Below are 70110 nucleotides of genomic sequence, written 5' to 3' on the forward strand. Positions count from 1 at the left end.
TTTTTGCCAAAAGGCTAAACTTTTAGACTTAATGATTTTATCATTTCAATGATACCATAATGACCAGATGGTCCAGAACAAGTTAACAAAAAAGAAGAATGGTTGTTGCCACTTGTAGATTTTGCATGCACTTGTTGCCAAAACTTAGCCCTCTACTAATGAGTTTGCAATCTCTAATAAATTTGTTCTTAGAGTACGTTTGGTACATTGAATGAGGATTACGATAGGAATTGTAATCTTTATTACTAGTAATAAAATATGATGTAATGTAATAACTAAACATATTCATTAGTTTGGTTGTGAGTTATACCATTATAATGAAACTTAACATTTATTTTAGGAAATATCTTACTTATACAATTATATCTTCTTAAAAATTGTTATTTTTAAATTTAAGAGAGATATGTGTTATTTTTTATGATTTTTTATTTTTATAATTGTTAGATGTATATGGAAAGTTTGTTTATTTGAAAATATATTAAGTTTTGAAATTATTGTACTTGTTAAAGAACAGCTAATACAACATTTTAAAGAGAAATAGTTATTTCTCATTTTGAAGAATAGCTATTTATAAGGAATGACTATTCATTGTAATAAAAACATAATTAAACTAAAGAATAACTAAACCATAGTGGATTCTTTTAATGTTAAGAGTGAGCCCAACCATTAAACTTTAGCAAATTCACATCAAATAAAATAAATGATCAACAATTTTCCTTTATTGCAAAAAAGTGCAGCACTTGTACAATTGTCCCTTGGAGTTTCCACAAAATTCTCTAGATTTAGGGTTTAAGAACTTGGCCTCCTTCAAGCTAAGGATAGGCTTGATTCAGCAGCATCCAGTAAACTTTAGCCACTAAGAATGCACCATTTCACAAGGCCACACCAGTCTGTACTCATTAAATTTTGAAATTGGGAGGTTCACTATTGAAGATGCATAACGTGGATAGTACACTTTCTTTACCAAAGTAACTTTCCATTGTGAGCTGATTCATGATCCAAATCCTTTTCAATTGATGTTTCTGGTGGCTTTCTTCTCCTAATACACAGTTTTGGCCAAAAGTCATTATCAGTAATATGTTTTAAAGATAAATTTCTTAGGACAGAATGAAAAAATTTCCCTTGGGTTTGGGTCTGTACTATCAATTCTGTGTTATTAAATCTAAGGTTTTAAGAATTGTCTAAGTTGACTCATCCATCTCAATTTTATTAACTATAATTTATAAGAATCGATGTTTGTACTATTTAAAAATATGATTTTTATAGTAAAATAGTTATATACACACTATGTGACCATTTGAGAAGGGTGAGGTTTGGGTTGCATCATAGAGACAATCAGCACAGAAAAAATATATACGTAAATTCAATTCCATGCAATTTTTTTGTTGGGTATGTTTTAAAATTTAAGCCCATGATATTTTGTTGTAAAGCCCAAGCCCATGCTCTAGAATTTTCCTTGGTTGGCGTGGGAATTTTTGGCAGCAAACAAAACCCTTAATCTTCTCATATTTTCTTATAAAATAGTCAGCCACACCTTCCCATGTTTTGTAAAAAATACATAGCGGTTTGTGACATCAATGAGAAAGGAAATTCCTTTGTTTTTGCCTTTCCCTTTTCACTCTAATCATCTTTAGCTAATTCCTTTTTTTTTTTTTTTAGTGCTCTAAGACTATCAAAATTATACATATATGACATAGTTTAAAAAACACATATATATATATATATATATATATATATATATATATATATATATATATATTACTTTTGATACTTTAGCTACTTTGTTTTTTGCTGAAAATTTTCTTTTGGACATTTGTGACGAGGTTGAAACTCTTTGTGTGTGCGCATTAACGAGTTGCCGTTGTATCCCGGAGAGCGACCGTCTGGGCCATTTGCATCGACGAATTCATTCTAGTGGGGCGAAATTGCTTCTTAAGGACAAGGCGATAAGTTTTACTTAATCCTTAATTTTATACGCTTTTGTACTTGTCTATTTTGCTTATAAGTTAATTTGAGCATATCTTGTTCTATTGATATATTATCAATATTGCTTTGCAACTTTGTTAATCAATTTGGACAATTTTCCGAACTATACTTCCAACATTTTTAAAGCGTAAAACTAATCTACCAAGGAAAGCACAAGTGTATAGAAATAACAATTTATATCTATTCATTTAATCCCGTTTTTATAATACATGAAACTGTGTACTAGGAAATAACTTAATTAATATACAGCCTACAAGAGTATAGAAATAATTAGTGATCTCTATTCATTCAATCCCTTGTTTAGAATACATGAAAATTGTGTACTAGGAAATAACTTAATCACATATTTCTAAAGTAGCAATATATAAACTAGTACCGTAGTTTTCATCATCATCATCAAGTCCATCAAAGAATGAATGTTGGAGGAGCTCAGTGGCAGATGGTCTCTCAGACACTGGGGCCAGGCACTTCTCAATGAACCCCTTGATCCCCATATCTTTCACCTTGTTCATTGCCTGTGGTTTCACACCTGAGGTCACCTTCTTATATATCTTAGCCACACAATCACACTCACTATATGGTATCTCCCTTGTCACCAACTCAAGCACACACATCCCAAAAGCATATATATCCACCTTCTCTGTATAATTCTCATCATATAGTTCTGGCGCCATAAACTCCGGGGTCCCAAGAATTGAATGTGCTACATGCTCCTTTTCCATCGCTGCTGCTAACCCGAAATCTCCAATCTTAACCTCACCAGTATTATTATTGATAAACACATTACTGCAATTAAGATCCCTATGAATTATGCATGGCTCATGCAAATGTAAATACTCCAAACCCCTCAGTATTTGTCTAGACCACTTCTTCAAGGCCTTGGTTGAAATACGCCTGTGTTTCTTCCTATAATCCCTCAAATTCCCAGACGTGCACGCCTCAGTTATGAAATTCAAAGCCGTGCGGTCAACATCAATCCAAGCACTAAACAATTTGATGATATTGTCATTCTCTAAATTTTGCAGCAACTGAACCTCTGAGTTTAACCTATGTAACATGGCCTTGTCATCGGTGAATCGGTTCAAGAAAACCTGATTCCAAGCCACCTCTATACCTTCTTGTTGATCAAAAGCCCTATAAACCTTTTTCACTGCTCCTACCCCAAGCTTGTCACTGTATCTCCCATACCGACCTGTTGGATCAACCTCTTCAAAGAGCTCAAAGTCCATGTTTGATTATATATGAAACAAATAAAAAGTCACACGCTGAAACCCTTTCAAAAGCACCCAGATGGAAAAACACTCGGATTCTTGAAAGAAAGGACTTAGAACGGTGATTAAATAAAAACCGAGGCAGAACAAATCACTAAGAAGTAAGCCGTACGAGCTTCTTTTAGGTATAAAGTGTGACAAAACATGTTTACGATACTCTATGAGAGAGCAAAGAGAGCAAAGTGATCAAAGCAAAAGAAGGCTAAACAGAATGATGAAGAAATTTTTTGATGTGTAGCTTTTGGGAGTGGGAAGCGATCAAAGGCTGCGTTTATATATGAAAAGGAATTAGAAATTAGGATTAAGACCTTGTAGGGTTTTTAGTGTAGCTCTATCCTAGGATTACTATAATCTCATCCATCCATTTTAAATGAGCGGATTAGATTTTACCACATCATCAATCATTAAGATAGATGTCAGAATTGTATTAGTCAAAGTTTATAACTTTAGGAGATTAATTAATTAATAGGGTATGTTTTTTGGAAAATTCTTAGGTGCTCCCGGAGTATGGAGAAATGGAGCTCCCTCCTCTCACATTCATGGTAGACCCCACCATGAATTTAATGAGTGGACTCCACCATGAATGTGAGAGGAGGGAGCACCATTCTTTGTACTCCGGGAGTATCTAAGAATTACTCATGTTTTTTTGCTTTAGGATTACTAGGTTGAGTTCTCCTAGGATTTATTGTATTTACACCGTCGAATCCGGTGCTAATTTGGATGTAAAATTGATTTTCATAAGGATTCTAAATTTATTTATAATATATTATTCTAGTAATATGATACTAAATTATTTTCATTATATTATCTTGTAAATTTTCATTATATTATCTCGAATTAAGGCCTTAATTCGCTGGTGATTTTTGGTATTCCCTTGCGCTGTAGAATCTGTCTAAGATTCTAAATTTTTTTTTTGATGGAATAATTTTTATTAAATTGAATTGGCATAATTAATTTTCATATGTTGCCCTAGTTTTTTTTTTTTTTAACAGTTTTATATATATTTATTTATGGAGAGAAATCTGATAGTTGACTTTACTTTAATTACTTGGGGGAAAAGAGTAACAGGATCAGGATCAGAATATACCTAAGGAGCTACGTGTAAATCAAACTTCCACATCATGGTAAAAGAATTAAAACTATTAATTTTTTTAAACCGACATTAATTGTATATAGCTTTTAAATTCTATTAAATTTATGACAATTCTTGTTTCTTTTATCCCCCTAGATTTGATTGCCAACTAACTACAAATACAATTATACAAATACTAGTAGGATTAAGCTTTTCTTTAACCGACTATCTCAACAAAAAAAAAAAAAAAATTTCTTTAACCGACATTATTATACATAAGAATTAGTATAAATATTCTTGTCCTCAAACCTTCAAACCCACCATCATATTTTTCTTTTTGCTCCAAGTCTCTCTTTTTGCGTTCATATTTTATTTGGCTTTTAGAGTTCTTCCTTGTGCTCAGTCATGAACTACTGTCAAATTCTTGTAATTCTCTTATTGCATTCTATATCTGTATTTTTATTATATTTTTTTCTACATCTATTCTTGAACTTTCTTAATTTTTTCAAATTTGGGAGAAAATTCATGTCGTCAACACAACAAGTGAGTTTGGGGTTTGAAGTTGATGAATTCATGAATGAGAAAAAGGAGGAGAGAGCGCTAGCAAATAGAGAAGAGGTAAAGCGTTCACGTACAAAGAAAGAAAAGGAGTGGGAGGACATAGTCAATGAAAGGAGCATGCTGTTAGAGGATATAAAGTGTGGGGAGTGAAAGAACTTAAGTGGGTATTTGGGCCTTGGGCTTTATCAATGGGCGCTAGTTCGTTCTTGACTAAAGGCTTTTAGGGCTGTGAGTTGGCTCACAAGCCGAGGGCCCGAGGATTCATCCGAGGAAGAGTCTCTCCTCGGACAGACCCGTGATTACTTGGAGATTTACTAGAAAGATCAAGACAGAGTTCTGGAAAGACTGTAGGCTAAAGAGGGGATCCAAATACCCTCTAGACATGGCGGTGTAAGAGAAATATCTCAGAAAAAGGCTGCTGCCTCCACATTAAAGACCCTGCACGTACCTCCCTGGCCGTATTAATGGGGAAGTGCCTGAACAGTAGAATTCAGCCTTCTAGCTAGTATTTAAAGATTTCAAGAAGGTGGTGGAAAGAGATTTTGGGTGACACGTGGATAAAATGAGAAAAAAAGGAAGTATTTAAGGAGAGAAGGGGGTAGAAGAGAGAGGGGGAGGCCTTTTTGAAAAGAACTTGAGAAGGACTAGGAGTTGTAACCTTTAAAAGGAAAAAGAGAAATAATATACAAAGGGTCCTCGGCCTACGTCCGAGGAGGTTCATTTTGTCCTATTTGTCCATTGTTTATAAATACTGTAATATTCTGGCCCGTTCATTAAGTTTCGAGTACCATCGAACTAGATTACGAACCCACACTCTACAAATTTAATTGTTTAAGGCTCATTGGGCCTGAGCTCACGTATGTTTTTGGGTTCAGGTGTAATTGTGCACTTACATAAAGAACAAAAGAATTGACATTGAAAACTATGAGAACGTCCATTCTACGACGGAGAAAGATAATAACTCTTTGAATGCTGACAATTTGATTTGGAATTAGTATCTGAATTGCATGAGCTTGTACAAGGAAAAACTTGGGATTTCAGACCAGACACTACTCGAGACTCCGGCACCTATGTTCAATCATTGCGGCAGTCCCAGTTTCAACACTGATTAGTTTGCTCTAATTTTAGTCTAAATTTAGTTGGAAATTTGAATAAGGTTTATTGAATAAGTTTGCATGACACAAGTTTGTGTCTTTAGGTAGATAGAGCCTATTGGAATGTTTTAATTTGCAGTAACTTTAGTCTTTTTATTCAAGTTGGTGATTATCTTTCTGTAGCCTATTATTAAGGTCTATTTCATCTTAATAAATTCGTTTCTTTATTATATTAATTGCAAGTGAATTTATATTTGGATAGTTTTTTTTTTGTTGAAACAAACGCACAAGGATAGGAAAATGGATTCTAACACAAAGGCACACTACAACTTCGCTTAAAAACCATGGTAACTAATTGGTTGTAACATTAAGTTACAATCTTACTCAATATCTTTTAATTGGAGATGAATTTTGACAAATTCACTATTGAATTACATCTTCTTCTTATATCTTCCATACTTGTAAAATTTCTAGAAAATTAAAAATTAACAGTTATGTTATTAATAAATTGTTTAAATTACAAGTTTTTGTAATTTAAAATTATGTATAAAATATAAGTTTATAGATCTTATAGAGCGTAAAAAACATATAATTCAAATGTTAAATTTTCAAATTATGTAGTGATATTTATTTAATTAAGTAAGGTTGTAGCCTTATGTTACAACCAATTTTATAGCAAAACTTTATCTTTTTTATTTTGTTTGGGTTTTTTGCTGAATAATTTCAAGTGATATAATTGAATTGCCATCTGGGTTGTTTTCCAATTTGCATGAGCCCTTATACACAGGCAACGGGCAAAGCTTGCTTGATAAACGGCTTCAATGGCCCAAAAGGTTGTGATATGATAGCCACTAAATATTCAACATCTGGGTTCATCAAACTCCTAGAATTTGGAAGAGAATGCAAACCATGTAACAGTTCCAATTATTATAACAAAATGTTGAATCTGGAAACAAATTCCAAAATGAATGCCTAATTTTCCACAGAGTGGCCTACATCTCATCTTTATTCATGACCAATTAATATATAACGAGAGAAATTAACATTTGTATGTCAAAATATCACTACTATGATTCCTAGCTCCATGCCTAAGATGCCTTTGTCATCCCAGTTGCTACGAATGAGATAAAACACTAACGAACATACAATCGTACTTTGAAATATATATTTCAAATTAAAGTATGATTGTATATACGGAACGATATATATATAGTTCGATACGTTTAATTATAGAAAATAATGTTTATTTTTCAAAGAATTTCCTTTTCTTTTTTTTTTTAATGAAAAAGTATTTCCTTTTTATTTGGTAAATGAGAATTTTTTTTAATACATATATAGTACTTATATATACATATAATTAATTACTATATGGTATATGCTAATTTTACCAACTAAGGTCTCCCCAACAATGAGTGTTTTGGTTTGATAATAAAGAATTATTATTAAGAGCAGACATTATAGGTTGAAACTCTCTAAAAAACCTTCCCAACAAATAGATAAATAAAGTGTTGAATGTATTGGTTTTACAATGTGATGTGATAATGAATTTAATTTGGTGCCACTTTAACAATATAGTATAAATCAATTTCTTAATTAATTAATTTTTTTGAATTCAGGAGTTGACATTATGTATGGCGAAAATACTAAAAGTAATAACACATGATGATGAGGCAGTAGGTGTATATGATCTAGGCTTGTTGTTTTCTCGGCGTTTTATATTGTGTTTTTTCTGGTTTAGTCGAGAGCTAGCCAAGTCTCTTCTCTCTTTCTTTGTATGGCTATTGGCTACTGCCTAGCCTGGGAAGTATGCCCAGGTGCTTTACTTAATTTGTATACGGACTACATATTGTTTCGGTATACAATTTTTCTAACTGTTATCTCAAAACCAAAAAAAAAAAAAAAAACATATTTATTTTACTGAAAAAAGAACTTATAAATTAATAGAGTAATGATTAGGAGATTTGATGTTTTATCTCCGTTTACACTAAAAACCAATTAGTGTTTTAGTTTGATTCAACTTGTACTACTATTCCTAGTATGTCGACTTTCAGAATCCTACATAAATCTTAGTCCTTTGTGTGATTATTTCTTCTATTTTCTATTTCTATTTTACATATCTCCACTATCTTTAACTCTACTACAACAAATAGGTATCGACTCTATCAAGGCTTCAACTAACTCTTTTATGATTATTTCTTCTATTTTTCTATCTTTGTTGCCCATAAACTCACTATTTGTAACTACACTCACAGCAAATAAGTATCAAGGCCCTTGTTGTCTCAACATGCATGTAAGAATGAGAGAAAGTCATTAACATTTGACTTATAAGATTGCATTAGAAGCTATTATTGCCACTTAAAAGAATTTAATTCCCCTTAAAATAAGTCAAGGGACTTGAACCTAGGTTCTTTCTTTGAAGAGAATTAATGAATAATGCAATTTCATAGAGCTATATATAAGGTTCTAGGCCACTTATAAGAACATTAATAAGTAATCCTTCAAAAAAAAAACATTAATAAATAATGAATGTGTTAGTATATATTAATTCGATTCTTTTGGGATATTTAAAGAAGGTTATTGTTGTTGTTGTTGTTGTTTTTTTTTTTTTTTTTTTTTTTTTTTTTTTTTTTTTTTTTTTTTTTTTAATATTATTGTAGAACTACCGCAACATGCAGTAAAGGAGAGGAATTAATAAGAAGTTGTATGAATCACCACAAGTACTACATGCAAACAAAAATCTACAGAAATTAATAAGAAAGTTCAACAAAGATCAATTTATATTGGCAATATTGGCTGACATTGCGAGCCAAACAATGGTTTGTATCATTGATTATTTGTTAAAAAACAACCAAGTCTTGAACCTATTGGAAGATGTGCAATCTAGCAAAGTTTGCTTGAGCGAAACAGTTAGGCCCCTCGAGCGAACTTCATTCCCACTCAAAATGAATAAATTAAGCAACTTGAAAGTATCATGTATCTTGCTCGAACAAGACAGTCATAAATTGTTTTTTTAAAACACGACTTGTTGACTAAGATGTGCAAAGTTTGTGACTTAATTAGCTTCTATCACCCCTTTGGATCTTACTCTTGCTCTTGGAGTTGCACTCTCACGGCCGGTAACAGTATATATTTGACAAAAAAAACTTCACGAATCCATTTTTAAAGAAATTACAAAGTTCCAACATGAAGTGAATTCATATAGTGTAAGTTCACAAGTTCACTATGAGATGACCTTATAGTAATTTCCTATGAAGTTCTTCTTTAGTTTTCCAATTTGTTACCAAATCTCTGAAATATTGTTACTTTGACAGATTTGGTATATGTAATTTGATTTTTACATATCTGTGATATAAAATATCAACTTGATTAAACTTTAATGGGATAAGTTGTGTATTAGGGTCTAAATAGAAATTTCACAAGATCATCATACACTTAAATTAAAAATTAATTATGAATGGCATGGCAGAGTCACGACATGTTACAAAATTTGCAAATCTCAATGCATGGCATATACGTTTTTGCAATTTTTTAGAGAAAACCAAGAAATCAAACTAAATTTCTCTCCCCCTTCGGGTCCAAATCCCACTTGTTACAATGAAATAAAACTAAAATCAACTTCTAAATTCACATTTCATCACAAATTGAACTTAACAATCTATCAAATAATTAATCCCTGGATGTAATTTTGCTATTTTACAGGCAGCAACAACAGCTATTTGCCATCTTTTGACAAATTCTGCATAGTCCTCCGATAGTGCTATATTTGGATAAACAGTATCAATGATAAACGTCTTAAGTGAGACCGCGATGTCAAGTAAATCCTTAGCAAAATCAACATGACTTCCACTTCCATCAAACCCAACCCATTTAATCTTCTTGAGACATTGATGGGGATGCTTTGAAGCCTTCCATATGTTGTAATTTTCCACTAGCTTCTAATAACCAAAAAAAAAAATTGAAGTAAAATAATTAATTGTTTGAATTAAGCATGATCATTCACAAAAAAAAAGAAAAAAGATGAGGATCAAGAACATATATAAATAGTGAACATAGTAAGGACTGAATGGTCATCGCACCTCATTTTCAGATGGTTTATGACTAAAATCCATTTCCAACTGCCACATGCAAAAAAAAAAAAAAAAAAAGGATATTAATATGGATAAATCATATTATATTCCTGATTTTTTATTATATAAGTAGATTACATTCTTTTTTTTTTTTTTTTTTTTTTTTGATAGGAAGTAGATTACATTCTTGATGTCAAGGTATTCTGTCAATTTAATATTGTATCGACAGCATAAGGAAATAAGTTGTCTCATTTAACAAAACACAGCACAAATCAAACAATCATGGAATAAAGCATACAAATACCTTGATCCTAGTTGCTACTCATATTAACATGATAAGTACACATATCATATGTAATAGCATGCAATCATCTGAGTATATATATAGTAAAATCAGCATGCAATTTGATTTTAACCATATAACTTAATTTGTGCTTTAATATTAATTATATGTATACAAGCACAAACATATACTTCCGTATAATTTATATGGCACTCATAACCGTATAATTATCCTAACAGTATACACTTCTCAATTGTGAGCTGCAAAATAAGAAACCAACCTCCAATGAAAATTTCTTCAACAAAGGAGAGGCAATTATAACAGCAATTAACGGAAGGAGGCTTTGACCTAGGTAAGTGTAAACCTTCAATACCACTTTTTTGAGGTTACAAAATTCTGGAAGCTTGTATGGGAACAACAAAGTTCTGTCAACTACCTAATTAAGAGGAAAGAAAAAACACATTCAATATATATAAATGATATTCCAAATTAAAGGAGAGGTTAGGAAAAAACAAAATGGGAAGCATAATAAGAAAACTTTGCACTAACCTCTTTGGTAAAATATAATACAAGCTTCTTAATTTGAGAGAGATAGCTTGCATGCTGGTCAGAATCAAACTCAATTGATTCACAATATTTCCCTCCAAATGCTACCTTTGAAAGAAGAGGTACATGCTTTAAAGTCATATTTTTAATCTTCGGTCCAACGTACCCAAAAGAGACAAGATTTGGTGCTGAAATTTCAAGATTTTCTAAATTTGAGCAGTGAGCTACTTGAAAGCTACTCAATTTGGGTGGCTGATCAACAAGCCTGAGATTTACTAAACTCTTGGAGCTACTCACATATAGTTCCTCAAGATATGGACAATTTGATACATAATGCTCAAGAACCTCTCCAATGACATTTACTTCAGTCAAAAAAAGTTTTGTTAGAGGAAAATCTTTCATGACAGGGAATTTTTTCTCAATAGTGTAATATTGTTCCAAGTTCAAATCAAGCATCTTGACCCAATTTTCCATTGCAAAGTTTATCCACTCATTAACATCACGAGATGTTGTTCCATCGTAATCAAGTAAAATGGTCAGTTCTTGTGAAGGGTTATATGTACGAAAAACATCGAGGATGAACCTACACTTTCTCACAGGACGCAATTCTATTTCAGGTGGTGACATATAATCCTTGATTATTAGACTAGGGACATATGTCCATAGATTTTTCCATCTATATGAAAGAACACTAGTCCTTGCGGCTTCTTTGACTGGCAAGCGATATAAGATATTTGTAAGAATCTCGTCCGGTAATTGGCTTATTCGATCCTGTAATTAGTCCTCGTAGTTAGCATGGAAACAAAGAATTCAATACGCATTAAAATCTAGCATGTCTTCAAATTTATAACCACCTATTCTAATGTCATGATAATCTATGCTTCATTTAAAATTTAAACTACCATCATATCAATAGCCACCACATGTTTTAAAGTAATTAAGTTCTTTCAAGATATGAATCAATATGATAATATATAGAAGAATGAATATTGTGCCATATAAACTAGCAATTCTAGCTAGGAAAAATGTATTTTATTATAAGACAAAAAATCTCTTTCAAAATATTTGTGGAACTCATGTATTTTAAGAGGGTTGAGACAGGCTTGTATGATAATCTCTCTGATTACAGTTAGGAAAAAGAAGGGAAAAAAAAAAACAAAATAAACATAAAAGCTAATTAGATCAACTTAAATAACCCTAGGTACCTAAAGGTAGTTTTTGCATGTATTGCACATAGACCAAATCAATATATACAGTTTTACCTAAATTTGTTTATTTATCAAGTACAACATGTAAATTACAATGATGGCCACACGGCACACACTATACAGTATACATATATAGCAACTATGTTCATGAAACATGAAGTGGAAGCATCACAAAATTAAGTAAAATTCACATAACGAAACTAAAAGTAATATTACTTTATCCATAAATAACTAAAAAGAAATTGATGATAAGGAGGTTAATCAATGACAACCTCAATTGTATTGAAAAGAAAAAAAAAAGTTTTGATTTTTAATCTTTGAATTTACCTTTAGTTGAAGAGATATGATCCGAGAATGACAGATTCTTTTTTTTATTGAATCCCGATTGTCCATTGTTCAACTAGCTGTAAAATATAACCCAAAAAAAGGAAGAGCAATATTTTCAATAGAGAGAGAGAGAGAGAGAGAGAGAGAGAGAGAGAGAAGCACTAGTCTAGCAACCATGAGATTCTAGCTTACCTGCTGAAAAGGCTTAAGAACACCACAAACAAAACCGTGATAAATATCCAAGAACGCCACACAGAAACACAAAGAATAAGAACCTTCTTTCTTGTTTGTAATCAGGGACAACGTTCTTGCATGAGTTTTCAAGAATACCTTTTATTGACAAAAAACAAAAAAAAAAAGGTCAGTGGTCAATTATATAGGTTTTTTTTTTTTTAACCGACCTCGAATAAATAGGAATTCCAACTTACTCTTAGTCTCTTACTAGTTCCACTAGTAGGATTAGTAATCTAGATAAATATTACGGAAATTCTTGATAAAAAAACAAAGACATACAACCGATGGTTCATTATATAATTTTTTTTTAACCGACATTGAATATAGCTTGTTAATTCTATGAGAAATTTATTATCTACGACAATTCTGTACGTAAAAAAACTAACTTTTGCCTACAATAAATAATCTAATTTTTAAATTTCGTAGAATAGATAAAATTGCCAACTACTAATGTAATATATTATGAATCTAAAAATAAAAAAAAACTAGTATATTTTTTATTTTTTTTTATAATTCGAGAGATAAGAATGCCAACTAAGGACCAAAATATACCTAAAGAGCTACGTGTAAATCAAAATTCTGTCACCATGTGGTAAAAGAAAACCTTTTTTTTTTATAAATAAATCGACATTGTATATAGCTTTTCCAACTACAAATACAAATACAAGTACGAATAGGAATAGGATTATTATTCTTAAAAAATAAATATTTATGATAATTATTGAAAAAAAAAATACAAATTAAGACAGGCCATGGTACATTATAAAGCTGTTCTTTAACCGACATTATACATAGGAATTAGTATAAATATTCTTTGTCCTCAATCTTCAAACCTACCATCATATTTTTATTTTGCTCCAATTATATTAATCTCTCTCTTTGCATTCATATGTTATTTGGGTTTTAGCGTTCTTCCTTGAGCGAAGTCTTCATATTTCCATTGTTCTAAGTGATATCTCGCTAGAACAACCAAAGTTCTCTCGAGTTCTTTAATGAACTACAGTCATATTCATGCCCTTCTCTTATTGCATTCTATATCCGTCTTTTTATTATATTTTTACTACATCTACTCTTGAATTTTCTTCTACTACTTTTATTAGCACCTTTTTGAGTTCATCTTCTTTCAAATTTGGGAGAAAAAACATGTCGTCGGGGTCTAGTGTTGATCGATTTATGGATGAGAAAAAGGAGAAGAAAGTGCTAGCAAATAGTAAGCGGCAAAGCGTTCACGTATAAAGAAACAAAAGGAGTAGGAGGACATAGTCACTAAAAAGAGCGTGGTATTAGAGGATATAAAGAACAAAAGAATTGAAATTGAAAACTATGACAACGACTATTCTATGACGGAGAAAGATAATAACTCTTTGGAAGCTGGAACTTTGATTGTGAATAAGTTTCTGAATTGCATGAGCTTGTACAAGGAAAAACTTGGGATTTCAGACCAGACGCTCGAGACTCCGGCACCTACGTTCATGTTGGAATGTTTTAATTTTTGCAGTGCCATTAGTCTTTTTATTCAAGTTGGTAGTGTCTTGGTTATCTTTCCTTAGCCTATTATTAAGTTCTATTTGCGTCTTAATAAATTGGTTTCTTTGTTATATTAATTGCAAGGGAATTTTTTTTTTTTTTGGGTTTTTTGTTTGGGATTTTTGCTGAATAATTTCAAGTGATCTAATTGAATTGCCATCTGGGTTGTTTTCCAATTTGCTTAAGCCCTTAGTACACATGCAAAGGGCAAAGCTTGCTTGATAAACGGCTTCAATGGCCAAAAAGGTTGTGAACTTGTGATATGATAGCCGCCGTGTATTCTACATCTAGGTCAATCGATCAAGCTAAAGTATTGAATCCGGAAACAAAATCTAAAAAAAGAATGACCAATATATAACGAGAGGAATTAAATTCTGTATATATGTCAAAATATCATTATTATGATTCCTCCATGCCTTTGTCATCACACTTGCAACGAAAAGGACAAAACACTATAACAAATATGTAATCAACTAATATCATGACTTTCTCAGAAAAAAAAAAAAAAAAAAAAAAAAAAAATAATATCATGACTAGTCATAGTTTTTAATATACTTTGTTTTATATCTTTAATTATATAAAACCGACTATTTATTGACCTTATAATGTGTTAACACATGCTCTCACAAGTTTTCAAATCATCATTATAATGGGAAGCATTATAAGAAAACTTTGCACTAACTTCTTTGGTAAATTATAATATAAGCTTCTCAAGTTGAGAGAGATAGCTTGCATGTTGGTCAGAATCAAACTCAATTGATTCACAATATTTCCCTCCAAATGCTATCTTTGAAAGAAGGGGTATATGCTTTAAAGTCGTATCTTTAATTTTCGGTCCAACGTACCCAAAAGAGACAAAATTTGGTGCTGAAATTTCAAGATTTTCTAAATTTGAGCAATAAGCTACTTGAAAGCTACTCAATTTGGGTGGCTGATCAACAAGCCTGAGATTTACTAAACTCTTAGAGCTACTCACATATAGTTCCTCAAAAAATGGATAGTTGTGTAGTGTACCAACTGTATATTCTCATCCCAGGATATACAGTTGGTACACTACACAAGTACATATTTTTCACAAAAAAATGGAGATAGTCTAGTCTACTAAGACTAATAGTCTAATAATTTTCAAATGTGTGTTCAATGCTTGTGTTGTCATGTGTGCATCTAGTAAACAAAAATAAAGGAGAGAGCAGCAACAAAAGCGTCAAACCAGCAACCAGCAGTAGCCCAAGCACCCAAACACTCCTAATTTGATCCTCTCCATGATTAAGTCAGCAAAATATCCACACAAAAATTTTTTGCAATCAGCCAGCCAACAACTCCAACTCCAAGTTATCATATACAAAAAACTTCATCCCTACAATGTCAATCTCCAAAAAATAATGAGAAGTAGAAAGTAGAAAGCAATAGATGACAATTAACACCATTACAAACAGCAACCAACAAACATAAGCAAATTACATAAAAATTTTAAGTTACTTTAGGTGGCTAAGTCCAAAAAACAACCCCACCTTCCAAATCAATCTAGAACAAAATTTGTATTCACAGTGTGTATTGGTGCAAGCTCTAAAAGGAAAAAAAAAATTGCATATAAATAATAACTTACAAATAAGTAAATAACAAATAAAGTACAAGAGAATTTATAAATAACAAAAGCAGAAAAAATTAGAAAAGAACATAAACACGTTACCAGATTCAAATTCATAGTTTTCCACTTCATCCATTGCCTCTCGTAGGTTAATTGGTTTAGTTGAATCCTTGGACCTCAACCAATTTTGTGTACAAATCAAAGTTTCGACAGTATTGAGAGACAATGAGCTACGGAAAGGATCCAAAACACAACCTCATGTGCGAAATGTAGATTTTGATGCAACAGTAGAGACAAGAATTGCCAAAAAATCACGGACAACTTGAGAAAGGATCTTATATCTTGAAGAATTCCCCCTCCACCAATCAAGAATATCAAAGCCTTCCATCTCCATATCTACACTAACTTCTAACAAGTATCGATCTAATTCAGATTTGCATTCTACATTATCCTCATCTGCTAAGTACTGCTTGTATATGTTATTGTACATCTTCATCCTCTCTTTTGCACTACCAAAAGCCACTTAGCATGGAGGACATGTCAGCGACATCACTACTACTAGACTCACTAGTCCCACTAGCACTAGCACCACATGGGGTCCCCATTACTCCACTATAGTGCTTGTACAATCTATTCAAAGCTTCCCTAATTCTCAATCCTAACTCATCAGCCTTCTCCTTGTCATACCATTGCTTAAACCAAAACTTCACATATGTCAATTTATATCTAGGGTCAACCATAACAATCACAAACAACATCATATTTATCCTATTAACACTTCCCCAGTACTTATCATACTTAAATTTCATTCTTTGTGCCATACTCTTTAACAAAAGGATCTCTCCCTATTATTACACAATTGATTTAATTGGTCTTGAAGACTAACAAGCTTATGAAAATACACATTAGTAGTCACAAACAAAAAATTAGAAAATCTTAAAGTTGCCTCATAAACATACCAAGAAACTTTGTAAAAAGTCTTACATTTTCCCAATCTAAAAACCGAGGGGGACTAATAAATGGATTCTCAAAATAACAAAGGAAATGTCCATTATCTTCCACCATCCTTTCAAACGTAGCCACAAACTTTTGTGCACTTTCTAACATCAAGTTGAATTCCATCTAGTAGACACATCAAGGGACAACAAACTTTTGCTTTGAATTTTTTCTTTTTCAACACATGCGTTAAACTTCTCAAATCTATTAGGAGATGATTTCACATACCTCACTATATTGTGAACCTTAACATTTGACTCATTAAGGTCCTTTAGCCCACTTTGCACAATTAAATTCAAAACATGGGCACATCTTGCACAATTGACGCATATGAACTCACAACCAATAGGCTACCCACCCTATCCTTTGTTTTCCTTCTAAGATAGTCTATGGCGGCATCATTTGAGTTTGCATTATTAATAGTAATCGTAAAAATATTATCTATCCCCCATTGAAGCAAATAAGACTCAACCACCCTACCAATGGTCTCACCCATATGATAGGGTACTAGGAAAAAAATTCAAAATATTTTTATGATAAACTCAATCAACATTAATATAATATGCAATCAAACAAAAGTAATTAAGGTTTTGGATTGAAGTCTAAATATCAGTTGTCAAACACACTATTTGGCCTACCATTAAAACCCTTTTCAAACTCTCCTTCTCCCTAATGTAAGGTCTAAGACAATTCCTTGCAATAGTAACACAAGAGATAACTTCAAACCTAGGCTCTACCTTTGCCATAGAATCAATGAACTCGCCATGCTCAACAAACCTAACATGTAGTTCATCAACTATAATCATTCTAGCCAAAACCATCCTTAGTCTTTCTACACTAAACTTCCTCAACACCAACTCATTAACACATTTTCCCTCTTTTTTGATTTTTTTACTTTGGTAACTCAAAGTGGTTTGACATTTATCACGCTTAGAGCATCCACAGTGGGCTTGCAATATGCCAAATGCAAGCCACATTTGGCATTCAAGCCCAAAACCAAGCCAGCAACAAGAAGTGTAAAATTGGGAAAGGCCAAATTTTTTGGCATAGTGCTACAGTACCATCTCAAAGGTGAGATGGTACTGTAGCGCTATGCCAAAACACAATACTATTGTTTAATCCGTTTAAGCCCCTCTCTCTCTCTCTAGTACCGGGTTTTTGCTCTCTCCATCCTCTCTCTCTCTCTCTCTCTCTCTCTAGCCATTGTCAAGCTTCTCCAACACCAAGCCTCTGCTGATTCACCCTCACCCATCCCCAAATCCCTTTACCAATCACCAATCTCATAAACCCAACAACCGATCACTCATCTCATAAACCCAACACCAAGCCTCTGCCGATTCAGCCTCACCCATCCCCAAATCCCTTTATCGATTCACTCATCCCATAAACCCAACATGCTAGAGAAGCTAAACGGTATAAGCAAATAATATTTTGGATTCATGGGCATCAGCGTGAGATTGGATTCGTGGGCATTGGAGGTGAGATCAGATTCGTGGGGTTTGGGTTGCCGCTTTTATGATTTGTGAGGTGAGATCGGATTGTCAGTTTTGTGATTTGTGGCTTGTTGGGTTTTGGTATGGTGGGTAGGTCTCAGGTGGTGTGGCCGTGGGTTTCATGGGTTGTAGATGGGTCTCAGGTGAGGTTTCGAGGGTTGTAGATGGGTGTGGCCGTGGGTTTTAGGTGGGTCTCAGGTGAGGTTTCGTGGGTTGCAGATGGGTATGGCTATGGGTCTTAGGTGCATTTGGAATGGGTCAAAGAAGGTTCACGGTGGTTGAGGTTTTGTGGGGGTTTTTTTGCCACCGGTGGTGGTGGCTGGCTGGCAGTGGCTAGTTGTAGGTTGCTGGGGTTGGTGGCAAAGACTCTTCTTTGTCGGGTTTGGTTGCAAGTTGCTGGGGTTAATTGCTACCCACTGGATGTGGTTTTTTTTTTTTTTTTGGTTGGTGGTTTTGATTTCTAGGATATGGTTTTTGGTGGTTCTGATTGGCAAGATGTTGGAAAGAAATAATAAAGAAAGATTAAAAAAATAATATTTTAATAAAATGGTAAAATAATAGAGTTTTAGGATATTGAGTATATTGTAAAATGGTATTGTATAATTGATAAAGTAATTTTTTGGAATTGTAAAATAGGATAGGATGAAATTTTCAGTTGTGGATGCTCTTATAGGGGTATTTCTTACAACCAGATTTTATATGGGATCACATGACAGATGTTTCATTTCTTTTTGGGTGACAATTATAACGCCTTTGGCAATAGCTACACTGTGACTTAAGGTAAAGGGGGCCATAACCTTCTATTTTAGAGAAATGATCCCAAATCTTAGAAAGCTCTTTACCACCATTAATAGTAGCTTGTTGAATTTTTATTTGTGTTTGAAGGGGCGCAGCATCTGATGGTGAAATGGAAGAATGTGTGTTTGGTTGATTAGCCTCAGTACATGGACTAGAAGTAGGCCTAGTAGGAGGGGTAGAAGAAGAAGCACGAGCAGTCATAATCTAATTGCATCAATATAAATAACAATCACATATACATAGTAATTAAGGAAGCAACAACAAATAAATTAAGCAAGCAACCTTAACTAAAACACACAGTCATGCACTAATTTTAATAACATATTAATAAACAAAAACAATACGCGCAGCTTACCCCGTGCTCAAATCACAATAACAAGATAATCAACTAAAACCATAATAGCATTATATAATAAACTAAAATCACAACAGTATAATCAATCAGTAGGATGATCAACAAATAAATTTACAATCTTTGAACCCTAGAATCAAAATCAAACAGCAAATTACATGAGTGAACCTTAAAAAAAAAAAAAAAACTAAAAGCAAAATCAAACACAAACATGAAAGTTCGACACAACGTGGTGAACTGAAAACAAAATAAAAAATAACCCTTAAAACAAAATCAAATAGCATAGAAAAAAAATCAAACATTAGAGAACTCAAAAAAAAAATATAAATAATATGAGAAAATAACCATGAACTCTTTAAACCTTTGAGATTTAGTCCTTTACTAGGCTGAAGTTGAATCTTTTAAATAACCCCTGAAATTACAAGAAAATAACCCAAAAAAAAAAAAAAATTGAATCAACAAAAAACATTTAGTAACCTTATAATAAAACCAAAAAAATTAGGGGCTAGGGTTACCAAAAACATAACTACATAGTGGCAGAGCCACGGTGGAGAATAGAGATGAGAAGGAGACTAAGGGTGAGTTTGGTTGGGCTTTTTAAAAAAGTGCATAATGAAAAAGTTGAGTTTTGAAAAAGTGCATAATGAAAAAGTGATTTTTCAAAAAGCTGAGTGTTTGGTAAAAGCTGTTAAAAAGTGCATTTTGAAAAAGCTGAGTGTTTGGCTAAAACTATAAAAGTTGCAGTTTGAGGGACAAATTACCAAAAAGGACAATGTATATATAAGGGAGTTTATTTCATACTTATAATTCAACTACTTCATATACTTACTAAATAATAATAATAATAATAAATTTATATTATTGGTATTATTTTAATAATGTTTGGGCAATTATTCTTTTTTAGTGGCATAATTATTTGTTATTACCATTAATGACTTCTTATTAATATTAATTAAATCTAAACAATTTTCATCATCATGAAGCACAAAGTGAAAATGTAAAAAGATGATAAAATATACACCAATAATCCAAGTTTAAATTGTGCTATATAAAAATGTAAAAAGATATAAAATACATACCAATAATCCAAATATAAATTGTACTACATGATATTATACAAAAAAAAAAAATACAACTACTAATTATTACCCCCCCAAATAGAATTTGCAATGGAATCACGAAGAACCACCATTGCAGGATCTGTTAAAGTTCCTGAGTTTTGCTCATAACTGCTACATGCTTCACTATTACGTTCTCTTCTAGAAATTGAATCTTCATTGGCATTGTTGAACTCCTTATCATCCCTATCATTTAGTCTAACAAAATTATGAAGAGTCATAGTAGCAGATACAATAAGTATTTGGATATGGAATGGAAAAGATGGCATGTTTCTAATAATTCTCCATTTATTTTTCCACACACCAAAAGTGCGCTCAATCACACATCGAAGAGATGAGTGAGCATGATTAAATTTTTCATGTCTAGTTCTAGGGCCTCCACCTCTCCTTCGAAAGTCCTGAAGATGGTATGATATCCCTTTGTATGGTGCCAAATAGCCTTGCATCATTGGGTATCCAGAATCAACTACATAATATTTCCCTAAACAAAGAAATTCAATTGTATTAAACACACACACAATATGTCATTATAATGAACAATTGATTAACCAATTACAAACCTGGTGGTGGGTGCGGAAAGTTGTTACTTTGTGTACGAATAGTATCAAGAAAAATGTGGGTGTCGTGTGCTGCACCTTCCCATCCAGGCAAAACAAATGTGAATAACATATCAAAGTCACATGCAGCCATCACATTTTGGGTTGGATATCCCTTTCTTCCAAAGTATGGAATGGACTTCTCAGTAGGTACAATCGCTATCACATGTGTGCCATCAATCGCACCGATGCAATCCTAATAAAAACATTAATAGTTTTCAGTTCCACATGCATTGTATTATCTTATAGACAATAACACTTATTCAAATATACAATAGTACACATACTTTGAAATGTGGCCAATAAATTGGATGGTCTTGTATTTTGGTTGGAACTTCACTAAAAGTTGGATCCGAAGGCTTTACATATGCTTCTGCAAAGCGAGCACCTAACAGAGTGATCATCTTCTCAAAATGTCTACTTATGGTTTCACCCGAATGCTGAAATAATTCTTGAACCATTCGGTTACATGTTCCATGACCAAGTATCAGTAAACAGATTGCCACTAACTCTTCTAACCTTATATTCCTTGAATGTTGAAGTCCAAAGTCACGTTGTAAAACTTGACACAAATTATGAAACACCTCCTTTCTCATTCTAAACATATTGTAACACAAAGTCTCATTACCTTCCATACAGCGTCTCAGCCAATCCCACCCCGTTTGTTCAGAATCATGACAAGGAGTCTTACTAATGTACTTATTGAAATATGTCACAACTGCTTCACAGGTAACTGTCACAAGCTGGTAAAACTCCTCGTTAGAATTGTCATTACTATCATCACTGTCAGAATCACTATCACTGTCATCATCACTGTCACTACTTTCATCATCATCATCATCATCATCATCACCATCATTGTTATCACCATCATTATTATTGTCAACATTGTTATAATCACTACCATCATGATCATCACAATAATTTCTGTAATCCCCATCCATTAATAGTTCCATAAAATGGCCACTCTCATGAGTACCATTATAATCATCCATATTGGTTTCAGCTACACAACAAAATAACAAATATTCAATCAAGACAATTCACAACATACCAAGACAATTCACAACATCAAGTACATAACACTGTAATGAAATTTCAAATATGTTTGCATTACACATATATTAGTCCAAAGCTAATACTAAATATCACATAACTTAGTTTAAAGTTAATACAACATAGCAAATACAACATAGTTCATACAACATAGCTAACTTAGTTTAAAGCTAATACAACATAGTTAATACCACATCAGGTTAGTCACTTCTGCTGCCTATAAATTATTGCTTGTAGCCACTTCAGCTGTGACTCTGGGTCCTTAAAAGTTAGGAACATCTCCCTACGTGACTTTTTTAGAAAGAGAATGGAAGCTTCAACCACAAACGCAAAATCCACTCCAGGAAGTGCTTTCACAATCGCCATTACATTATCAATTGAACTTGGTGACTCTCGAGAAGTACCTTCAGACCTATTCTGACATACAGTTATTAACTCACTAATACGATTGTCCAACATTGCAGCTCCTCCTATCTTCTTCTTTTTCTTCTGTGAGGGTATTGATTCACTAGCTCGCTTTTGTCCTGAACTACGTGATTGACTAGTATTTCCTTGCTGCAAACTACCAATGTCTAAACTTATGTCACATTGGTTATCCTTAAATTCGGAGCTACCATCTGAATCACCAGCACCCTCTTTTGGCATTGTTGGAGGTAATGTACCTGAAGAAGGGGTCCATGCAGCTACCCCAGTTGCTGCAACATCCCTAAACATTATCTCAAGTTGTTCTAGATTCTGTGGACCTTTCTCTCGGAATTTTTTAGCTTTGGGTAATTCCTACAAAATGTAATTGTAATTTCACTCATATAAGAATAATATAAAAAAAAAAAAAAACTATCTCCAACTAACTACATATTAATAAAATACTCAACTCACCTTCAACTTCAGGTCCCACCAACAATCAGGAGCGGCAATCGTTCCCTTCACTGCATCCCAACCTAAACCTGTGTCAAGATTCCTCAATTTTTCCCACACTCTTCAATCACCTTTTAATACATCCCACCTACTTTTTAATTGGTCCTTATCATAGTTTTGACCGGTCTCTTCACTAAATTTGGTCACCAAATTGAACCAACCTTCGGGTCTAAAGGCAGCACCTTTTGTTCTATTCCCGGCTTGAATTTGTTCCACACAAAGGTTACAAAAAGTAGTTGTCCACGATGGATTAATATCCCAATCTGCTCTAGCCTTTTTTACCTCGGGGTTGGAAGTGGAATTTTTTCCCATCTATAAAGTTAACCAACCATAAGAAATGCAAAAAATAGAAGATTGAAAAAAATACAAAAAACACACAATCAATAACATAAAAAATAAGTTTACACATAAATGAGTGAAAATAATTAAATATGTGTCAATTTCCTCAAGTAACTAGTTCATATTTTTTATTATGCAGTGCATTCCTAGAGTATATATGAAGTATATTATGCATGACCCATCGAAGAATGATGAGTAGCTGCCGGGTGCAAGAAGAAGAATGATGAGCTGCTACGGGCATGCCCCAAAGAATCGATGCAGCCGGCCGGGCATGCCCCATCGCAGCGAGATGCCCCAAGAAGAAGCTGATGCCGCTGCCGCCGATGGGGCATGCCCAAGAAGCAGCAGCCGATGATAGCCTGCTCGGGCACGCCCCAGCAGCAGCAGCTGATGTTGCTGCTGCTGATGGGTCATGCCCAGCAGCAGCAGCAGCTGATTGGTCTTAGCTAAAGATAGTAACTTCATTTCCCTCAAGCTATTTGGTCTTTTTTTTCTTCTATTTGTTAAGGTGTGCAAACTATTGGACAAAATGCATTGTGTTTAGCATTTAACAGACACATGCAGAGTTTCATAAACATTAAAAAAAAAAATCAATAAATCATAATATGGTTTCAAACAAAGTTAGATCAAATACACCCAATCAACAAACAAATTTCAAAACCCAATCAACTAAAGAACCAAATGGGTCATCATTAAATCTCCAAATCCTCAAAAACTCAAAAAGGTACAAAGCTGTTAGATCAAATACACCCTGTTTCAGATCTTAAAAAAAAAAAAAAAAATTCGAATCACTGTTGGTACCTGGTGGATTTTGGTAGCAGATCAGTCTTGGTTGGTGCCTTTTTGATCAAATGCGTACCTTCAAGATTCCTGTCTCAGATCAGAAAAAAAAATTAAAACAAAAAAATTACACTTCAGAGAAAATGAAGAAAGCAGAAGAGGAAGAAGAAGAAGAGGACGAAGAAGAAGAGGAAGAAGAAGAAGAGGACGAAGAAGAAGAGGAAGAAGAAAGCAGAAGAGGAAGAAGAAGAAGCTTACCACAGGGAGATCGGTAGCAGCACGAAGAAGGCAGAGCAGAGAAGAATCCAAAGGAATTATTACACAGCAATTTCAGCGAAGCAGGAAATGAGATGAGAGGGTGATTCTGTAATTTTAGGTCTCAGCTCAACGGATAGCTTCCAACGTTGATGCGCGTTTTCGTTATGGACCTTCAGACCACCATTTCTGATTTCAGCGTTTTTGCCTTTGCCTTAAAACGCAACTTTTATTTAAAATTTGCGTTTAGGCTTCACCAAACGCCCAGCCACTGCCAGCTTTTCCTAAAAGCTACGTTTTGGGTCCTAAAAGCTCAACCAAACGGACACTAACTAACTTAGGGATTAGGAATTCCGTGAGACCTTAAGAGGAAAATCTTTCTTTGTGAGAGAGTGAGACTGAGAATGAGAATTAGAGATAAGTCTTGAGAGTGTGAAACTAAGAGCTTGTGTTCTTAAAGAGTAGAAGGTTAGGTCATAGGTGGAACTGAGAGTCTAAGATAGAGAATTTGAGAGAGAAAAACTACTGTTTGTTCTACTGGATTAGGGTATGGAAAAAAATTATGTGGCTGAGAGCAAAAGATTAGAGAAAAATGGTTAGGTGGGAGCCTAAGAATCTGAGATTGAGAGGGAAACACTACTATTTGTTTGACGGGATTAGGGCTTGGAAGAAAAATTATTTGACTGAGAGTAAAAGAGAAGAGAAATATGGTTAGGTGGAAGAATGAGATTTTGAGATTGAGAGGGAAACACTAGACTTTGTTCAGCGGGATTAGGGTTTGGAAGAAAATGAAGGCAGTTGATCAATGACATAAGGTTTACAAAAATACTAGAAATATTTTAAAATTTACAACATGAGAATTATAAAGATATATTACCAATTGCAAATATTCATTCAAAAATGCTTGTTGAAATTTACCTATCATATTCAATGTCACATCAAATTATAAAAATTATGGAGACCATCACACACCCTTGGTGCAGTGATCACTCCATAAGTATAAGTTCTTGTGATGTGTGGGGGGCAATGACCAAGATTTAAATCTCTAGAAGCGGGTTTCGTACACATATACACTTATATTAGGTTAAAGTAGAATTTTTTATCTTGTATAAAAATAATTAAATAAATAAAAGTTATGTAGTAAAATTTATAGTATTTTTAACATTTTCTTATTTGAATTACTTGTGATTAGTAACACGTCTAATTGTAAAACCTATTTATCTAAATTTGTCTCTTCTCTATCTCTAGCATTACTTAATTCTATTTAAATTTGTCTTATCTCTATCTCTAACATTACTTAATTCTTTAAACCTTGTGAAAAAAGATGTAAACTAAAATATTTTAATATTTCCAAAAAAATATTTATATAAAAAAAATAAAAAATAAAAAAATAATTTGCCTCCAAATTTGGTGCCTTCTCTAGTAAGAGGGCCCTAGGCAATGGCCTAATTGGCCTAAGCTTAGGGCCGACCCTGCCACCATGTCGAAAACCTTTGGCGAAGCCTTGAGGAGGGCAGATCGGTGCAATTAGACCGGTTTCAGTTGGTGCCTGTAGATAAACGGACAGGCCTACTCTAAGTATTTAATAGGAGTGGTTAACTCTGAGTGCTATGGGCCGAGCATGAAAGACAAGGCCTCTATTTTGGGCTTGGAGCCCATTAATCATTGAAAAAAAAAAACAAAAATGGGCCGGCCATTTATATCAGAAATTGGATATATGTATTTTTAATTGTAATTTTAAAGAACCAAATCCAAATATATTACTATTAAAATAAAGACAAAAGAGAACTGAAAACTGAGAAGCACTTTGATCGATCGCTAGGAAAAAGCAAAAATTCCTTCGGATTTTGAAATTCCAATTCCAATCCCTTTGCTCTCAGGAAAATGGATTCCTCTAACCTCACCACGCTTTCCGAAGAAGAAACCTCAGGCTCAGAAGATCAACATCAACAACAACAACCTGGCTCTGCCTTTGCCTCCATTCCAATTCGCCCTCCAACTCCGTGAGTTCCCCTAACTCTCCAATTCACTGTTTTCGTGTTTTTTTTTTTCTCTCTCTCTAAATTTGAATGGTTTTTGTTGTAGGAGTTCGTTACAGAAATACGCACCGTTGGATTGGTCCGCTTATTTTGATCGTGAGGATGACATTCGTATCAAAGATACAGAAAATGTTAGTCTCAGTCTCAGCAATTGGTGCACTTTTTATTCTAATACAAAAAGCTTTATTTTTTGGGCGTGTTTTTGTAATTTTAGGTATTTCATGTATATATGGCGGGAACAGAAGGCCCTGTGGTTTTTTGTTTACATGGAGGTGGCTATTCTGGGTATGTCATTGCTTTCATTTTAAATGTTAAAAGTTTGAGCTTTGATTGAATTAATTCATTTCTGAGTTGTGTAATGTGTGTGCTTTAGAATGATTGTTTGTTTTGCCATTCATAGGAAAAAAAAAAGTTTGAATATGTGTTTTTGTGGGATAAAAAAAATTGGGTTTTGATTTTTTGTGAAAAAAAATTTGATCTTGAGGATTTTATGAATTTATGTTTTTTTTTTTTTTTTTCTGCGTTCTTAAAGTGCATGTTGTTTAATACACTCACGCGCGCGTGTGTGCTTGTGTATATACAGTGGGTTTTGAATCTATGATCTTGTCGTCTACCTTACTGTTATAAGGGAAGGAGTTGTCATTTGAGTTGGAGATCATTGGCTATATGTAATGTTAGCTAAACTATGGCAATGTGATTTGATTACATTTCATGTTGTACTTTCGCCAGGCTTTCATTTGCGTTGGCAACGAGTATAATCAAGGAGAAAGCTCGGGTAGTGGCAATGGATATGAGAGGACATGGGAAGTCATCAGCAGAAAATGAACTCGACCTTTCTATTGAGGTGTAAATATAAACAGCAGAAAATGTATTCCGCTGGTCACGTAATTTAGGCCTTTTTTTGCCCCCTTTTAAATATATATATATATATATATATATATATATATATATATATATATATTTTTGTCATAGTCTACTCATGAAAATCGGTACTTTTCATATTTGCAGACTATGTGCGATGATGTTGTGGCTGTGGTGAAAGAAATGTATGGAGATTCACCCCCTGCAATTGTACTTGTTGGCCACAGGTTGAGCTCCTTCCATCTAATGTTCTTGTATTTTATAGTTCTCTTGGTTAGCAGAAATCCTTTTAGAAAGGAGAGGGGGTGGGGGGGATGTTTACATACATGGGTACATTGATGAAGTGACAATTTAGTTACAAGTCAAAAGTGTTCAATGCCTTTGGTCTGATTGCTTTTTCTTCAGTAAGATGTATTAGTATTTTCCTAATAGTATAAAGTTAAAATTTTAGTTTTGTATAAGCAATTAATCCATATAAAGTATATGGACACATACAAGAAAAGATAGGGAGAGGGTGTTATGTACAATTTCATGTAATAGTGATAGCTTGGTGATGTCATTTCATGTTCTTAGGAATAAAATGGAATCATGTTTTAGTGATAGTTTTGTGTAGAGGGTTAGTTCAGAGAAGGGGTAATTAGTCTTTTTAGAGAGGGGGAAAAAAGGGAAATTTTAAAATTTTCAGGGGTTGGGTAAGGAGGTGTTAAATAAATGTTTATTAAATACTAAAATATGGTGGAATGAAGAGTAATTGAACTATGTAAATTGGTAAAGAGATATTATTACAGGATGGATGTTTTGGTGTTGATAGAAGGTTTTCCAACAAGTTTTATTGAATAAAGCATAAGGGAGGGTTTGTAAGGTTTTGTTGGAGATAGGAGATTTATGGAACAATTCAATTGATGGGTTACAATTTTTATTTTTGGATCAGTAGTATTACAATCTTTATTGGTTGCTTGCAGAATATGAATTTGCATAATTTGCTTAGCTTTTATATGCTGTCATTTTAATAGTGAATGTAGACTTTTACATTTCTCTTAAGATTACCCTTCGGAGAGTGGAGAGTATTTGTGACGCTTATGTACTCTTATTTTGCTTTGTTTTCATTAACAAAACTTAAAAATCTTAGTTAATTCTTCTGTTTGATTACACTTTACTTCCTTTGCTACATTAACTAATTATTATCATTGATCTGACTAACTTAACCATTATACAGCATGGGAGGCTCAGTCGCCGTGCATGTTGCTGCAAAGAAATCATTGCCGAGCTTGGCTGGACTTATTGTTGTGGATGTTGTGGAGGTTGCTTTCTACAATATGACCTTGTCGCCGCTGCCTGTGATTATTTTCTTATCAGTGGCACATTGAAGCTATGTTGACAATCACAAAATTTTCAGGGAACAGCTATGGCTTCATTGATTCATATGCAGAAAATCTTATCAAGCCGGATGCAGCATTTTTCAAGCATTGAAAAAGCGGTACCTCTTGTCTAGTTTTTTATGTTACTTTTCTTGTCTTTTCTTTTTCTTTTTGGGTAAGTGAGTTTTGACCCCAAGGGAAGGGGAAATGGAAATTTAAACTGGTGATTTCCGCTTCATGATGCCTGGTCCGTAGCCAATTGTGGTACCCCTTGGGGTTAGTATTCTATGTTACTTGGTTTATGGTGGAGACTGTGTGTAGCTGTAGAAGTTTAATCCACAAGCCATAATTTTTTCTTTATGGGTTTATCCCTTGAAAGTCAAACAATAATTTTTGACATCTTTTTTAGCTGTGGTCTATACATTAGAAAATTTTGCACCTAAATTCATAGTCTGTTATGCACTTATATCTCAGACTGTACGAGCATGGTGCAAGAGAAATCATATCTTTGCTTGTTCATTGTTGCTTTGCTTGTCTTTGACAAATGACAGGTGGGGCAAAGCAGGCGAGAGGATATCTTAGCTTTGTAAATTAAATTTTACTTATTAATTTAAAAAAAAAAATCAAAAAATTGAATCTGGAGGATGAACAAATCAAGTCTTGAACTACTTTTTCTAGAAATTGTATGTAGAAATCTTAGATTGGTGATGCCCTAATCTGACGCCTCATGGGCCAACATTATTTTTCACACAATGTTGGAGTAGCAGTTTCTAAGTTGAAGTGATATTTTTTTGTGTTAGCCTATTTTCACTGCTGAAGTATGGCAGTCATAATGAATTGAAAGATTTGTTTGTAGATTGAATGGAGCATAAAAGGAGGCTCTTTGAGAAACGTGGATTCAGCCCGTGTATCCATCCCTGCTACATTGAAGTATGATGATTCAAAGAAATGGTAAATGCTTCTGTAATGTAACTATACATTTTATGTTGTGAATATTTTCAAGTATCCTGGATTCCACAATTTTATCCATTTACATGACCAGTTGGGCCTATCATGGTTTAGTCAGCGTAGACTGTGGTGCAGCACCTAACAGGCATTGTTCTAATTTTGTGCTGCAGTTATACTCACCGAGCTCGTCTTGTAGAGACAGAACAATATTGGAGGGGCTGGTATGATTATTATTAGTATTTTATAACATACCTAGTGATCATGCCTAATTCGGTGCTTGTGGTTATTAGATTTGATACCTAATTTTTCAGTGTGTATATGAGATGGATTGTCTCATTTTGCATTCTTGGATACTGTGGTTTAACTGTCCTAATGCTACATCCATGCATGTAACAATGGTAGCTTTTGTTACGTAAGGCATTTTCACATCAATTCAACTACTGAAATTATTTACATACAGGTATGAAGGCCTTTCAGAAAAATATCTGTCATGTACTGCCCCAAAGTTATTGCTGTTAGCTGGAACAGACAGACTGGACAGGTTCTTTCCGCTAAACTAGCCTTATATAAGCTATTGAAGTTTAACAAGATCATCAGTATTTTATCTCAGTTATTGTACCGTTTTAACAACTTTCTGGCTGGTCTCATAAAATTGAAATTGGTCTGGTTGATTTTCTAAGGAATTCTTTGTATTGTTTTGTGACAGAGCTCTCACAATTGGTCAAATGCAAGGCAAGTTTCAAATGGTGGTTGTTAGACATACTGGGCATGCAATACAGGTCCATATTAGTTATTTTTTCATGGTGCATTTCTTTTTGTTTTTCTCTCTTTTTTCTGAAAGTTGTTTAACTTTTATTTTGCACATTGTTGCAGGAAGATGTACCTGAAGAATTTGCTACTCTGGTACTGAATTTTATCTCTCGCAACCGTATAGGACCTCATGGAGTTGAGGTTGGTATCCATATTCTGTTCCTTAATATGATATCTAGGAAAGGGATTCTGGTATTCTGTAGGAATTAGTTTTTTTGTTTAATTTCCTCAAAACCTGAGTTGTGCATTCCACCTTAGAGATCATTGACTTTAAGGTTTCATGTGTAGAAGCACCAATGAGCCTACCTCCTCCACCTAAAAGTTCTTGGTGGAGGGTGAGGTTGTGGGTTCAAGAGTCATTGGGTGTGTGTGTAACTTGCCAATAATAATAATAAAAAGTTTCACGTGTAGAAGCAATGCTTGGTGTAATGCCATGGGGCTTGGCATGTCTATTTAAGGCTTCCAACTCCAAAGTTTTTGATTCTTGTGAGCCCCCACCCGGAGTGCCTCAGTGGAGAGTGCCTAGACTAACTGTAATCCCAAAAGTCTCTAGTTTGACTCTTAGCTAAGGCATTTCATGATATACCCCGATGCCTGCTCAGTGGAGGTGTGTAAGCATTCGGGGTTTTACTCCTCAGGGGTGTCCCACTGGCCCATACCTTGAGGGGTTGAAAAAAAAAGAGTTGTTGGTTCTTGTGAGACACTTGCCTTATTTGTTGAGGGGCTTACCTTAGGCCTATTGTTACACTCCTGATTGTCATCTATAATCTATTCCATGCCTTGCTAGGAAATGTTTCCAACTTCTCATTATGCGCTCTGTATTTTTCCATACAAGTCCTTTTTTTGGCGCAAACTTGGCAAGAAATTACATAATGTGCTGGTGCAGCATTGTGCATGATCTGAAGATAGTATTCTACAATTCTATTTTGTCATCTAGGTTGTCTTTGGAATTAGATGTCTAACCTGGCACAGGAAATTAGGACAATGAACAATAATCTGTCAGTTTTAACTTATTAGTTATTCTTCAGTTTAGCACTCAAATCTTCTTTTTAAATGTTTTGCAGATACCAGGTCTCCGCCGGCCATTCCAACCTCAACCTTGAATCTGATGTTGGAAAATCAAATGATGACAACCTCCTCCACGATGAGCAACCTTTTCCATGACTTCGGCCTTTTCTCAGTTATTGCCCCTTTTTCTTTGTGGGTGTTTGAGGGGTAGGGGGTGTTTTCTTGGGGTGGAGGTTGTTAATGGAGAGTCAGAAATAATGATAAGCATACAATGTTGGTTGTTTATTTTCTGAGATTTGCCAAAGCTTTAGTATATATTTCCAGTTGTTTTCTTTACTAGAGGTTCTAGCTTAATTTGCAATCATAGCCTACAGCAAATCATTTCACAAAGGTCTGCTAATACAAGCATTATAATCTCCTTAAAAACTGAGAGGATCAAAGATTCAAATGGTATGATATTACCTTAATCAAAGCATTTAGATTCTACTCAACTCTCAAGTAGCAACCCAGTAGTATCTCGTTTGTGTAAATTTGTAATAACCCTTTAGCGAGATTAGACTCTCTTTTAAAAGGGTCTTTATAACTAGTGAATTAAGGATACATACATACAAATATATATATATATATATAATTAGACTCTTTTAAAAGGGTCTTTATAACTAGTGAATTAAGGATGCATGCAAAAAAAATATATACATGTCGATTATTCGGTTACCATGTGTGTGTTTTGCATGGTTGTGTAGACTCATTTTATTTAAAAAACGATAAATTATATATAAAAATCCAGATTAGTTTGCAACTTTTTAATTAGATTATCTAAAGTTCTAAACTTATGAAATCATTTCAATTTCAAGTTTTTGTTTCCTCCTACCATCTTTGTTATCATGGACAGTAAGAAAGCATAGAAAAACCATTGATAAAATTTTGTCTAAGGTTATCCATAAATTAATTTGACAACCATTGATCTGAGAGCTCGAAGAGAGAAAATTTTGTCTAAACCCATCCAAATAGAGTTAAAAAAAATTCCCCAAGAACGAGTTTTGCTCGCTCCAACCATATGACCCACTTCGCAGAATATATACATATAAGGCAAAGTTTCATCATCTAGAACGTAGGGCCTTTTTGGAAAAAGGGCATGATACCAAGAAGCACCCAACCACATGTTCATTCTTATCATCACTTTCAGTTCCAACATTTTCAGTTCAAGGGAAATGACATCAGAAACTAAATCCTTAAGCCCAGACGAACATTATCAAGAATCAAAATAAAATTATCATTAGCCCAACAGTCTATCGGGAAATATTCATGAAAAGCTAACTGAAATGAATGTTACGTTTGCCAATTACAGCAACCTCTTCCTTCGGACGCAATGACTAGGCAAAGCTCAACAAACAAACGAGCATTGCAGACCTAAATAGTCTAATTTATTGGTAAAAAATTGTGCTTTTATCCGCACTGTGTGAATCTCCAACAACTGCAAAATGGAATTGGGGAACTAAAAAGTCTGGGAGTATTTAAGATGCAGTAGACTGCTTCAAATATGAAATGAGGTCAGCCCGATCCTGTGGCTTCTTCAGCCCGGGGAATACCATCTTAGTCCCAGGAATGTACTGCACAAACAAAACAAAAAACAAAAGAATTAGGCCATGTTTGTTTTATCAAAGTTACAACAAAACACTTCAATGCATATACTCGCACCAAAAGAATTTATCACACACAAATGCATATACTTGCACCAATGAAAAACCGCTCTCTAAAACATACAAGGCGGTATTCCCAAAGTAGATAAACTATCTTCAGTTTACTCTCTCTATTGCATACACACACATGCAAGGTGATCATTGCATTTTCTAACATTATGCCAGTGTCTTTTATATTGAGTTGATTCATACCTTTTTGGGGTTCAGCAAGTAATCATACAATGTCTTTTCCTCCCAATTCACAGCCATGTTCTTGTTAGCAGCTGAATAGGAGTACCCAGGAGTTGTACCAGACTGCCTTCCGAACAAGCCATTCAGATTGGGACCTGAAAATTTAGAACAGTTTTTATACACAACTCCAAAACTTTCGAGAGAGTAGTGATCACAAAAGCTTTCAAAAAGAAGTTAGCACAAAAAATTCTAAAGCATATTTACAAAACTTATTAATAAACTAACAAGTGCATCTGCATGAAGTTATATCCATAAGGCACCTTACTTTTCTCAGAGCAATCATCTAAAGAAAGAAAAAGCCAAAGATAGTTTGTTTGTTGTACAATTTAAATCATTGCCCAACCTAGTAATGAAATCCTTGAAATAGCAAAATATTGTGAATTTTAGCAAAACTTGAAATTGGACATGAAATTTCTCATTAAACAACAAATCAAACAACAACCAAGGCAAACTTCTTAATTAAAAATCCAAATAATTTCATAATTCATTTCTAGCTATAAATGTGGAAAACAGTCCATATCTTTTAAAATTGGCATCTAAAGCTGACCCGCCAACAAGTAAATTTTGCAGGTAAGAATCACTCAAAGTCTAAAGTTTTACACACCCATAAAGTGACATATCCTTAAGTTATAACATAAAATATGTATAACAACAAAACACAATGAGTTTAATCATTAATCTCATGTCCAAAGATTGATAAACATCCCGCATCAACAGGCGAAAGTAGCCACCTTTAAGCTACCAATTTTTGTTGGGTATTCATAATTTACACAATAAACCTTTCTCATGTTACAAAAAATCAATCTTACTTTTTTTTTTTTTCTTTTCAAAATTATATTTTTAAGACTACTTAATAATTCCCATATCACTAAACAGCCTTCAAAAATAAATTCCAGCTCAAAAAACTGTTTCTATTCAGAGAATAACATTACAGAAATTTTATAAATTTTTTTTTTCATCAACTTTCTAAGCAGCCAAACAGATCACTCGGATCAAAACCAGTCAGATCTAAGCAAATTTCATTTCAAGAACATCCTCATAATTAACAAAAAATAAAGTTCATTCAACCCAAACAGATCTCAACAGATCAAAAACCACACAACAAAAATCCAATATAAATGAGCTAAAGTCACAAACTTTGAATTTCAATTTATCACTCAGATCCAAACAAGCCACAACCAAATCGAATATATAAAATAAATAAATAAATAAAATCAGAAAAAAAAAAAAAGAAAGTGAATACCTTGCTTGTGACCAGCGCCTTTGTCAACGGTGTGGCACTGAGCGCACTTGGTTTTGAAGATCTTCTCTCCGACCTTTGGATCGCCAGGTGGAGCTTCAGAAAACGACGCCATTTCTCTCTCTCTCTCTCTCTCTCTTTTCGGTTCTTCTACTGGAAGCCGAGAAAGTTGAAGTGAAAAGGAACGGCTTTTAAGAGCAGGGCTTTAAAAGAGAGAGAAAAGAGAGAGAGTTGCTGAAATTTCTAGGAAGAGAAGAATATTCGAGAAGCGGTGGCTGAGAAAAAGAGCGTGGTGTGCCACAGGCCATGCGATTATTGCCTTTTTTTTTTTTTATACGTATCAAATTTGACAAGAAGTATTTCTAAGCCCTAGCTTTTTTGTCATACACGTGGCGTGGCGGGTTTATATTACTCCGGCTCGAGCAGTTTTGGCGTAATTGTTTTATGTGGCAAATTAATTGTTTAATATTATTATATAAACTAGTTAATTTTTTTTTTTATTTACTATAAATTTTGTAGGACAATTATGACAAAGTGTTCATTTACTAGTATTATTGGTAGAAAATTATATGCGTTTAGTAGTATTATTATTAGTCAAAATTTCTTTCAATTTTGTTACGCGTGACTTTTTTGAACGTGCCATTCCTTTTTTTTTTTTTTTTTTTTTGTTATTTTTTATAGTCTCGAGTCAATGAATAGTTTCTTTGTTTGGCTTCTAGCCTTTTTTTAGTGATTGATATTACCAAAAAATGGCTTCACCAATTCGGAGCTTTGCTAAACTCGTTGCACTCATGGCAATTAAATGTTCATAAAAAAAAAGAAAAGAAGATGGATAATGAATTGTTTTATATGATTGAATGAAAAATTTGGTGTGTTTTAGGCATTATAACAAAAAGATGTTTTAAGAATTTTAAAGTTAACATTTGGAATTTTCAGGAGTGCAATAAGAAAAAAAAAAAAAAAAACGTATTTTAATGTCCATTATAAAAAAAAAGTTAGAGTTTTTTTTTTTTTTCAATTAAAATTTTGCAAAATTTTCTTCTTACAATCATGTCTTTGTTTTTTGTTTTTTAACTTTTACAATAATGCTCAACAAGCACATGGTCACTTCTATTATAAAACAAACACGATCAATAAAATGATCGTATTAAGAAAAGAAAATATTTTATCAAGAATTTTATAGTATAAATTGCTAAATTATTGATTGTCTCAAAAACTTAAATTATTGAGATAGGGTAAATTTAATTATTTAATCACACAATTCTAACACAAATAACAAATAAAGACAAGTTCAAATAGTGGCGGCTTTATAAATTTTTTTTAGGGTGGTCAGTAACAAAATTTAATAAAGAGACAACTTGAATATATCAACATCACTAAAAAAACATGCAAATACATGAAATATTACAAATTTTTGTATCAACAAAGAGAATAAGAAAAAAATAGACTAATAAAAGATAATGTGCAAATTGAAAATACTAATATGAGAATAATAAAGTGACCACAATAATTTAATAATAAATCTTATGCAAAAAAATTGTTAGCCTATTATTGGTGGGTAAAACATGTCAATATCGAACCCGAATTAGAATTAGTAATAGCTTACCATATAAGATTTATTGTGAAAATATTGTGAATGTATCATTACTCTTATATTTATTGAATTTAAATTCTTATGAGTCTCAAGTAAAAATGTTCAACATTTTTATTAGGGGGTCAAAATAGATTAATTTAGTAAATAATGTGTTTTTTTAAATGTGTGTGTGTATATATATATATATATACACACATACACACACAATATTTTTCAAGTCAAGGTGGTCCCAGAACATATTAATTTAAAATAATTATTTATATAAGTAGAGTCACCAATGAGTTCAAATCTTTGCTCCTCTCCTCTAGTATAACTATCAAATGTTTTTTATTATTAGATTATAAGTTTATAACTATTAAATTATTTATAGTTTTTTTTACTGAATAAATACTTTATTTATAATAAGAAAAAAAAACATATAAAATTAAAAAATGGTCTGTTACCATCTCTATTTAAAGCCTTAACTAACAATAATGTCAAGTTAAAGATAGGAGCTGGTCCACTCCAATTTAAAAGAATAGCTCATTCAGCTAAAAGGTAGCCAATTTTGAAAAGTTTTGGACATACTTACCCAAAAAAAAACGATACATTATCAAAAAATTTGGCTAGAACAAAATATCCTCCAAGACTGCTTTAATTCTCTACCAAACCATAATCCATAATTTAAACTTTTCCAAAGAGCACCATGGCTTCACTTGCGCACACCATTTTATTGTGAAGAAGCCCATGAAATGTACTACAATTCCAACCCCATTTGTCCATACAGCCCATATAGAAAGTTCCACTAGCCCAACCGAAAAAAAAAAAAAAAATGTCAAAACTTTTCTCTCTCAGCTTGAACTCTCGCCGCTCAGCTAGCCTTTGTTCTGTGTGTGAGCTCAGTCAGTAATGTGTGCTCTGACTCTGAGACCGTAGAATCCACCATGGATATCCCAAGCCTTTACAAGAAGCTCAGGTACTTCTCAAACTCTTGCTCTGTTTACTCTCTCTTCTCTCACTCCCCACACCCATTTCTCTCTCCTAAAACCCTCGTCTCACCCAATTCCTCTTCAGAAATTTTCTTCATTTCCAATCATTTTCATTTTCACACAAAACCCACTTCCAGTTCTCTATATCCACTCATTTCCTCATCTGGGTCGTCCTTATTTTCCGCTATAACCTGCCCAATTCCTCAATCTTCACAAAATTTACAATTCTATAGTTGTAACAATAATGAGTATAGACATCAATTTTTGAATTTAGGTTTGGTTAAACCGTGTGTTAATAGATGCATTCGTTGGTTTTCGGTGTCTTCTAAGGATGTGTCATCAGGTTCAGCTGGGTTGAGTGAGATGAATTCTATTAAAAATGTTAAATTTGGAAAAATGGGTGTTGATGGGATTAGGCCAAAACCGACTCGAAAGCAAGTTTCGGAAATTATTGGCTTGGTTATGAGGGATGAAAATGATTTGGAGTCTAAGTTGGATTCTATGAATGTAAGTTTATCTATTGATTCAATTACTGAGGTTTTTTGGGTTTTGAATTTCGAAAGAGTGTCCGCATTGCGTTTCTTTAATTGGATTAGAGGTTCAAGGCCGGATCTTTACTGCAATTCCGATATTTGTAGTATGGTTATTGATAATTGTGGTTGGTTAGATGACCACAAGGCCATGCTTTGTATTCTGAATGAGTTAAGGAAAAGAAATATTTGTCTCAACAAGAAGGCATTTGGGTTCTTACCTGTTTTGGTTTCAAACAAGGATTCAATTATGCACTCCGTAAGAAGAGTGGTAGAGGTGTTGAAGGAAGTTGGGGGGTCATGTCTGAACTCTGGGATTTACTCATTGATTGAGATGTTAGTCTCTTTGGGTTCCTTTGAAATGGCAGAATTTGTGATGGAAATAACAGAGAGGAAGGCAGTTTATTACAATGTTTTGGTTAGGGAGAAGTGTCGAAGATGCGATTTTGAAGGAGCTAGAGAAGTGCTTGATGAGATGAGGCTAAGGGGTTGTTGTGATCGAATTGTCAATGGTTACAATTATTTACTTAGTAGTTTATGCAAGAATGATAAAACTGTTGAAGCTAGTCAGGTACTGGAAGAAATACAAGAAAGGGATTGGCTTCCTGATGCATTAACCTTTGAGATATTTATTTGTTACTCATTTAGACTTGGAAAGCCCGATCTTGCTTCCCAGTTTCTTGACAGGATGGTGTCAAATGGTGTTGAACCTCGTCATAGCACACATGCTGCTTTTATCAAGGGTTATTTCAGTTTACTGAAATATGAGGAAGCATATAATTATGTGGTTGATTCAAGTGATAAGCATAGGTTCTCAAGCAATCTAAATTACAGCTTGCTTGCAAGCCTTCATCAGAAGAAAGGAAATGTGGTCATTGCACGAAATATTCTTTTGGAAATGATTAAAAAGGGTCTCAGACCAAACTTTGCGGTGTATATGAGGGTTTTGCGTCATCTAAATAATGCAGGCAGGGAAGACTTGGCCAGAGACTTAAAGAGCAGCTTCTCTAGTTTGCGTTTACAGCCAAGTTCAGAAACTGGATGAGTTTTGTAAGCTAACACATTAGAGCATTTCCAGTGGATTTTATTTCTCACTTTAACTGAACAGTAATGATGTTCTTCTCCTCTAAGTTTGTTTCACAAGCTTCAATTTTTTTAATTGAGTTATATTGAGCTTGAGGTTTCATTTTTGGTGATAACTATATACTGTTCTTTTGAGTTAAATGATTTTATTTTCAGGACACCTACACAAACTGAAAAAAAGACAAATTATCAATATGTTTCTGCATAGATATTGTAGCGGCAAGTTCTACCTTCAGAACACTATGTTGTTCAACCATACTGTTAATTGACTTCTCAATTACTATTACAAGTGATTGATATTATGAGACCTGGAGCTTGCTCATTTATTGTTGCTATTTATTTCAAATTTGATGCCTTTTGTTAAAATTTTAATATCATTGATTCTACTACCAATCTTTAGAAACACCACAACTGAGTGAGATATTCTTAGTGATATTATTATGCCACACCTTCACGATCAACTAGAAAAGACAAGGGGCAGAACTTCATGATTAAATTAATGCAATTTGCTCACTGAATTTATCATTTTAAGAAGATGTTTACTTCTTATGTCATAAGATTATGAATTTTGCTGCATTTCTTTCAGAATTGGAGACATAAACAAGCTGCTAATAGTGTTCATGTCCTTGCACTTATGTATGTGTTTGTCTAATGGATTTCTCTTAGTTACTTGGACTCTGGGCTCCTGCTCATGGTGTATCCCTGAAATCCTGGGTGAGCATTATAAAACTAGTTCAATTGATGAAACTATCATCTGACTGTAAAAAGAAAAATATTCACAGGTATTTGTTATTAATTCTTGTCAAGGTTTCTGCATGACAGGGCAGCAACTATTGAGGAGAGCAAGGTAGGGTTCTGAGAGTAGGCTGAAGCATGAAACTCAGAATTTTTTTTTTTTTTGGGGGGGGGGGGGGGGGTACACAGTTTTTTTTAATACCACAATAGGAAAATAATTTAAACACTGGGCTCTAAGTGATTACAAAAAAGGCTGAGGCTTTGGCAGCCCAGCTGGAAACCACTGCCAGTATGCCATCGTTTATAATCCTACAGCCAAAAGAAAAACCCTAATTCCTCCATGTGTCCATGTCTTCCAGTAGAACTGAGCAGAAGCAAGGTGCTGTTCTCATCTTTTCTGGTGCAGCCAATTTGTGTTTGCATTGAGTCAGCACTGTCTTGTTTGGATTCCTCTGGTCCATGCTTAGTGAATGGCTTCTCTTGCAGCTATCTATCTTATATGCTGGTGGATTTGTACCCATTTGGTGTGGCATCCTTTGAACATTAAGCTTCCATCTCTATCTTTTGCCATATATGCTATTCCACCTCTATTGTTCCCATCAATTGGTAGAAGGATTTACCAGTCTGCTGGGATATCTCCTGCTGCGACATTTTTTGGTACTGGCCCTACTGGGACCTTCTGTTCTTGTACATTGGTTGCCAGGCTGCATGGAATTCAGCTTGACTTGTTTGTATAAGCCTGAATGTTTGTCCAGGCCTTTTGCATGGTGGAGTAGACACTAGACAGCATCGTCCAACTTAAATATACTAGACACCTTTTGTAACCAATGTAGTATGGAAAAGGGTATTGTTTCTCCGAACTAGTATTACATCTGTGAGAATCCAAATTTGAGTATAACAGAAGTGACAGTTTAAGAGGGGGAGAGGACAGACAGCATCATCCAACTTAAATATACTAGACACCTTTTGTAACCAATGTAGTATGGAAAAGGGTATTGTTTCTCAGAACTAGTATTACATCTGTGAGAATCCAAATTTGAGTATGACAGAAGTGAAAGTTTAAGAGGGGTAGAGGACAGACATTGAATTATCCTTATCTTATCATTGTCAAATAATTCTTGCCATCTGTGACTCATGAGTGTTGCCCAAAAGTTGAACCATATAATTCATGTGTTTCTTATGCAATGCTTTTTTTCCCCTTAAGATCATTATATTGCTTCAAAGGTAGCATTTCTAGCAATTTGGAGATCCTATGGCTAATGGACACCCTGGAATTAACCATCTTTCAAATTAAAAGTCACTTCCAGGTTTTAATATTCATTTTACAGCTATGGGTGTTTCTTGAGTATTAGTTCTCATTTGCCAAGGTTTTTGAATCAAAGTTCTTCCTTATACCAGAAATATCCTACTTCCATGTGTATTCTAGAATCCACAAATCTGCTATATGGTTTATAACTAAGTAATTTGTTATTAAACAAAACTGCAAAAGCCCTGCTACTAAAGAGTACTTGGTTGTTGTTTTGTGCTCAGTTCATATCCTTAACCTAATCAATTAGGCCAAGGGGAGAATGGTGATGGAGGCTAAGGGAATTGTTGAAGCATAAGCAATGGTAAAGTTGCATTAAACCTTGCCAATAAAGGTAATAATAGAAGTGTACTTAGGTATTCGTATGTTTTGAATATATAATGTGTAAAATTCCGTTGGTGCTTAGGCCTAGCAAGTTAGTCTATTTTCAATAACTAAATTCTAATGCTTTACACCAAGCTGCAACTTTGTACAAGTAAATTCCCTTTGTCAATCAATTTTTCACAATCGTTATTAAAGCAATGATTGACTCATTGCATTGTGAATTTGTAGATACAATCAAGTCCATCCCCCTTATAGAATGCTAAGTGTTGCTTGCTAGTCTCAGCTCTATGTTAATTTGTTAATTTGTCTGTATGTTTTGGGTTTACATAAAGTGCATAAGTTTAAATTGTTGCTGTTGAAGGATTTTTTAACATATATAGAATATAGTCATTTTTTAAATTTCCTGATACACAATTCTTGTGGGCAAGGTGGTGTATCTGGGGTTTACTCAACAGGATTGGGTACACGAAGTGGCCCGCCTTGAAGAGGTTCCTTGTCATAAAAAAAAGTCACTTTTTAAATTAGTTGAGCTATTTTGGATTCTGATTCATATGTTGTTTCTTTTTTTTTCCCCATCTTCTCTTCTAATATTCTGTATTGTTTTAGCTGTTTCATATATATCTGACAGGCACAAAAAGGCAGGCATTTTTTTAATTTATTTTTTATTTTTAAATTCTGGCTATCCTGCTCCCTCTAATGCTTAATTGCAATTTCCTGTGATATCTCCCATACTAAGTCGTGCTCTTTATCATTTCTCTTTAAGATAAATTCGTTAAAACCAGATTGTTTGAAATGCCTCAATAAGGATTTTTTCTTACAGGGAGAATGGGATCCTGATCATGAAACTCTGTTGGCATTGTCTACTGATGATGGAAGGTTGATAGTTTGGGATCTCAATGGGAATTTTACATTAGATATAGATGCTAAGAATGTGCTCACTTTTCTTTTGTTTCGTAAAACTTAATATTGGCACCCTAATTTCTCTTCACATTAATTTGTATATATCTTTATGCAAAATTTGGCTACCAAGAAGATTAAGGAAAATAGGAAAAGCATTGGAAATTTTTGATTTTTACAAATTGTAAGAATCTGCTCCTTATTTTTGGTAGAACTTTCTATTGAACATGCGATTGATGTGTGCATAAATCTCAGTTGTTCTTTATCATGGGAATTTAATTGAATCTCGTGTTTGGCTTATTGACGATTTAGACTTGCTTTTCTATGTTTGAATTATGATTAGTGAACATGGATTCATGCATTGGGAAGATTCACAAACAAGTTTTGCATTTCAATATAAGATTTTTCTTGCTATTTTTAATCTGTTCTTTCAACAATGAGATGGTTCATATTATACCAAGACATTGAAGTTATGGTCTTCTTGTCTTATAGATCAAATTACAACACTATGCTTAAGACTCTGATATATTTGTGAGAGTTCTGCGCACAAGGAATGCTTTACCTTCTTTAATTAATAACTAATGCCATTAGGATTAGAAATGAGTTGTCACAGAGAGCTGTGGAAGATGGTCTTCTGGAGCTTCTATTTTCTCACAGGTCAAAAGGCAAAGATATCAGATTTTTGTTTGAACAAGTATCAGCAATGGGTCATTAATATCCTTAGTCTCAGAGAGTTTTCTTTAATTGTAATTTCAGTTGGGTTAGGAGAGATTGTAATTCGGCAGCTCATGCTGCTGCAAAGCTCTCCCTTTCATCTTCTTAGTCCTTCTGTTTTTATAAACTTAGTCTTTTAGATGTCTTAAGGACAATTTGTGAGGTTGACTGTAGTGCCCCTATTTCTGTTTGAATTATATATATTGAAGTTTATATATATAAAGGAAATGGCTGAAAGTATATATTGTGGGAGCATATTCGACTTCTTGGAATGCTTTACAGGGTTGGAATGCTTGAACTGCCCAAACATGTTCCCAATTAAATATAGCATATCTTATAGTCATACGGAATTTAATACAATTTTTGACAACTCTTATTGTGTATGTCATGTGAGATACCTAATTTATTATATTTAATCAAAATAAAGAGCGAGTTTCAAATGATTATCATAAAGTGGACGTCATAGGTTTGAAATACTATAACATTTACTAAAAATAAATAAATCATAGCAAATAAAATTCTTATAGAATGAACCAAAAGTTACAAAGTCTCATAAGTTTATATATTTAATTTTCATTAAAAGAAAAAAAGCTGCATATGTACTCAAATTGTAACTATATTCTACTAAACTACTACAAAGTTCAAATCATTGTCTTCCACTTATAAACAATATATACTATCAACAATGAGCCATGAAGATAATGCCAAGTGTAGGCAAAACTGCACAGCAAATCTTAGGGCACTGACAATCTATGGGTGTTTTAAACAAACACCAAACAACTTCACTTGTTTTGGCTCGTCACGAAGATCTAGCTTGGCTAAATTGGCTTCTGTTGATATCATCCTGTCAACGACAATCTGTTTGTCACAGCACTCAATGCCACAAAATGTTTGATTATCAAAACTGCATTTACATAATCAAGTTTCAGTGTCAAGTACACATATGATATATTTTTGCTAATCTAAAAGTATCAGATATATGATTATTAATGACTTTCACTCAAGGAGGAATAAGATGATGTATATATACACATGCATACACATGACTTCATTTATCAACTAATGCATGAAAAATTATTGATAGAATTGTATATAATAAATCTTAATTGGACATATAATTATGACCTGTACTATTCTCAAGCAAAAAAAAAAACAAGAAAATTATAGATAAAATCGAAGTTAGAGGAAGTTACCCTGAATAAAGTTACCCTAAGTTCGCCTTAAAGACGTGGTAAATAAGTTTATCTTGTGTTGTAGATTAATTAATCAATCCAAGTGTCAAAGTCAATATTATCAGCTCTAGCTAATGAAAGTTCCAAGGTTTTTTTTTAGAACATAATTACCAGTTATATTTCCAATTTTCTTTTTCTTAGCGAGGCTTTTTTCATGTCTTCTATACTTTTTGGTCAAATATTAATAAAACAACATCAAATCCCATCACACAGATATAGATAGTGATTAATATAATGGAAAAAGAAGAAACACAATGAGGAATAACATCTTTAACATAGCAAATTACTGGCGTTCATGAGAGAAAGAATGAGGAAAGATAAATGCTGGAAATATTTATGAAAACATAACAATAAAGTTATTCTACTTGATCAGTCATAATAACTACTTGAATACATATAATGCCTAATAAAAATTTAAGAATGGATAGACTGACTAAAATATTTGACGAATTGAACAAGAGAAGATCAAATAATTAAACAATTGATTATAGCATTATATTGAAATATCTCTAAATCCATCATTCTTGACAAGAAGTTCCCTTTTTTTTTCCTACTCAACCTTGATAATCAATATGTTTCGTTTATAAGGGAAAATCGCACTGATCTTCTTTATGTTTTCTATTATTACACCCCCTCATCTCTTTAACAAGAAAAATCCGAATTTCAAAGATAAGAACACATTTTAAGTGAAGGGTAAAATAAAAAATTCAAGATTTTTAAAGCTATTTTAGTCCTCCGACAGGAGGAAAGTCAATGTAAATAGTTTGAATTTTGATAAATGTGAGTGTCTCATTTCAAATTAGAGAGAAAATTGCAATTTTCTCTTTGATTAAGCCCTTACCCATAATTACAGTATCCTTTCTCAGGCAGCCTATTCAAGCACATGTCACAAACACCACTCATGTTGGGATTTTGAGGCACTATGATATCATCTTTTTTGGGGGCACAATAACTTTCCAAGTCAGACATTGAATCCCCACAAAAGTACTTGTCAGACTTTGAATCCATGGCAGCCAACAACTCAAACTCTGGTTCCACAGGTACCTCCAAAGCTTCCGTGGCTTCCAAGATTTCTGTATCTTCAGGTAGGGTTAAAGGGTCTGGGTTTTTTGCGGCTTCGTTTTTGGGCACATAAAACATAGGCGCATTTAGCTGATTTAAGTGACAATAAGGCTTGTTTTCATCAAAAGGATTCATGGTTATGGTTAAGGCTGGAGAGAATATTAGGGTTGAAGAGAAATCAGGGTTTTCTTGGAAAGAGAGATTATATACACAAGCTTTATTTTTTGATAAACATATGCACAAGCTTATATAATCAAAATCTACAAGAGCCAAGATCAGTGGCGTGGCTCATGATGAATTCTTTTTAATTTTTAATTTTAAATTGTTTTACCAAGATGGTCTTCCTAATAAATCCATCTTATGAGTAAAATTAGGATAAATCTATAATCTATAATATTATTTTTTTATTAAAAAAAATCTAAATAATATTATAAAATTAAAGGCGTTTGACAATATATATTTTTTAGAGAGTTTAAAACTTCGATTAATTATTAGAATTTTTAGTACATGTACTTTCTATATATGGTTGAATATACTATTGTTTGATTGTGTTTGCTTGATACACATCATTCCATATATAAATAAAATTATAATAAATTTCTATTAATAATTATTATAATTATTCTATTAGCTAAGAATTTTATCTAGTTGTTGGTCTTAATGGATTTATACGATGAATGATAGAAACACTCCTTGAACTTTCATCGTGACCAATTTTACACTTATATTAATTGCAAGTTGTTCAATGCTGTAAACCATGTTCTTTTGGTGTAGAAAAATAGTCTCTTTCATCGAAAAGAGACAAAAAATACCGCCTCTCATTCACCGATCTTGTGGTATACATATAGGATTCAATTATCTAATCCACGATGATACCTATAAGCAAAAATGCAATAAAAGTATAAAACTAAAATTTATAGATGCCTTATTGGTCAAATACTATCCAATTCTTTTGGGTCACAAGAGTGATCAAATATGAAATGGACATATTACATTTCTAGTAATTGGTAGGACATGCAACTCAACAATCCAAGTTATACATCTAAAGAAAATAAATTGCTCCTATCCATTTATATTTATTGGAACCAAGAAAATCATTAGTACAGTAATGATATTAAAAATAAATAAATATATAAAAGGAGAGAGAAGAAAAATCAAACTTTATTGAGCACATAAGAATTAAGAGCAGAAATTCTAAAAAAGGAGTGACAAAAATTCATTTGACCAATAAAAATACAATCAACTAAATTAAAAAAATATTTCTTTGCACTTCTCACATTAGTATCATTATCCATAATAAACACTTTTAGCTTATTGTCATTATCCATAATATTGGCAACGCAAGAGCATTGTAATTCAATTGGTTGGCATATTCTGATGTGTCTATGACATTTTAAATTTAAATCCCCATCTTCTATTGTAACTATCAAATTATCAAAATAGATATGTTACTACTGGCTAATGCTGAGCACTTCTATATTCTTTTACAATGTTCTCAATTAAATATAGCATGTCTATTGCTCATTCGGATTTTGATACAATTTTCCAAAAAAATTTCATTGTGCATGTCATATGACAGACCTTATCTACTTTATTTAAATCATAACAACGAGTAAGTGTTAGTTATCTGATCAACTGATAAAGTTTTTGTCATCCTATAAGAAATTTGGGTCTAATTCTTGCCAACATAAAAAACCAATTAATATCTTGGTCTGATGATAAAAACAATCAACATGCAGCAAATAACATATATTTGACGAATTTTGAAATGATATGATATTTATTACCAAAAAAAATCATAACAAAGAAAATTCTTATAAGCCTAAGCAAAAAATACAAAGTCTCATAACTTTATATATTTATTTTCATTAAAATAAACAAGCATATGTACCACATGTGGTAGCAATATTCTAAAAAAATAATTACCATTGGTTTCAAACTTCAAATCATCGATTCCCACTTATCCATATAATAAATAACATATACTATCAACAATGAGCCCTATAGATAATGCGGCCTAATGTAGGCAAAACTACATTGCAAATCATAGGTTTTTTGAAGTTTGAAAACAATATATGACATTTGAAGTTTTTTTTTTTTTTGATAAGAAATGAAACTTCATTCAACTGAAAAGGAGTACAACAAAACATCCAGATATACAATCACTAGGAACGGTCAAGTTGGATAAGATGCTGAACCATTGGAGGGCTGCATCTTTTCCAGACCTGATCCAAACCATTACATTTCGCAAACTGAGCAAGAATGTGAGCTACATTGCTACATTGTTGTAATCCATTTTCAAGTGACAGATTTTCCAGCTACAAAAAGATTCAAGAAGAGAGCAAATGCCTTGATATAAATGGCCTAAGCTGCCATTGAATTCCTTTGACAGAATGTCTTGGACCACTGTGAGGGCATCTGATTCTAAGATTACATTAGAGAGCTCCATTTCCTTAGCAAGCAAAATTCCATGTTCCACAGCAAAGATTTCTGTTTCTAGGCTTGAGAATTGTCTTGGAAGGGGCTTACAGAGAGCTGCGATAGGCTCTCCCATGCTGTTCCTTATCACTACTCCAATACCAGAGGAACGCCCATCTCCTGATGCAGCACCGTCCACATTAACCTTGTACACACCCACGGGGGGAGCTTCCCATCTGCTAGCTTCATCACTTTGGGAATTACCACAGAGTGCAGCAGCTTCTCTAAAGTCCGAACTGATGGAGATAGCAGAACACCAAACCTGATCAGGGGAATGGCAAACATCCTCAAAGACCTTTTGATTCCGGTTGTACCAAATCGCCCAAGAAGTTACAAAGAACCTTTCAAGATCAGTTGCAGCCCCATTATGCAGAATTTGCAATGCTATATCAGTAAAGTCCAGCTGGTTTGCAGTCAAGTTTAAAGGACACCCAACCCACTTGCCCCAGACTTGTTTAGCTAGATCACATTGAAGGAATACATGGGTGAAAGATTCTGCTTCTTTCTCGCAGATTGGGCACATGGGATTAATGTTTACCCCTCTTTTATTGAGATTCAGCTTGGTAGGGAGACCATTCATACATGCTCGCCACGCAAAGATTCTAATTTTTGCTGGAATCTTTAAGTGCCACATTTTCCTCCACAAAGGAGTTCTCGAGTCCCCAAATGAACATTCTCCACAATCCTCGGCCTCCATCAGCTTGAGGGCAATATAATAGGCGCTCTTAACAGTGAACTCCCCTTTCCTATTACCAATCCATATAAGCATATCTTCTGGCAGATTATAACTCAATGGAATATTTAGGATTGACTCTGCCTCAAAGGGGACGAATAGAGATCTAATAACATCAGATTTCCATCTTTTAGTATTAGAGTCTATCAGTGCCGAGACCATAGGAAAATCATTAATGGGCCTAGGGGGAGTTATCACCTTGTATGTTGAGGGGTTGGGAAGCCATTTGTCTTCCCAAATATGAATTAACTGCCCATTTCCCACTCTCCAATGGGTGCCTTTCCTCATTACTTCCAAAGCTTGAAAGATGCTACGCCAAGCATACGAGGGATTGGAGCCGAGCTTTGAATTGAGCACATCACCATGAGGGTAGTATCTTGCTTTGTAAATCCGTGCTATTAGGGACTGAGGGTTAGTGAGCAGTCTCCAACCTTGTTTAGCTAGCATTGCGAGGTTGAAAGCTTGAAGGTTCCTAAAACCCATACCTCCTTCTAATTTAGACTTGCAAAGCTTCTTCCAACTAACCCATGCAATCTTTGACTCTTGATCTCTTTGCCCCCACCAAAACCTTTTCATCATACCCTCAATATCGTCACATAGACTCTTAGGAAGTAGGAAACAACTCATGGTGTAGGTGGGTATGGCTTAAGCTACGGCCTTTATGAGAACTTCTCTTCCCCCCATGGAGAGCAATTTTTCTTTCTAGCCGGACAATTTCTTAGTAATTCTCTCCTTCACATCTGCAAACACTGCTGTTTTGGATTTACCAATGGAGGGCAGCCTAAGATACTTATTATGTCTTGAATCTTGCATCGGCCCAACAACTTATAGAACCTCATTTATAAGCTCAAATGGAGAGTGATGGCTAAAGAACACCGAGGACTTATCTGTATTAATTTTTTGTCCAGAGGCTTCTTCATAGAGGTTGAGGATGGCCATTAGCTTCTGACACTCTTGTGTACTTGCTTTGCAAAAAAGTAGACTATTGTCGGCAAAGAAAAGATGGGTAACCAATGGGCAACCTCTTTTTATGGTGACACCACTAAGCATATTATTTCTGGCTGCATCATATAAGAGATGAGAACCCATCTGCATAGAGAAGGAATAAATAAGATGACAATGGGTCTCCTTTCCGGAGCCCCTTGGATGGAATAATGTAGCCGTGGGCTACCCCATTCATCAGGGCAAAGTAAGTTACAGTTGTGATGCAGTGCATTATGAGGCTGACCCATCTTTCATGAAATCCTAATTGTTCCATTACTTTCTCAATGAAACCCCACTCGACTCTATCATATGCTTTGCTCATATCGAGCTTGACAGCCATGAAACACTCTTTCCCTTCTTTTTTGTGGTCCAAATAGTGCATAAGCTCAAAGGCGACTAGCACGTTATCAGTGATAAGCCGCTCAGAGAGGAAAGCACTTTGGTTTTCAGTGATGATCTGAGGGAGGATGGTTTTGAGTCGGTTAGCTAGGACCTTAGATATGAGCTTATAGATGACATTACTAAGACTTATAGGTCTGAATTCTATCATTTTGGTGGGATTTTTTATTTTTGGGATTAATGTTATATGAGTCCTATTAATCTCAGCCATGGATATGTTAGAGTTTAAAACATTCAAAATCATACTTGTAACATCATTACCCACAATATTCCAATATTGTTGATAGAAAATAGCTAACATACCATCTGGTCCCAGAGCCTTTGTAAGGTGCATTTGTTTGAGGGCCACCTCAACCTCCCCTATTGTGAATTCTCTGATAAGGCTCTGGTTCATCTCACTTGTGACCCTTGTAGGTATTGTGGCCATGACTTCTGCTATTCTACTGGGATAGGAAGTGGTATAAAGATTCTCAAAATATGATACAGCAGTGCCTGCAATGCTCTCCTTGGAAAAACACCAATTGCCTTCTTCATCCATTAAGCCAAGGATTGTATTCTTCTTTTTCCTTTCTGATGCCTTGAAGTGGAAATACTTTGTGTTTTTATCTCCCAACCCAAGCCATTGAACTTTAGCCCTTTATTGCCACATTATTTCTTCCACATTATTTCTTCACTATCCAAGAGGTCATTTATCTCTTTCCTTAACTTATTAATTTCTCCTTCCATTCTTCCTCCTCTATCAGTTGCTACCATATCACTGAGAGCCTTCCTTTTGGCTCGGATTTGCCTTGGTACTCTGCCAAAGGTTGCAACATTCCACTGATTAAGCTCTGCTGCACACTGACTAAGTCTTGCCGCCACACCACTAGGGGTATTTTGGCTTATGTTGTCCCTCCATACCGCTTTAATAATATTCCTGCATTCTTTCTTTTTTGTCCACATTGCCTCAAAATGGAATTGGTGCTTTCTCGGTGGTTAGGGAGCAAAGGAACCCGAAATTAACAACGCGAAATGATCAGAGGTTGAATCCACTATATGTTGAACTCTAACATCTCTGTAATTATCAATCCAGTTTTGCATGGCAAAAGCTCTATCTAACCATAGATACACTCTGTCTTCCCCTTCTTGCATATTACACCATGTGAATCAAGGGCTGGTATAACTCAAATCTTTGAACTCACAAGTATTAACTGTTGACCTAAACCCATCCATTTGTTTTTGGGCTCTTCAAACACCTCCCAGTTTTTCATCCACAGATAGTATCTCGTTAAAATCCCCTAGGCATAACCATGGATGGTTAAACTTTATGTTCAGAGCTTTTAATTGATCCCACGATTCCTTCCTTCTATGCGTTTCAAACTGCCCATAAAAGCCCGTAATTCTCCACTTGAGCTTAGTTAACTCATCAATGATTATTGCATCAATAATATTTCCAGTATATCCCATAATCTCTAGCTTGAACTCTTTTTTCTATAGCATTGCCAATCCTCCACAATTCTCAGACTTAGGAGCTATTAAATCGAACCTAAAACCAACTTTCTCTTTTGCACGTTCCATACCTTTTTTGTGTAACTTTGTCTCCATTAAGAAGACTACATCGGGATCCCAACGCTGGTTTATTTCTCACAACGCATTAACTGTCCGGGGGTTCCCAAGCCCCCGGCAGTTTCAACTTAAGGCCCTCATTGCTCCCGGTGGTGCTGCACCGCAGCCACCGCCGATATAATATCCATTTGGTGATCACCAGAGTCGTGCATCTCACATACTCGCTTTGGAGGCCTCTCATTCTCATTTTTGAGACTCTCAGGTCTGTCTCCTCTTTTTGTGCCTACTAAAGTGGGTTGGACAAAAGTGTTAAGAGTTCGGGCCTTACCTTTTTCCCTGGCTACTTGTTTCAACTTTCCTCTACCCTGAGCTTTCTTTTCTTCTCCTAAGCCCATTTGGGGTATCTTACTCTTCTTGCCATCTTCAGCTTTTAACTTACATTTAAGTGGGCTGGTAACTTCCTGTGTATCTTCACTGGGCTTTTGAACTTGGCCCACACTTGAAAAGGCTTCATCAGTCTTTTTGAACAAATCCTTGACCAACTCTTTACTAGTTTCCTTAGCTCTTTCATCTGGTTCGGTTCCTTTTCTCGAGTCTCGTTTACCTTTTTCTCTGTAGTCCCATCCTTTCGGGTTTTCAGCTGTTGTGGGATCTGACATTTCTGTGTCTGCAGTTCCAAGGCTGTGACTTACTTTCTGTGCTTCGGTAACACCACCTCTAGTCTAGTTGGAGATACCAAATCTCACCGGCTCCATCTGAGACTTTTCCTGGCCATTCTCAGTTTCCATGGACTCATGGCTTTTGGTTGTTGAATGTTTCATTCTGTCTGTACTGCCCTTGTTTGCACTCCCTGCTCTAAGCCATTCTCCATATTGAGTTGCATTTTGCCAATCTGGGTTCACTTGGCAGTGCTTGTTATCATGCCCCATAAGTTCACAAGTAAAACAGAATGTAGGTAATCTTTCATACTTGAAAGTGATCCAAGACCAGTCTCCTTCTGCATTAGCAATATGCCCTCCTCTTCTCAGGGGCTTATTAGTGGGTATATCTACCTTTATTCTCATAAACCTGGCCTGTTCATCTTGCCAAGACCGCTTATCCACCTCAACCGTTTGGCCAACTCTATTGCCAATCTCTCTTCCAACTTCTTCAGACATGTTTTCAAACGGTAAGCCCCATACCTGAATCCAAAATGGAGCATGAGTGAAGCTGATGTTGGCTGATGTTAATCCCTTTCTCCATCGGCAAAGAAGAAGGAGATTGTTGTCAAAATTCCAAGGCCCACTTTTTTCTACCCACTCCATTTGGTACCTTGAGCTGAATTTAAATTGAAGGATGTTATTTCCAACCTCCACGATTCTAAAATCAGAGCCCATCTTCCATGCCATCCTCAAAGTACTCTTGAGAGCACACATATTTTGTTGCCTATCTGATAGTAGACGCCCAAATAGGCTCAGTGAACATTCTTCAAGCTTCTCGTGTGCACCCAAGTTTGCAATAGTGATATCTTCTTCCTCTTCCTTTGTTAGTTGTAGACTCTGCATGCTTTCAACAATTTCTTGCTCCATTCTGTGGCTTTGTATGGATACTCCTTTGTGGGAAGAGTAGTCCAAGAGAGGTATCCTATGGCTGGTCTATGGGAGAGAAAAAACTCACATCACTCTGAGAGAGAGAAATGGCTCCTACGAGGGGAAAGTTACAACTTACTTTTTTTTATGACATTTGAAGTTTGAAGCATAGAGAATATACAGAGATAATATAATTTAATAGTGGATTTATCAAAATTGGCATCCTATTAAAAAATATTGAGTGGTGTAATATTATTTAGAGTTACGCCAAGTGTAACTTGAACCCAATTTATATATATATATATATATATATATATATATATATATATATATAGAGAGAGAGAGAGAGAGAGAGAGAGAGAGAGAGAGAGAGAGAGAGAGATGATCAAACTCATTCAAGCAGATCTTGATAATTTGTTAAAACTGGCTTGTATAGCTAGATGTAATTTTTTTTAGAGAAGACAATATGTCTAGTATATTAGTGGATTAACTATTTTATGTCCTTTATTTTTCAGCCTTGTTTGTAAAACTTGGAAATTATTTTCTTATTGATGCTCTTTTGTCATTTAATTTCCCAATTTGAACTCAATGGCAGTCCAAAAGGCTCTCCAAGACATAGAGAAATGGTTAGAAGATCCGGTGGCAAAGAGCAATAATATGTAATAATTACATATTAATGAGTTGTTTGGCGTTACCAAACAACTTTTCTGAAGTTTACCCTAAGCAAGTGCCCAAACATTACGTGCAAAAGGGCATTCCCAAAGAATATGGCTTGTAGTCTTGTCACTTTGCCCACAAAAAGTACACGTAGGGTCGATTTGGACTTTGCATCAAAGGAGATTGGCATAGGTAGGTAGGATATCAGAGCAAGCCCGCCAAATGAAATTTCAAACTTTAGGAGGGGTGTTTAAGGTCCACACCTTGCTCCACATGCGTCTGTCTTGGCTAGCCATAGAGTGCTCACCCGAAGGAAGTTTTCTCAAACGGAGTGCCACCTGATATGCTGTCTTGACTGAAAACGTTTGTTGCTTGTCTTCATTCTAGCAAAGCTTGTCTCTTCTGTTAGAATTACCCAGGTTGATCTTCAAAATATCGTCCCTAGTGGAGTTGTAGAACATGGCTTGGATTTTTGCTTTATCCTACGACTGAGAATCTAGCTACGTCAAATAGAGCACTCACCTTTAGAAGTCGATCTGCTCAGGTTGAAAACTTGGGGTGTGGGGTAGCCATTTATGGCTATCAACACCAATAGTCATTCCATCTCCAATTTGCCACACAAAGTCATCCCTAATGAGGTTTCTAGCTTGAAGTAAACTCCGCCAAACATAAGATGAATTATTCCCTGACTTCGCATCCATAAAAGACCATGTGGGGAAACATCAAGCCTTATACACATGATAGAAAAGTGAATGCGTACCATGAATTAGACGTCAAGCTTGCTTTGCTAGCATTACTAGGTTGAAGGCATTGATATCACAGAAACCTATCCCTCATCTATTTTTTGGAGTGCACAACTTACCCTGATTAATCCAATAATTTTTTTTTTCATTCTTCGTTTGTCTCCACCAATACTTGGCCAACATTGAGTTAATCCCATCACAAATAGTCTTTGGGATCTTAAAGATACTCATGGAGTATGTGGGAATCGCTTGGGCAACAGTTTTTATAAGGACTTCCCTCCCAGCCTTAAAGATAATTTTCTCCTTCCATCCTATAACTTGGTTAGATATCCTTTCTTGCATGTCTTTAAAAGTATTCACCCTAGACTTAGCCCCAACCATTGGCAAACCCAAGTATTTTTCACAGTCCGTCATAACTTGCGGCCCCAACATGCCTCAAGTTGCCTCCTTACCCTTCGGTCGTGTATTACGGTTAAAAAACAAAGATGTCTTCTGTCGATTTATAGCTTGACCCGAGGCTTCTTCATATTGTGCACAAATGTTTAGCAAAATTTAAAGGAAAAAGAAGAAGAAAAAGAAAAAGAAAAAGAAAATTAAAACGTGAAGGTGAATGAAATATGAGAGAGATGTGAGAGTTGAATTTGAAAAACTAACACTAACCGAAAGAGTAACCCTATTTTGTAGGGAATTAGAGATGATCTTTTACTGATATTTCCTACATTCCTCTTCTCATCCTAAACCCTAGCCCTAAAGTAAACCCGCCCCCTTATCCCCAATTTTGCAACGTCCATGTCAGGAGGGTCAAGTTCTGGTTCTAGTTCAGGTTTAGGGTCTGGGTCAAGGCAACAGAGTTTTGAGAATGTTTTCTGTGGGTATCATTTCATGCACCAAGAATACATAGATAGACATAGCTTTAAGATCCCTGACCCAAAGGCAGAGTTAAATGGGTATGATCAGCAGCGGAAGAAGAAGTAGCCGCTGTAGGCACAGAAGCAGCAGTGAAAGCAGATGTTAGATGAAAGGAACGGGTTCCAATCGTTTTCGAGGACCAAGTATTTATATAATGGTTACTTTGCAGCTTTAGGCTCCACTCTGTATAATATTGGATTTATATGATGTAGTTGTAGGTTTTAATGGATTTATATGATGTATTCAAGACTAATTTTTCACTTTTATTGCATGTTTGCTCAATGCTGTAAGTGTAAACCATGCTCTGTTGGGGTGGAAAATACAATCTCATTCATCAAAAAATACAGTCTCGTATATATAGCATTCAATTATCCAATCCTTGATGTTACCCAAGTAAAAATGCAATAAAAATAAAATTATAGATGCCTTATTGGTCAAATTCTATCAAATGCTTTTGGGTCACAAGAGTGATTAAATATGAAATCAACACAACATTTCTAGTAAATGGCAGGAGAACTCAACAATCCAAGTTAAACATCCATAGAAATCAATTAATTGTTCCTATCCATTTATATTTATTGAACCAAGAAAACCATTAGCACAGTAATGATCTTAAAAATAAATAATTAAAAAAAAAGGAGAGGGAAGAAAATCAAACTTTATTGAGCAATACTACCTAAGAGTTAGGAGCACAAATTCTCAAAAAGAAGTGACATCCACCATAACCTACTAGGAAAAAGTGTTAAACCCGATCCTACAAATTATCAAATATCAGAAGACATTCACATAAAATTTATTGGTACTTTCAAAATATTCAACAATTCGAGAAACTATTATTACATCGCCTATGCTCTTCCTTTATAGCCCTCATTTTGGCCACCACATCTTCATAGTTGGGAAGCTTTGGATGGACATGACTCAAGCGAGCTGGGCTGTCTTTTAGCTCTTCATCATGATTTGAAGTATGAAATGAATGGTGATGATTTTTGACCACGCTATGAGTCTTCTTTCTCTCACTATTCCAAGAAAGAGGGCATGATTGAATGTCACTTTTGTTAGCTAAAGGAGTAGTAGTAGTGCTTGGATGAAATGTGTGCTCTTCAGCTATTTCACTCATCAATGTGACAATCTGATCAATAGGTACCACATATTTGCATAGATTCTGCCTCATTTGGAAAGACACAAGGTGTCCATGTCCTAATTGGACATTGACAGTCTCAAATTTAAGACCATAGCGCCCTCTGAAATAATGATTGAACAAACGTAGCTCTGGCAATTCACCAAGCCTGGACGCAGCAAATATCAAATTTGCCAAAGCTTGGCGAACATCAATGGGCAAGGATCGTACGTCACTGCAAATATCAACTAGGACTTAGAGCAACATTTTGTTTTTGTTTATGAAACTATGAATACTCAATAAACTAATACGTCGATCACATGTAATCGAACCTCTTGAAATATAATAAAGTTGGGTCCAAGATATGTACCACTGTTGGCAAATATGGGAGAAATTGGTGAGGATGCATTCACAGCTATCATTTATTTCATCATATGCTGCCAATATTTTCTGATCCTCGAAGACTTTCTTGACCTAAATATAATTTGTAAAGGGGGGAAAAAAAGCATTCATGAGCCCGAACCTCCAAAGAAAAAAGTCTTCGACCTACAAATATTTTGGAGTATACATAAAAGTTAATTTTATCCCTCATTAGCTTTTGAAATTCATAGTAGTTAATGAACTATAAATTGAAGGAGGTTTAGAGGTGTGCATAGATTGAGTTGGAGGATTTTTTCAACCCAACGTAACCTTGTAGAGTTAAAAAATTTTCAAGTCATTATATGAGTAGAAACCAAACCATCCCAACCCACATTGGTCAGGTTGAATGGGTGGATTATATTTATATATTTAATGACTTATAAAATTTTGGATTTTCATAAAATAGTTAAACTTTTAAAAAAAAATTAACATGTCTAAATTATATTCTAAACTTTTAAATAAATAATTCTCAAAATAACAAAATAAATCATACTAAAAATTAAAATAAGAATAATATATATATATATATATATATATATATATATATATATATATATATATATTGTGGAACGGGTGGGTTAGAAAAACTATCAACCTGAACCCTGACTCCACCCGATGCTTAAAATAAAATCACAACTCAACCCAACACATGAAAACCAACAAAAGTGTCAAGTTAGTTTGGATTGGATTGGGTCGGTTTCATAATGTTGGTGGGTTGAATGAACATCTCTTATGGATCTTGAGTTTGTGCAAGGACCATAATTTTAATAAAGAAATTACTTTTGAAAAAAAATTCAACCATATAATTCCAATAACAAAAACTTGGTGATTAATGTCACTATACATAAATGAAAATAATCATACCCTAGATAAGGCATTTTCTTGCTGGCCAAGTTGTAGGAGCTGAGCAATATCAGCACGAGACTGTCGTATAATTAAATTCATCCTTTTCTTCAAAATAACTAGACGAAGTTGAGCCTCCTCTATCACACGCTTGCTACAACAAAAGCATAATTAGTGTGTTATTTTTAAGACAAGTAAGAGAAGGAAATAAATGGACAAAAAGATTAATAAAAAAAATGTAATGCTATATAAAAAAAGGCACAAATAGTAGGCCAAAAAATATTGATGGGGCTTATAAAATTAAAATTTGGGAAACCACATACTTTGTGAACTCATTAAGGCTCTACTTTCTATATTGGGTCCTCAATACAATGGGTACGAGGGTTACTACAACTAGTCTCTTTCCTACCCTTTTCATAAAAGTAGAAAGAATATATAAGAGTAGCATATTCCATTCATGTTTAAGATTGATTTTTTTTTTAATGGATAAAAGGTTATAAAATATTAAAATGCATGTTTAAGATTTTGAATCATAGTAGTGAAGTCTGATGAAAAAAAAAAAACAAATAGGAAGATTAAGTAGAATTATTTACCACTTAGAGGCTTTTCTCCACCTTGTCACTTCTGTCAATAGGAATAGAACTGCTGCATAATACACTCGGAGCAGCATTGATTTCCCCATTTCTCTTCACTTACTCAAACAAAGGAATGAAGAAGATTTATGGTCTCTCTTGGTTGAAGAAGAATGAGAAGAAGGAAAGACTACCAATGAAATGGATTTTGGCTTTGGAATTGTGATTAAGAATTGATTCATGAGAATTATATTTATAATTTAATTCTCACATTTGTAATGCTGTTATGTGATAATGTCCATGGTAAAGTATCTTCACCATATCATTATACGTTTTGACAAATAATGATCATGCAAATATTTTTTCAAAATATTTGCATGATCATTATTTTTTCAAAAAATATTTGTAATATTTGACCTAGTAAGGTCAATTCTTATATTGTGTGAAAAATTGGCATAAATCACCATATGATCTTACAAGTTTTTTGTAATTTGGATTCTAACATATCAAGCAAAATGTTTGCTTAAGTTTTATTTTGAATTATAAAGCACAATGTTCAAGAAAATATTAGTTTATTATTTTCTGGGATTGTTTCCTCTCATGAAGAAAAGATTTTGATTTGAATCCCCTTTCCAAAAAAAAAAAAAAATTGAAAAGATGTTTAGGAAAATCGTGAGTATACTGTATAGTGTATACAATACAGTAACAAATAAATACAAGTCAATAAAATATTCGGAATATATATATATAAAGTCAACTTCTGTTTGTTGTAGAAGAAGAAGACCACTGACTTTGGAATTTTGATTTAGAATTGATTCAATAGAATTATACTTATAATCTTTTTGATCATGAATTATACTTCTAATCTAATTCTAACATTGAAATGCGGTACAATGTGCTTGGTAAAGTATCTTCATTGTGTCATTTACCATTCTGCCCAAAAAAAGACACACCATTTGTTTTCATGTAGATTGTCAGAGATTCCTAAGTTTTAACAAGTAAGGTGAAAAAAAAAATATTTGCAATATTTGATCTACAAAAGGTCAAGTCCTATATTGCGTGGAAAAGTGGAATAAAAATTACCTATTATAAAGATCATTGTGATTTGGATTCTAACGTATTAATTAAGATCATATATATATTCTTTTGTCTGAGGAAAATTAAATAGGCATATAATTAAGGATTATGCAGGGTTTTGGGTCCTTATATTCTTTGGCAAGACAAAACAAAATCAAGGTCTATGAGCACACTACCAACTCTTAGCTCATGTAATTTCCATTCTCATGCACGTGGAGTAATTACTAGATAAAATCCAGAGAAGAGTTAATTGGCAGTGGGATTTGATGATTAAGTTTTAAATTCTACTGCTCAAAAACATTCAAACTTCTTAAACATGCTAATTAAAAGACTAACTGTTCATTTAGTCTTGCTATTTAGACAATTGGATTTTTCAATCTATTAAATGTTTTTGGTAAGAGACGGAAGTTTTATTTTGTATTATTAAGCAAAATGTTCTAGTAAATATACTTTATATTCCTCTAAATATATATATATATATACACACACATATATATACTTTACTTTTATATATTTTCTAGGATTTTCTACTCTCGTGATGAAAAAAAAAAGATTTGATTTTGATCCCTCTTTCCCAAAAGTGAAATATCACAAAAGAGTTTATGATAATCGTGAGTATACTATTATATATATATATATATATATATATATATATATATATATATATATATATATATATCATGTAATTTATATCATATCAAACTATCGAATCAAAACCAATTATTCACATGTTTTTTAACATCACCATTACATGAAAAGATAATTTAAAATATTTCGTTACATAACAAGATAACAAGGAGTCCATTAATTTAGGATGAATCAATAGTTGAGTCTAATAGGACTAAATTTCAAATATCAAATCAAGAAAAATTAAGAAGAATCAAATTAATTTCTCCAAATTTTAACGACAATATATAATATCAACTCAAATTTCAAATTTCAGATTTAATAATTTAATAAAAAGTACCCACAAAATGTAAATATTTTGTTCACATATTGGACCATATCAACATTTATCGAAAATTGAGTGAAATGGACTTAAAACAGGTGGAATAAACTAGAATGGGGTAGGAATTTAGGTTGAGATGGAATTTGGTTGATTCTTACTTATTGTTTAATTGGCACATAATTTTTTCATCGGAATGGAATGGAACTAATAACTGTAACCTTAGTGAGCGTTTGGATCCGGAGTTCATGGCTACGTTTTGCATTTTTCACCTTTTTTTTTTTTTAACCAACGCCTATTGCACTGTTTATGAGATATGAACAGTGTAAATAGGCAAATGAATAATATTTTTGGTGTGAACAATAATCCGAAAATTATTATTTTTTATTGTTTTCAGTTTTTAGCAAAATAAGCGGTATTTAAACGTACCCTTATTCCATGTTCTCCACATGATAATGACTAAACAATGCCATTATATTTCACAACTTTTGGTTAAGTTATATCTTTTACTATATTCCAATTTAACACAAAAACGCATTACAACTCCACTTAAAAGCCATGATAACTTTTAAGGGAAAGTGAGACAAGTTATATTACACACAATACACTTATGTTAGAACCTTTTGAGTGGAGTTGTGGTGTACCTTTGTGTTAGAACCTCTTTCCCTCTCCCTTGTGTGTGTGTGTTTGTTCCTAAAAAAAAAATATCAATTTAGTAGCATGCATGCATACTTATGTTACCTTAATATTATTTTGTAAGATATTTTGTGTGTATATATATCTCTCTCAAATATATCTTGTGTATATATACAAAATCAACTAATAAGCATCATAAGATATCATGTTTTTATTCAATTTGAAATGTTAGCAGAAGATTTGACATACTTACGGTCTATCTTCTGAAGTTGATGACAGCCTTATGATCCATACAAACATGAACTCTTTATACAATCATTAATTTCTGTCACATATTTTAAGCCCTAAATGTTACATTTTTTGTAGCTGCTTCTACAAAATATTTATCTCATATGCTTGAATAAACCCTTCTGAGGTTCTCCTTTTGGTTTCTGGCAATTTCTTGAGACCATAGTTCGTGCCAGCTTGAAACCTTTTCCCTGAATTCATAAAATCCGGTGCAGATACCTTCGATTGCAAATGTGATGAGTATGACAAGTGACAGCCACAGATTCCTGGGCTATGATAATTCACGAATCCCCTTGTGTTTCAATTTCACCGCCAACTTGGCATCTTCGGTCTGCATTGCAATCAAGTACAAGTCACAATCACAATGAGGTAATATAAAGGCCTAGACGAATTTGGGCATGTTAGTGAATGTTTGGATAGCGTTTACGCGTCCAGCGTTTTGCGCGTGGGTCCCGTGTACTGTTCATGAGACCCACAAACCTCTTTTTTCAATAAAACATTCATTAAAAATGGATTCTACGGTACTATTCATACATTTAAAAATTATTTTGCTACAATATTTTCAGTTTTCAGTAATAAGCGGTATTCAAACAGACCCTTAATCCAAGGTAAATCTTACTCATGATCAATTGTTCATAAAATGCTCAAATTTAAACAAGTATATACTTTATGTTTAAGAATTAGTAGGGGGATAGTAATTGAAGAGTAACATAGAGCATATCGTACCTTGGTTCTCTTCTTGCATGGGTCAGATCTACAGATTCTGATAATGCAATCTGGAAATGTTGATCAAATGGTTATATGATGACACAATTCATGATTTTCTATTCCAATTAATAAAAGAGAATAAAATAAGATAGAATGGATAAGGAATAAAATTATGTCCTAATATTCTGCAGTAATTTCCAAACCCTTAGCAGAAAGAATAGAAATATGACCTTAGGAACTGGTTTTGGATTTGGAGCCTTATGAATGGTGAACAAGGTAGATGATGCATATTTTGGATCTTTTCCAAGCCCAGCATTACTTTTCTCGTCTCCCTGCACACATACAAAATGCAAGCATGATCTGTGCATCCAACGCTGAAAATTCCTCTATATATAACAAACAGAAGAATGCTCATTACCAGAATGCATGCCTCTTCAAACTAAACATAACAAAAACATAGTTTCATAAATCAGTCATGTCTTAGGCATTAAGCTTATAGATTTACAATTAAACTCAAGTATTATTAAACAAAACTAAACATAACAAAAACATAGTTTCATAAATCAGTCATGTCTTAGGCATTAAGCTTATAGATTTACAATTAAACTCAAGTATTATTAAACAATATGATCGAACCTCGTCAATCATAAAATACATTTCATCATCCGAGTCATAAATCTCTTCAAGTAACAAGCCTAAAATTCTAGCAAGAACCAGCACAACTTTTCATTGTCATTGTATTGATGTCTTGGTAGGCCATATTTGTGATCCAGGTGATGGAGCTGTAACATACTGTCAGTAATACCAAATCTCTAACTAAATCAGTAAAGATGGATAAGAAATTAACTTACCCATCTTCTCCAAATTGAAGATACTATAATAGGTAGCAGCCTAGAAATGATTAGAGATGTCATGAACCTATAATAAATACTTTAAAATGATGCTTCGTGAATTAATTTTGTAAATGCAATCCTCACAACCAAAGTTCTCTATGATCCTAAGATTCCTAGTGTGCAAGATCTTTTGACCATTGCAATGTGTTCAAGCTAATGGAAGCTCAGATTAGGATAATTCTAAGTCATATAGTCCAAGCTTCCTAGAGGAACCTAGTTCAAAGATCACGTCTTTAAAATGCAGAAACCAACACACACAAATGTATGCATGCTTAACTAAATCATATCCAGTAGGAATTACCTTTTTCTGCAGTCCTTTGACATTACTCTTTTGCTCAGCTTCAACTCCATAATTTTGATTTACATTATTTTGAGCACGAAGGTTCATAGACCTTTTGTATTTCCAAACCATTAGAATATCACACAAGCAAAGAAAAATCAGTAAAAAGAAAAAAAAAAAAAAAATTGGTGGTGACAGTATCTGAGGAAAACAAATGTAAATGGATATAGCACATTACATTATTTTCGGTCTCTGGTTCTCAGATACTCTGCCATTGGCTCTAATTTGGCAGCCACTAGGCTCTAAAGGCTTTCTATCGACTCCATCACAGCTCCTAAAAATGAACAAACAATTCAGATTAGCGAGGGAGTGAGGGGAGGGAGAGGGGTTTGGGGGGAAGGGGGTTGTTGAGAGAGAGAGAGAGAGAGAGAGAGAGAGAGGCATTCTAATTGGTGAAACCAGACCTCCTGTTATCCAGAGCTTTCTTTCTCAAGCCACCAATAACAGAAGCCTCCTTTGTAGTGCTCTGCATATATAGTTGCACACAACCAGCAAGAAAAGCCATCAGCAGAGGAACTAAAATTCAATATGAATACAATCATGATAGTCTACCTGGGTGGATCGTTCATGGAGTGGCAACTTCGTTGGTAACTTGTCTACTGACCCTTTGGAAGTTGAAATTGCCTTGACCTGACTAACTATACTAATGGGTGAAGATGTCACTGAGCTAGCCCTCACCAATGAAGTGCGCAGAACAGTGGCATTGGGGCGTATTTCCGTATTTTGTCTAATTGAGTAAACATTGTTGGAACTAATGTCTTTTGCAATCTTAGGTGTACTTCTTTTGCTTGAAACAATACCGTTATCTTTCTTGCCAGCAATTTTATCATTAATAGACACTTTCAGCTTCTCAGATAGCTTAATGGCACCTTTGGTAATTCTGTAGTCCAAATGTGTTCTTTTTTCAGCAGAAGCAACTGTCACCTGGTAGAACAACTTAAAACTGAGTAACAGAAAATCACCTATCTATTGCACATTAGCAAACTTTAGCAACTAACCACAAGTGCAATCAAAATATAAATGGGACCATAACTTGATACAGCAAGAGAGTTCCAATTAACAAGACAATGCATACAGTAGTATAACAGCTATTTAGTAATCAGGTCTAAACACACTTTTTGGCAGAGTTTCACCTTGACTATGAGGCTGTCAAAATCTTCTTCTTTCAGTATTTTAATATTTTTTTCTTACTTTTCAATCTCCTATATAATTAATGGAACCGAAAAGTAGGAGACCCTCATTTTATGGATCAGCAAGCATGAGAACCACTTTGCAATACATAAAAAAAATTTGTTGGCCTCTAAAGTCAGTGTTCATAAGTTATGCCACCCTGAGCTCTGTAGATTAATTCAGCAAACTATCCACTTGAAAGGATTATTAGTAAATAGTCCTCAAGCAAAGTGAGAATCTTTTCACAGATTTTTATAACATTGGTTAAGGGGAAATGAGACACAAATTAGAAATCCAACATTTTACCTTAGCATTAAGACTGAATGATTGTTTCTTTTGCTTGTTGGCATCATGCTTGGCTCTGTCAGAGACAGAGCAGTCATGCTGGGCAGTTTCTGAGCTCTTACTGACTGATGAAGTGGAGGAAGCCTCTTTAACAAAATGTTGGAGTTCAATGGCAGATAAGGACACACTGGTTTCATCTGTCAGGCTAGTTTTGTCATTGTCATTACCACAGCAACCTAATTCTTCTTTGGTAGCATCTTTTGAACTGTCCAGAATGCCTCTAGTTGCATCATTCTCTAAGACCTGTCTTTCACTGACATTGATAGGCTTCTTTTCCTCTTTCATGAAGTCAGCATTGACAGCATTTTCCACTTGTGTAATAGTGCTCATTGCCACCAGGCAAGAATCAGGCTGTGTTGTCTGTTGCTGTTCTGCTTGTAATGCCTTCATAGCTCTAACTTTTTTGTAATATTCTTCAAAGTATGCCTTCTTTTGAGCAACAAATCCAGGGGCCTTAAACTTCTCCAGCTCCTCCTGACGTCTGTTGTGGGAGAACACTGACCGCTTTTCCCATGCAAGTGAATCGACAGCAAATCTTCCAAAAGATATTGAACCATGATCCAGAATGTCAGAGATGGAAACAACCTGCTTGCCCAAGTAAAATTTAGATATAATAACAAAGCCATACAGCAGAAATGTTAACAAAAAACCCAGTAAAGCATAAGAAAACCATCTTAGCACATTTAATTTCAAGATTTAGGACCATCCAAAATTCCCCACTTGAGCCTTTGGACTCAAAAATGCTAGAGAAAAAGAAAAGTGGGAAAAAGAAGAAGAATCTGTGTAAATGTCAAATACAAAAGTCAATTGAACTATATCTAGATCACTACAATTATAACGCTCCAATTATTTTCATTTTCATTTTCCTCAGATAATTTGGAAACCAAGTAGACTCTTGAAGAGTAGAAAATTGCTATAGTTCTTACAAATTTTGCTTACCAATAAGTCAAAGCCCACAACCAATTTCACAACTGCTAAGGTCGCAGTTCATGAATGGTATGCAGTAAAAGTGATGTTAGTGGGGGTCCTGTGCGAAAATGACATATTCCAAATCACAATCTACCACCTCAACAAGAAAGTGAAATTTGTTATGCCTGCAGCATTGTTATATTCTTACAGGCTACATCTAAGTTACTAACTGACATGGCTGCTACGTTGTCATGCCCTGTGCATCACACGATCCCACATTCCACAAATTAATTTGTACCACCACACAAAAGCCACTGCAGTCTGCAACAAAATTGTAATAAACTTTGTTTCACCCTTACTGTTACTCTAAAGTATATTTAGATGTCCATGTAAAATAATATCAATCTATTTTCACAAAACATTTAGAAAAACTCATTTCTCAAGCTTTAAAATTTCTCCAAAAACAGAATAGCCTCACATCAGAACAATATACTCGCTAATAACATTTCGAAATATTAGAAAACTTAACCAAGTCAACCAATTCTTCAAATCAAATTTGTGAAAGTTCTGATTTTTATTCTTCAAATATTAAAAAGGTAATAATTTCATCCTTCCTTCTATTTTTTGTTATAGCTATTCCAAGTCACATTTGCTTTTTAGGAAAAGGATCCTTTCCATTTGAAAAAAAAAAAAATCTAGTTCATGTTTCAATTATACATCACAAATCTAAAGGTGTACAACTTCATTTAAAATCAGAACCTTGAAATTGTCTCCATTTCTAGAAACAGAGAAGAGATCATGTTCTAGCTTTTTAATGTACAGTGTCAACCATTTATGCGTATTACACCTCCTTTTCACACGTGGGATCCACCATTTATGTGAGAGGAAGGTGCATTACACTATGTTCATTGCTTCTCAGTCAAATCAAACTGCAGCTGTTTAACTATAAAGTATGAAATCCAAATTTGACCAAATTTTAAGCCTTTCCAAAACTACTTCAAATAGTACAAACAGCTTAATTGAATACTTCACCCATCATTCATATATTTATTTCAACATCAACAAAAAGCAACTCTATCTTTGACCTTAATCACTTTACCTTTTATTCTATCAATAATTCACCAACAACCAAAAAACAGAAGACAGCTATTGAAAGAGTAATTTTAGAGTGTACCTGAGCTTGTTGGCCCTCTGATGATACCTCAGTTTGTGACCATTCATTGCCACAATAGCTATGATGATAATGATGATCCATTTCAGTTGCCATTTCCCAATTACTCTCTACACTAAAACTACTCAAACAAAACTCCCTGTCCAATAATAACCACCAAAAAGAAAATTTAGACTAAAAAAAAAAAACATGGGTCCAAAATATTTTCTAGATTGTACCTCACTACAATAAACTTCAACTGTTTCATGAATTTGCAAAGAGTACTCACAGTCACAGATAGAGATTCCAAGGTCTTTTAACAGTTGAAAAGTTAGTTACTTCAAACTCATAGTCTTTTAAGGATGTGTTTGGCCGTTTATTTTGGGGGTTACAGTTACCAGATTGTGGTGTTTTGGTTTGTGAGAACCGAGAAGTGAGCAAAATGGAGAGACAAAGAAAGAGTGTGCAACCAAACTTGTTCTTAAGGGAGTGAAGTGACGTGGCTATGGTGCGGTTACTCACGACCGCTATTTTTTGCATCTGGGTCCTACTGCCGCCACGTTGCACAGTTGATTTTGTAAAAGATTTGGGTCCAGTGGTTGTTTGTAATATCTGGGATTTTAATGAACTGTGACACGTGTGTGGTTACTATTGGTTGGTGGGTCCCGGCTGCAATATGAGTATATGGTTGTGGTTCTGCCGAATAATATAGTTTTGTTTATTTGGTTGCTTTATTTATTTTCTCTTTAGATGAGAATCTTTATTTGTTTATTTATTTATCGTGTTTTTGTGTCCAATGGTGGGTGCATACCCACGTGGATGGACTATGTTGACAAGATGGGTCTTGCATAAGGCTTACATGTGATGAAATCATTATGGTAGCCGCTTAGCAACAATATCACGACCACATTCATTTTTTCTAATTAATTTTATAATCTTTTGATTAGTGTGATTGTAATTGATCAATCAAAAGATGTGGACCCATGTAAATAAAAATTGGAAAAGAGTGTCACTACTCATAGACGTACACATCAACGTTTTATAAAATTAGATATGAAAATGTGTGTTTTTCTTAAATTGAAGGATTGTAAATGAACCAAATTGTTTTTGAACAATTCGAGCTTAGTTTGGAAAAATACTTATTTTTGTTAATTTGTTTTGTAAACAAGCTATACTCAAGCCTAAGATTAGACTTGACTATTAAATGACACAAGCTTAAACATAGTAATGTGTTCGTAAACAGGCTTTTGAATATAAGGTTCCATTTAAACCTATGTAATTATATTTTTTGTGTACAATTTTCTAAATTTTCTAAAAAAATAGTTATATATATATTTGAAATTGGATTGTATATATTTTGTAAATAGAATTATGTATGATATCAAATTGTTATTTATAGTTTATTAATAATATAAACAATATTTTCATAATAAAAATTCATAGATTTATGAAAGGGTAAAAATTTTAGTCATTTTTTTTACAATATATGAAAAAGAAATAAGTTAATTAAATAATTTGTGAACAAGCTTAAACTTATTTGACAAGAAAATGGTGTAACAAAAACTCAAAGATCTCAAGTTCAATTCATCATACTATTAATTCATGGGTTTTCCGAAGTGTCTCATAGTTATGGAGTAAAATAACTTAATCAGAGGTTGGCACATTATTAGGTCCTAATCACATGCAAAGATTTACCTCTTTGACAAACTTTTCTGATAGATCATGGCTACACAAACTTCCAACCATCTCTTCTTTGTCTTTTCTTTTAATTTTTTTTCTTAATTTTCTTCCATTTAAACATGTGATTAAGTCTTTTTCGAGTTATGGGTTTCAATATATTTTTTCTTTGTATTTTACAAAAAAGACACGATGCTTTTTTTTATTTAGTTTACAAGTGTTATATATTAAAAAAAACATATGAACTTGATTAATGCACAATTTGTTTAACTGTGTTTAGTGACTGAGATTTATTCTTGACATGACGATTCCACGATGCGTTTTATTAATAGCACAAGCCTTAAATTCTTTATTTTTATTTTTTATATATTTCCATTCATTTTAACATAGGAAAAGCAAAAAGAAGAATTTCTAAAATAGTTAAAATATTACATATATTTAGTGATCAAACGGTACGGAAAATAAAATATGACTTGGTCTATTAGTAATTAATGTAGTGTTTATTTTAGATTTTACTGCAGTCACATGACACCCATGGAGTATATATTGTTCGTGGATAGCATAATTAAGCTACACATTTCAATCACATGACACCCATAAAGTATTGTTCCTGGATAGATTATTAGATGATGGATTAAGCTCTCGCAGAGTTCCAATTGAACTTAGACATACTTTTTAGACATTAAAGTACCAAACACTTTCTTCAATTTCTACTTTCTACTGTTTGAAAAGTAAAAAGTAAAAGTAGCCTCAGAGGCCATAGGCTTTCGATCCCTGAATTACTATTGTAATTTTTATATGAATGTATTATTTGGACCAGTGATTATAGATGGTACATGACTTGACCAAGAACAAGAAGTTCTATAACTTGTAATAATTTGCTTCCATTTATGTGGACTCTAAACTAACCACAAAATTAATGTAGCAATTTTCATCAAGATTAGATCCTGGTCTCCCTCATTAGAGGTTTGTTAGGGTTTTTGGATGACAGCTCTTGCTACACCAGACAAAATGTTCATAGTCTTATAAATAAAATATTTCAATTCACATTGGTGAATATTGGTGGAGGAAAGGTCCATGTTTACCCTTTTTGAGAACCTTAGTTTAACTAGTACTCTTTTTGCGTAAGGAAGGTGGTGACAAAGACCAATGACTTTACATTTTCATCTCAAACCCATGTTAGGTAGGCCCAAGTAAAATTTGGGCGGCGAGTCTAAGTCCAAATGCAGTTGGAGTAACGAATTTTTTACTTAAAAAAAAGAAGAAAAAGAATAAGAGTAAATTTCATGAAGGTCAACCCTACAATTATTATTTTCAAAATTTAAGTAATTTTATCGAAACTTTCTACTTAAGAATTTGTTTCAATCTAGAAAAATTACTATTGAAAATCTCTTAACTCAAAGGTTTAAACTCTCAAGTATTAACCCAATTATGTTATACAAATTCCTCAAGTTCCTTGTTTTTTTTATGCTATTTGAGATTTTTAATTACTCGCATGCGCACAAGCATACCCAACAAGTGAATAATATCATTTATTTTTTTTATCATTCTAAACTTTTTAATATGCAAAGTTGTGAACAATGCCAGATTCAATCACATGACACTAAATGACTTTTACAATGAAATCTCATTAATCATTTGTTCATAATACGTAGAGGATGTGATTAATTTTTTGAATATATTGTCAAGAGTTTTGTAGCTTTACTCAATTGATTGGTATTTTTTAATAATTTCAAAACATCTAAGATTCAAATATAATTATCAAATTAAAAAAAAATCATGATTAGTTGGTGGTGAAATGAAAGTTAAATAATAAAAAAATCCCTTCAAATATCAATTTATTTTTGGCAGAGATTGTCTTGTTGGAAAAAAGGTTGGACTTGTTCCACTCCCTAATTTAA

The 70110-nt window shown here is 33.9% G+C and overlaps 9 protein-coding genes across 14 annotated transcripts; 2 read left to right on the plus strand and 7 right to left on the minus strand.

The window, feature by feature from the left end:
- Positions 1 to 2321: 2321 nt before the first annotated feature.
- Positions 2322 to 3215, minus strand: LOC142619457 (putative serine/threonine-protein kinase WNK11). Its single transcript, XM_075792553.1, has one exon. It carries the CDS (start codon positions 3213 to 3215, stop codon positions 2322 to 2324), a length of 894 nt encoding a protein of 297 aa, XP_075648668.1.
- Positions 3216 to 9631: 6416 nt separating this feature from the next.
- LOC142619458 (uncharacterized) lies at positions 9632 to 11507 on the minus strand. Its single transcript, XM_075792554.1, has 3 exons — positions 10884 to 11507; positions 10615 to 10770; positions 9632 to 9919 (listed from the first exon to the last, which is right to left on the minus strand). The coding sequence occupies exons 1-3, from the start codon at positions 11505 to 11507 to the stop codon at positions 9632 to 9634; spliced, it is 1068 nt and encodes a 355-aa protein (XP_075648669.1).
- Positions 11508 to 22225: 10718 nt separating this feature from the next.
- Positions 22226 to 23400, minus strand: LOC142619460 (L10-interacting MYB domain-containing protein-like). The gene is made up of 3 exons (XM_075792558.1): positions 23250 to 23400; positions 23050 to 23147; positions 22226 to 22950 (listed from the first exon to the last, which is right to left on the minus strand). The coding sequence occupies exons 1-3, from the start codon at positions 23398 to 23400 to the stop codon at positions 22378 to 22380; spliced, it is 822 nt and encodes a 273-aa protein (XP_075648673.1). The 3' UTR covers positions 22226 to 22377.
- Positions 23401 to 26213: 2813 nt separating this feature from the next.
- LOC142618475 (uncharacterized) lies at positions 26214 to 31822 on the plus strand. The gene is made up of 13 exons (XM_075791416.1): positions 26214 to 26465; positions 26548 to 26632; positions 26716 to 26786; positions 27231 to 27345; positions 27510 to 27589; positions 28579 to 28663; positions 28759 to 28839; positions 29577 to 29671; positions 29839 to 29889; positions 30129 to 30209; positions 30375 to 30447; positions 30542 to 30619; positions 31543 to 31822. The coding sequence occupies exons 1-13, from the start codon at positions 26347 to 26349 to the stop codon at positions 31579 to 31581; spliced, it is 1053 nt and encodes a 350-aa protein (XP_075647531.1). The 5' UTR covers positions 26214 to 26346; the 3' UTR covers positions 31582 to 31822.
- A 913-nt stretch (positions 31823 to 32735) lies between these two features.
- LOC142621304 (cytochrome c-like) lies at positions 32736 to 34963 on the minus strand. The gene is made up of 3 exons (XM_075794622.1): positions 34661 to 34963; positions 33379 to 33512; positions 32736 to 33096 (listed from the first exon to the last, which is right to left on the minus strand). The coding sequence occupies exons 1-3, from the start codon at positions 34770 to 34772 to the stop codon at positions 33001 to 33003; spliced, it is 342 nt and encodes a 113-aa protein (XP_075650737.1). The 5' UTR covers positions 34773 to 34963; the 3' UTR covers positions 32736 to 33000.
- A 2084-nt stretch (positions 34964 to 37047) lies between these two features.
- Positions 37048 to 42343, plus strand: LOC142618717 (uncharacterized). Of its 5 annotated transcripts, none has more exons than XR_012841333.1 (3): positions 37048 to 38856; positions 41098 to 41207; positions 42018 to 42343. XR_012841333.1 is itself a non-coding variant. In XM_075791707.1 (2 exons), the coding sequence occupies exon 1, from the start codon at positions 37175 to 37177 to the stop codon at positions 38792 to 38794; it is 1620 nt and encodes a 539-aa protein (XP_075647822.1). In that variant the 5' UTR covers positions 37048 to 37174; the 3' UTR covers positions 38795 to 38799; positions 42018 to 42343. The 5 variants fall into 5 exon arrangements, 2 of the variants coding, with proteins under 2 accessions (XP_075647822.1, XP_075647823.1); XR_012841334.1 differs by having other exon boundaries at positions 37048 to 38799; XR_012841335.1 differs by having other exon boundaries at positions 37048 to 37206.
- A 1141-nt stretch (positions 42344 to 43484) lies between these two features.
- On the minus strand, positions 43485 to 45239 carry LOC142619172 (uncharacterized). Its single transcript, XM_075792249.1, has 2 exons — positions 44882 to 45239; positions 43485 to 43712 (listed from the first exon to the last, which is right to left on the minus strand). The coding sequence occupies exons 1-2, from the start codon at positions 45235 to 45237 to the stop codon at positions 43559 to 43561; spliced, it is 510 nt and encodes a 169-aa protein (XP_075648364.1). The 5' UTR covers positions 45238 to 45239; the 3' UTR covers positions 43485 to 43558.
- A 6724-nt stretch (positions 45240 to 51963) lies between these two features.
- LOC142619462 (uncharacterized) lies at positions 51964 to 52809 on the minus strand. The gene has a single exon (XM_075792560.1). The coding sequence runs from the start codon at positions 52807 to 52809 to the stop codon at positions 51964 to 51966; it is 846 nt and encodes a 281-aa protein (XP_075648675.1).
- Positions 52810 to 60916: 8107 nt separating this feature from the next.
- On the minus strand, positions 60917 to 66957 carry LOC142619059 (uncharacterized). 2 transcript variants are annotated; one of them, XM_075792135.1, is made up of 10 exons: positions 66822 to 66957; positions 66557 to 66692; positions 64435 to 65058; positions 63511 to 63882; positions 63363 to 63424; positions 63137 to 63232; positions 62920 to 63010; positions 61956 to 62057; positions 61744 to 61793; positions 60917 to 61348 (listed from the first exon to the last, which is right to left on the minus strand). In XM_075792135.1, exons 2-10 carry the CDS (start codon positions 66647 to 66649, stop codon positions 61324 to 61326), a joined length of 1515 nt encoding a protein of 504 aa, XP_075648250.1. In that variant the 5' UTR covers positions 66650 to 66692; positions 66822 to 66957; the 3' UTR covers positions 60917 to 61323. The 2 variants fall into 2 exon arrangements, with proteins under 2 accessions (XP_075648250.1, XP_075648252.1); XM_075792137.1 differs by lacking the exon at positions 66822 to 66957 and adding an exon at positions 65413 to 65703 and having other exon boundaries at positions 66557 to 66689.
- Positions 66958 to 70110: the final 3153 nt, after the last annotated feature.

The sequence above is a fragment of the Castanea sativa genome, chromosome 12 (genome assembly GCF_040712315.1).
Source record: "Castanea sativa cultivar Marrone di Chiusa Pesio chromosome 12, ASM4071231v1".
Classification (NCBI taxonomy): domain Eukaryota; kingdom Viridiplantae; phylum Streptophyta; class Magnoliopsida; order Fagales; family Fagaceae; genus Castanea; species Castanea sativa.

What these genes read in the sequence shown, in the direction of transcription:
- LOC142619457 (XM_075792553.1), bottom strand. Translation starts at nt 3,215, where the DNA reads ATGGACTTTGAGCTCTTTGAAGAGGTTGATCCAACAGGTCGGTATGGG.
- LOC142619458 (XM_075792554.1), bottom strand. Translation starts at nt 11,507, where the DNA reads ATGTCACCACCTGAAATAGAATTGCGTCCTGTGAGAAAGTGTAGGTTC. An exon ending in TATTATATTTTACCAAAGAG is followed by an intron (nt 10,771 to 10,883) that starts GTTAGTGCAAAG and finishes CCTCTTAATTAG; the next exon opens with GTAGTTGACAGAACTTTGTT. An exon ending in TGAAGAAATTTTCATTGGAG is followed by an intron (nt 9,920 to 10,614) that starts GTTGGTTTCTTA and finishes TTTGGTTATTAG; the next exon opens with AAGCTAGTGGAAAATTACAA.
- LOC142619460 (XM_075792558.1), bottom strand. Translation starts at nt 23,400, where the DNA reads ATGGGAAAAAATTCCACTTCCAACCCCGAGGTAAAAAAGGCTAGAGCA. An exon ending in TGCTGCCTTTAGACCCGAAG is followed by an intron (nt 23,148 to 23,249) that starts GTTGGTTCAATT and finishes GTGATTGAAGAG; the next exon opens with TGTGGGAAAAATTGAGGAAT. An exon ending in GGTGGGACCTGAAGTTGAAG is followed by an intron (nt 22,951 to 23,049) that starts GTGAGTTGAGTA and finishes TACATTTTGTAG; the next exon opens with GAATTACCCAAAGCTAAAAA.
- LOC142618475 (XM_075791416.1), top strand. Translation starts at nt 26,347, where the DNA reads ATGGATTCCTCTAACCTCACCACGCTTTCCGAAGAAGAAACCTCAGGC. An exon ending in GTATCAAAGATACAGAAAAT is followed by an intron (nt 26,633 to 26,715) that starts GTTAGTCTCAGT and finishes TTGTAATTTTAG; the next exon opens with GTATTTCATGTATATATGGC. An exon ending in GGAACAGACAGACTGGACAG is followed by an intron (nt 30,210 to 30,374) that starts GTTCTTTCCGCT and finishes GTTTTGTGACAG; the next exon opens with AGCTCTCACAATTGGTCAAA.
- LOC142621304 (XM_075794622.1), bottom strand. Translation starts at nt 34,772, where the DNA reads ATGGCGTCGTTTTCTGAAGCTCCACCTGGCGATCCAAAGGTCGGAGAG. An exon ending in AGGCGCTGGTCACAAGCAAG is followed by an intron (nt 33,513 to 34,660) that starts GTATTCACTTTC and finishes CTAAATTTTCAG; the next exon opens with GTCCCAATCTGAATGGCTTG. An exon ending in ACTTGCTGAACCCCAAAAAG is followed by an intron (nt 33,097 to 33,378) that starts GTATGAATCAAC and finishes TTGTTTGTGCAG; the next exon opens with TACATTCCTGGGACTAAGAT.
- LOC142618717 (XM_075791707.1), top strand. Translation starts at nt 37,175, where the DNA reads ATGGATATCCCAAGCCTTTACAAGAAGCTCAGGTACTTCTCAAACTCT.
- LOC142619172 (XM_075792249.1), bottom strand. Translation starts at nt 45,237, where the DNA reads ATGAATCCTTTTGATGAAAACAAGCCTTATTGTCACTTAAATCAGCTA. An exon ending in AAAGGATACTGTAATTATGG is followed by an intron (nt 43,713 to 44,881) that starts GTAAGGGCTTAA and finishes ATGTAAATGCAG; the next exon opens with TTTTGATAATCAAACATTTT.
- LOC142619462 (XM_075792560.1), bottom strand. Translation starts at nt 52,809, where the DNA reads ATGGAGCAAGAAATTGTTGAAAGCATGCAGAGTCTACAACTAACAAAG.
- LOC142619059 (XM_075792135.1), bottom strand. Translation starts at nt 66,649, where the DNA reads ATGGCAACTGAAATGGATCATCATTATCATCATAGCTATTGTGGCAAT. An exon ending in TCCATGAACGATCCACCCAG is followed by an intron (nt 63,425 to 63,510) that starts GTAGACTATCAT and finishes CTATATATGCAG; the next exon opens with AGCACTACAAAGGAGGCTTC. An exon ending in AAAGCTCTGGATAACAGGAG is followed by an intron (nt 63,233 to 63,362) that starts GTCTGGTTTCAC and finishes GTTCATTTTTAG; the next exon opens with GAGCTGTGATGGAGTCGATA.